The sequence below is a fragment of the Rhipicephalus microplus genome, unplaced genomic scaffold (genome assembly GCF_043290135.1).
Source record: "Rhipicephalus microplus isolate Deutch F79 unplaced genomic scaffold, USDA_Rmic scaffold_37, whole genome shotgun sequence".
NCBI lineage: Eukaryota > Metazoa > Arthropoda > Arachnida > Ixodida > Ixodidae > Rhipicephalus > Rhipicephalus microplus.
This window is the reverse complement of record NW_027464610.1, coordinates 1,046,927-1,118,614: the sequence shown is the minus strand read 5'-3', so window position 1 is coordinate 1,118,614 and position 71,688 is coordinate 1,046,927. Positions and strand designations below refer to the sequence as shown.

Sequence of the window (71,688 nt, the reverse complement as noted above, 5' to 3'; positions counted from 1 at the left end):
GAAAGCACACAAAACGGCATGAACAAGCCAAATACTGCGTGTTGTACCGTTACAAGTGCGAAACTGCTATGTTGTGATATTCTCGTTAAAGCGCATGCAAGCATCGTGAAACCTTAAAGAACGATGTCATTTAGCGAGATACAGCGTTCTGTACTGCAATAAGTTGGTGAAAAACTGTGAGGTTATGCAAATATCCTAATTGTGAACGAAACAGTGTAATAGAGCGTTTTTTAATACAAGTGCGAATGTTAGGTTAGGTTAAGATATGAACCGTCGTAAAACCGCATTAAACAATGTCACTTAGTGAGAAGCAGTGTTTTTCACCATTACAAGTCGGGAACTACGATATCTAATGTGAAAGCGCATGAAACCGTCGTATTCGTGTAGAAAACATTGTAAAATTGCGAGTAAAATGTTTTCTAACGATAGAAGTGCGAAGGTTAGGTTAGGTTAGGTTAGTTTAAGCTAGGTAGCGTCGTGAAACTACCAAAAACGACGTCATCTAACGAGATAGTGTTGTTTTATTGCGAGTATTAAACTGCGATAGGTGAAATGTTGTGAATGCACACAAAACGGCATGAACAAGCCAAATACTGCGTGTTCTACCGTTACAAGTGCGAAACTGCTATATTGTAATATTCTCGTTAAAGCGCATGCAAGCATCGCGAAACCTTAAAGAACAATGTCATTTAGCGAGATACAGCGTTCTGTACTGCAATAAGTTGGTGAAAAACTGTGAGGTTATGCAAATATCGTAATTGTGAACGAAACAGTGTAATAGAGCGTTTTTCAATACAAGTACGAATGTTAGGTTAGGTTAAGATATGAACCGTCGTAAAACCGCATTAAACAATGTCACTTAGTGAGATGCAGTGTTTTTCACCATTACAAGTTGGGAACTGCGATATCTAATGTGAAAGCGCTTGCAAACGTCGTTAGGTTAGGTTAGGTTAGGTTAGGTTAGGTTACGTTAGGTTAGGTTTGGTTAGGTTAGGTTAGGTTAGGTTAGGTTAGGTTATGTTAGGTTAGGTTGGGTTAGGTTAGGTTAGGTTACGTTAGGTTAAGGTATGAACCGTCGTAAAACCGCAATAAACAATGTCACTTAGTGAGATGCAGTGTTTTTCACCTTTACAGGTTGGGAACTGCGATATCTAATGTGAAAGCGCTTGCAAACGTCGTTAGGTTAGGTTAGGTTAGGTTAGGTTAGGTTAGGTTAGGTTAGGTTAGGTTAGGTTAGGTTAGGTTTGGTTATGTTAGGTTAAGTTAGGTTAGGTTAGGGTATGTTAGGTAAGGTTTGGTTAGGTTAGGTTAGGTTAGGTTGGTTTAGGTAAGGTTAGGTTAGGTTAAGATATGAACCGCGCTAAAACCGCGTTAAACAATGTCACTTAGTGAGATGCTGTGTTTTTCACCATTACAAGTCGGGAACTGCGATATCTAATGTGAAAGCGCATGAAACCGTCGTAAAGTTGTAGAAAACATTGTAAAATTGCGAGTAAAACGTTTTCTAACGATAGAAGTGCGAAGGTTCGGTTAGTTTGAGTTATGTTAGTTTAAGCTAGGTAGCGTCGTGAAACCACCAAAAACGACGTCATCTAACGAGATAGTGTTGTTTTAATGCGAGTACGAAACTGCGACAGGTAAAATGTTGTGAAAGCACTCAAAACGGCATGAACAAGCCAAATACTGCGTGTTGTACCGTTACAAGTGCGAAACTGCTATGTTGTGACATTCTCGGTAAAGCGCATGCAAGTATCGTGAAACCTTAAAGAACGATGTCATTTAGCGAGATACAGCGTTCTGTACTGCAATAAGTTGGTGAAAAACTGTGAGGTTATGCAAATAGCGTAATTGTGAACAAAACAGTGTAATAGAGCGTTTTTAGATACAAGTGCGAATGTTAGGTTAGGTTAAGATATGAACCGTCGTAAAACCGCATTAAACAATGTCAATTACTGAGATGCAGTGTTTTTCACCATTAAAAGTGGGGAACTGCGATATTTAATGTGAAAGCGCTTGCAACCGTCGTTAGGTTAGGTTAGGTTAGGTTAGGTTAGGTTAGGTTAGATTAGGTTAGGTTGGGTTGAGTTGGGTTAGGTTAGGTTAGGTTAGGTTAGGTTGGGTTAGGTTAGGTTAGGTTAGGTTAGGTTACGTTAGGTTAGGTTACGTTAGGTTAGGTTAGGTTAGGTTACGTTACGTTAGGTTAGGTTAGGTTAGGTAAGGATAATTTGGTTAGGTTAGGTAAGGTTAGGTTAGGTTAGGTTAGGTTGGGTTGGGTGTTGTTGGGTTGGGTTGGGTTGGGTTAGGTTGGGTTAGGTTAGGTTAGGTTACGTTAGGTTAGGTTAGGTTAGGTTACGTTAGGTTATGTTAGGTTAAATTAGGTTACGTTAGGTTAGGTTGGGTTAGGTTAGGTTAGGTTACGTTAGGTTAGGTTAGGTTAGGTTACGTTAGGTTATGTTAGGTTAGGTTAGGTTACGTTAGGTTAGGTTAGGTCAGGTAAGGTTAGGTTACGTTAGAATAGGTTAGGTTAGGTTACGTTAGGTTAGGTTAAGTTAGGTTAGGTTAGGTTTGGTTAGGTTAGGTTAGGTTAGCTTAGGTTAGGTTAGGTTGGGATGGGTTGGGTTAGGTTGGGTTAGGTTAGGTTAGGTTAGGTTAGGTTGGGTTAGGTTAGTTTAGGTTAGGTTAGGTTAGGTTAGGTTAAGTTGGGTTGGGTTAGGTTAGGTTAGGTTAGGTAAGGTTAGGTTAGGTTAGGTTAGGTTAAGGTATGAACCGTCGTAAAACCGCATTAAACAATGTCACTTAGTGAGATGCAGTGTTTTCACCATTACAAGTCGGGAACTGCGATATCTAATGTGAAAGCGCTTGCAAACGTCGTTAGGTTAGGTTAGGTTAGGTTAGGTTAGGTTAGGTTTGGCTAGGTTAGGTTAGGTTAGGTTAGAGTATGTTAGGTAAGGTTTGGTTAGGTTAGGTTAGGTTAGGTTGGGTTAGGTAAGGTTAGGTTAGGTTAAGATATGAACCGCGCTAAAACCGCATTAAACAATGTCACTTAGTGAGATGCAGTGTTTTCCACCATTACAAGTCGGGAACTGCGAAAACTAATGTGAAAGCGCATGAAACCGTCGTAATCTTGTAGAAAACATTGTAAAGTAGCGAATAAAACGTTTTCTAACGATAGAAGTGCGAAGGTTCGGTTAGTTTGAGCTAGGTAGCGTCGTGAAACCACCAAAAACGACGTCGTCTAACGAGATAGTGTTGTTTTATTGCGAGTACGAAACTGCGATAGGTAAAATGTTGTGAAAGCACACAAAACGGCATGAACAAGCCAAATACTGCGTGTTGTACCGTTACAAGTGCGAAAGTGCTATGTTGTGACATTCTCGGTAAAGCGCATGCAAGTATCGTGAAACCTTAAAGAACGATGCAATTTAGCGAGATACAGCGTTCTGTACTGTAATAAGTTGGTGAGAAACTGTGAGGTCAAGCAAATATCGTAATTGTGAACGAAACAGTGTAATTGAGCGTCTTCAGATACAAGTGCGAATGTTAGGTTAGGTTGACATATCAACCGTCGTAAAACAGCATTAAACAATGTCACTTAGTGAGATGTAGTGTTTTTCAACATTACAAGTCGGGAACTACGATATCTAATGTGAAACGCATGAAACCGTCGTAATCTTGTAGAAAACATTGTAAAGTGGCGAGTAAAACGTTTTCTAACGATAGAAGTGCGAAGGTTAGGTTAGGTTAGGTTAGTTTAAGCTAGGTAGCGTCGTGAAACTACCAAAAACGACGTCATCTAACGAGATAGTGTTGTTTTATAGCGAGTATTAAACTGCGATAGGTGAAATGTTGTGAAAGCACACAAAACGGCATGAACAAGCCAAATACTGCGTGTTCTACCGTTACAAGTGCGAAACTGCTATATTGTGATATTCTCGTTAAATCGCATGCAAGCATCGTGAAACCTTAAAGAACAATGTCATTTAGCGAGATACAGCGTTCTGTACTGCAATAAGTTGGTGAAAAACTGTGAGGTTATGCAAATATCGTAATTGTGAACAAAACAGTGTAATAGAGCGTTTTTAGATAAAAGTGCGAATGTTAGGTTAGGTTAAGATATGAACCGTCGTAAAACCGCATTAAACAATGTCAATTACTGAGATGCAGTGTTTTTCACCATTAAAAGTGGGGAACTGCGATATTTAATGTGAAAGCGCTTGCAACCGTCGTTAGGTTAGGTTAGGTTAGGTTAGGTTAGGTTAGGTTTGGTTAGGTTAGGTTAGGTTAGGTTAGGTTAGATTAGGTTAGGTTGGGTTGTGTTGGGTTAGGTTAGGTTAGGTTAGGTTAGGTTGGGTTAGGTTAGGTTCGGTTAGGTTAGGTTACGTTAGGTTAGGTTAGGTTAGGTTACGTTACGTTAGGTTAGGTTAGGTAAGGATAATTTGGTTAGGTTAGGTAAGGTTAGGTTAGGTTAGGTTAGGTTGGGTTGGGTGTTGTTGGGTTGGGTTGGGTTGGGTTAGGTTGGGTTAGGTTAGGTTAGGTTACGTTAGGTTAGGTTAGGTTAGGTTACGTTAGGTTATGTTAGGTTAGGTTAGGTTACGTTAGGTTAGGTTAGGTCAGGTAAGGTTAGGTTACGTTAGAATAGGTTAGGTTAGGTTACGTTAGGTTAGGTTAAGTTAGGTTAGGTTAGGTTTGGTTAGGTTAGGTTAGGTTAGCTTAGGTTAGGTTAGGTTGGGATGGGTTGGGTTAGGTTGGGTTAGGTTAGGTTAGGTTAGGTTAGGTTGGGTTAGGTTAGTTTAGGTTAGGTTAGGTTAGGTTAGGTTAAGTTGGGTTGGGTTAGGTTAGGTTAGGTTAGGTAAGGTTAGGTTAGGTTAGGTTAGGTTAGGTTAAGGTATGAACCGTCGTAAAACCGCATTAAACAATGTCACTTAGTGAGATGCAGTGTTTTCACCATTACAAGTCGGGAGCTGCGATATCTAATGTGAAAGCGCTTGCAAACGTCGTTAGGTTAGGTTAGGTTAGGTTAGGTTAGGTTTGGTTAGGTTAGGTTAGGTTAGGTTAGGGTATGTTAGGTAAGGTTTGGTTAGGTTAGGTTAGGTTAGGTTGGGTTAGGTAAGGTTAGGTTAGGTTAATATATGAACCGCGCTAAAACCGCATTAAACAATGTCACTTAGTGAGATGCTGTGTTTTCCACCATTACAAGTCGGGAACTGCGATATCTAATGTGAAAGCGCATGAAACCGTCGTTATCTTGTAGAAAACATTGTAAAGTAGCGAATAAAACGTTTTCTAACGATAGAAGTGCGAAGGTTCGGTTAGTTTGAGCTAGGTAGCGTCGTGAAACCACCAAAAACGATGTCATCTAACGAGATAGTGTTGTTTTATTGCGAGTACGAAACTGCGATAGGTGAAATAGTGGGAAAGCACACAAAATGGCATGAACTAGCCAGATACTGCGTCTTGTGCCGTTACAAGTGCGAAACTGCTTTATTGTGATATTCTCGTTAAAGCGCATGCAAGTATCCTGAAACCTTAAAGAACGATGTCATCTAGCGAGATACAGCGTTCCGTACTGTAATAAGTTGGTGAGAAACTGTGAGGTCAAGCAAATATCGTAATTGGGAACGAAACAGTGTAATTGAGCGTATTTAGATACAAGTGCGAATGTTAGGTTAGGTTGAGATATCAACCGTCGTAAAACCGCATTAAACAATGTCACTTAGTGAGATGTAGTGTTTTTCAACATTACAAGTCGGGAACTACGATATCTAATGTGAAAGCGCATGAAACCGTCGTAATCGTGTAGAAAACATTGTAAAATTGCGAGTAAAACGTTTTCTAACGATAGAAGTGCGAAGGTTAGGTTAGGTTAGGTTAGTTTAAGCTAGGTAGCGTCGTGAAACTACCAAAAACGACGTCATCTAACGAGATAGTGTTGTTTTATTGCGAGTATTAAACTGCGATAGGTGAAATGTTGTGAATGCACACAAAACGGCATGAACAAGCCAAATACTGCGTGTTCTACCGTTACAAGTGCGAAACTGCTATATTGTAATATTCTCGTTAAAGCGCATGCAAGCATCGTGAAACCTTAAAGAACAATGTCATTTAGCGAGATACAGCGTTCTGTACTGCAATAAGTTGGTGAAAAACTGTGAGTTTATGCAAATATCGTAATTGTGAACGAAACAGTGTAATAGAGCGTTTTTCAATACAAGTACGAATGTTAGGTTAGGTTAAGATATGAACCGTCGTAAAACCGCATTAAACAATGTCACTTAGTGAGATGCAGTGTTTTTCACCATTACAAGTTGGGAACTGCGATATCTAATGTGAAAGCGCTTGCAAACGTCGTTAGGTTAGGTTAGGTTAGGTTAGGTTAGGTTAGGTTAGGTTATGTTAGGTTAGGTTGGGTTAGGTTAGGTTAGGTTACGTTAGGTTAAGGTATGAACCGTCGTAAAACCGCAATAAACAATGTCACTTAGTGAGATGCAGTGTTTTTCACCTTTACAAGTTGGGAACTGCGATATCTAATGTGAAAGCGCTTGAAACCGTCGTAATGTTGTAGAAAGCAATGTAAAGTAGCGAGTAAAACGTTTTCTAACGATAGAATTTCGAAGGTTATGTTAGGTTGAGTTATGTTAGTTTAAGCTAGGTAGCGTCGTGAAACCACCAAAAACGACGTCATCTAACGAGATAGTGTTGTTTTATTGCGAGTACGAAACTGCGATAGGTAAAATGTTGTGAAAGCACACAAAACGGCATGAACAAGCCAAATACTGCGTGTTGTACCGTTACAAGTGCGAAACTGCTATGTTGTGACATTCTCGGTAAAGCGCATGCAAGTATCGTGAAACCTAAAGAACGATGTCATTTAGCGAGATACAGCGTTCTGTACTGTAATAAGTTGGTGAGAAACTGTGAGGTCAAGCAAATATCGTAATTGTGAACGAAACAGTGTAATTGAGCGTCTTTAGATACAAGTGCGAATGTTAGGTTAGGTTGACATATCAACCGTCGTAAAACCGCATTAAACAATGTCACTTAGTGAGATGTAGTGTTTTTCAACATTACAAGTCGGGAACTACGATATCTAATGTGAAAGCGCATGAAACCGTCGTAATCTTGTAGAAAACATTGTAAAGTGGCGAGTAAAACGTTTTCTAACGATAGAAGTGCGAAGGTTAGGTTAGGTTAGGTTAGTTTAAGCTAGGTAGCGTCGTGAAACTACCGAAAACGACGTCATCTAACGAGATAGTGTTGTTTTATAGCGAGTATTAAACTGCGATAGGTGAAATGTTGTGAAAGCACACAAAACGGCATGAACAAGCCAAATACTGCGTGTTCTACCGTTACAAGTGCGAAACTGCTATATTGTGATATTCTCGTTAAAGCGCATGCAAGCATCGTGAAACCTTAAAGAACAATGTCATTTAGCGAGATACAGCGTTCTGTACTGCAATAAGTTGGTGAAAAACTGTGAGGTTATGCAAATATCCTAATTGTGAACGAAACAGTGTAATAGAGCGTTATTTAATACAAGTGCGAATGTTAGGTTAGGTTAAGATATGAACCGTCGTAAAACCGCATTAAACAATGTCAATTACTGAGATGCAGTGTTTTTCACCATTAAAAGTGGGGAACTGCGATATTTAATGTGAAAGCGCTTGCAACCGTCGTTAGGTTAGGTTAGGTTAGGTTAGGTTAGGTTAGGTTTGGTTAGGTTAGGTTAGGTTAGGTTAGGTTAGATTAGGTTAGGTTGGGTTGTGTTGGGTTAGGTTAGGTTAGGTTAGGTTAGGTTGGGTTAGGTTAGGTTCGGTTAGGTTAGGTTACGTTAGGTTAGGTTAGGTTAGGTTACGTTACGTTAGGTTAGGTTAGGTAAGGATAATTTGGTTAGGTTAGGTAAGGTTAGGTTAGGTTAGGTTAGGTTGGGTTGGGTGTTGTTGGGTTGGGTTGGGTTGGGTTAGGTTGGGTTAGGTTAGGTTAGGTTACGTTAGGTTAGGTTAGGTTAGGTTACGTTAGGTTATGTTAGGTTAGGTTAGGTTACGTTAGGTTAGGTTAGGTCAGGTAAGGTTAGGTTAGGTTGGTTTAGGTAAGGTTAGGTTAGGTTAAGATATGAACCGCGCTAAAACCGCGTTAAACAATGTCACTTAGTGAGATGCTGTGTTTTTCACCATTACAAGTCGGGAACTGCGATATATAATGTGAAAGCGCATGAAACCGTCGTAATCTTGTAGAAAACATTGTAAAGTAGCGAATAAAACGTTTTCTAACGATAGAAGTGCGAAGGTTCGGTTAGTTTGAGTTATGTTAGTTTAAGCTAGGTAGCGTCGTGAAACCACCAAAAACGACGTCATCTAACGAGATAGTGTTGTTTTAATGCGAGTACGAAACTGCGACAGGTAAAAGTTTGTGAAAGCACTCAAAACGGCATGAATAAGCCAAATACTGCGTGTTGTACCGTTACAAGTGCGAAACTGCTATGTTGTGACATTCTCGGTAAAGAGCATGCAAGTATCGTGAAACCTTAAAGAACGATGTCATTTAGCGAGATACAGCGTTCTGTACTGTAATAAGTTGGTGAGAAACTGTGAGGTCAAGCAAATATCGTAATTGTGAACGAAACAGTGTAATTGAGCGTCTTTAAGTACAAGTGCGAATGTTAGGTTAGGTTGACATATCAACCGTCGTAAAACCGCATTAAACAATGTCACTTAGTGAGATGTAGTGTTTTTCAACATTACAAGTCGGGAACTACGATATCTAATGTGAAAGCGCATGAAACCGTCGTAATCTTGTAGAAAACATTGTAAAGTTGCCAGTAAAACGTTTTCTAACGATAGAAGTGCGAAGGTTAGGTTAGGTTAGGTTAGTTTAAGCTAGGTAGCGTCGTGAAACTACCAAAAACGACGTCATCTAACGAGATAGTGTTGTTTTATTGCGAGTACGAAACTGCGATAGGTGAAATATTGGGAAAGCACACAAAATGGCATGAACTAGCCAGATACTGCGTCTTGTGCCGTTACAAGTGCAAAACTGCTTTATTGTGATATTCTCGTTAAAGCGCATGCAAGTATCGTGAAACAAAGAACGATGTCATCTAGCGAGATACAGCGTTCTGTACTGTAATAAGTTGGTGAGAAACTATGAGGTCAAGCAAATATCGTAATTGTGAACGAAACAGTGTAATTGAGCGTATTTAGATACAAGTGCGAATGTTAGGTTAGGTTGAGATATCAACCGTCGTAAAACCGCATTAAACAATGTCACTTAGTGAGATGCAGTGTTTTTCACCATTACAAGTTGGGAACTGCGATATCTAATGTGAAAGCGCTTGCAAACGTCGTTAGGTTAGGTTAGGTTAGGTTAGGTTAGGTTACGTTAGGTTAGGTTTGGTTAGGTTAGGTTAGGTTAGGTTATGTTAGGTTAGGTTGGGTTAGGTTAGGTTAGGTTACGTTAGGTTAAGGTATGAACCGTCGTAAAACCGCAATAAACAATGTCACTTAGTGAGATGCAGTGTTTTTCACCTTTACAACTTGGGAACTGCGATATCTAATGTGAAAGCGCTTGAAACCGTCGTAATGTTGTAGAAAGCAATGTAAAGTAGCGAGTAAAACGTTTTCTAACGATAGAAGTGCGAAGGTTATGTTAGGTTGAGTTATGTTAGTTTAAGCTAGGTAGCGTCGTGAAACCACCAAAAACGACGTCATCTAACGAGATAGTGTTGTTTTATTGCGAGTACGAAACTGCGATAGGTAAAATGTTGTGAAAGCACACAAAACGGCATGAACAAGCCAAATACTGCGTGTTGTACCGTTACAAGTGCGAAACTGCTATGTTGTGACATTCTCGGTAAAGCGCATGCAAGTATCGTGAAACCTTAAAGAACGATGTCATTTAGCGAGATACAGCGTTCTGTACTGTAATAAGTTGGTGAGAAACTGTGAGGTCAAGCAAATATCGTAATTGTGAACGAAACAGTGTAATTGAGCGTCTTTAGATACAAGTGCGAATGTTAGGTTAGGTTGACATATCAACCGTCGTAAAACCGCATTAAACAATGTCACTTAGTGAGATGTAGTGTTTTTCAACATTACAAGTCGGGAACTACGATATCTAATGTGAAAGCGCATGAAACCGTCGTAATCTTGTAGAAAACATTGTAAAGTGGCGAGTAAAACGTTTTTTAACGATAGAAGTGCGAAGGTTAGGTTAGGTTAGGTTAGTTTGGGCTAGGTAGCGTCGTGAAACTACCAAAAACGACGTCATCTAACGAGATAGTGTTGTTTTATAGCGAGTATTAAACTGCGATAGGTGAAATGTTGTGAAAGCACACAAAACGGCATGAACAAGCCAAATACTGCGTGTTCTACCGTTACAAGTGCGAAACTGCTATATTGTGATATTCTCGTTAAATCGCATGCAAGCATCGTGAAACCTTAAAGAACAATGTCATTTAGCGAGATACAGCGTTCTGTACTGCAATAAGTTGGTGAAAAACTGTGAGGTTATGCAAATATCGTAATTGTGAACAAAACAGTGTAATAGAGCGTTTTTAGATAGAAGTGCGAATGTTAGGTTAGGTTAAGATATGAACCGTCGTAAAACCGCATTAAACAATGTCAATTACTGAGATGCAGTGTTTTTCACCATTAAAAGTGGGGAACTGCAATATTTAATGTGAAAGCGCTTGCAAACGTCGTTAGGTTAGGTTAGGTTAGGTTAGGTTAGGTTAGGTTAGGTTAGGTTTGGTTAGGTTAGGTTAGGTTAGGTTAGATTAGGTTAGGTTGGGTTGAGTTGGGTTAGGTTAGGTTAGGTTAGGTTAGGTTGGGTTAGGTTAGGTTAGGTTAGGTTACGTTAGGTTAGGTTACGTTAGGTTAGGTTAGGTTAGGTTACGTTACGTTAGGTTAGGTTAGGTTAGGTAAGGATAATTTGGTTAGGTTAGGTAAGGTTAGGTTAGGTTAGGTTAGGTTGGGTTGGGTGTTGTTGGGTTGGGTTGGGTTGGGTTAGGTTGGGTTAGGTTAGGTTAGGTTACGTTAGGTTAGGTTAGGTTAGGTTACGTTAGGTTATGTTAGGTTAGGTTAGGTTACGTTAGGTTAGGTTGGGTTAGGTTAGGTTAGGTTACGTTAGGTTAGGTTAGGTTAGGTTACGTTAGGTTATGTTAGGTTAGGTTAGGTTACGTTAGGTTAGGTTAGGTCAGGTAAGGTTAGGTTACGTTAGAATAGGTTAGGTTAGGTTACGTTAGGTTAGGTTAAGTTAGGTTAGGTTAGGTTAGGTTAGGTTAGGTTAGCTTAGGTTAGGTTAGGTTGGGATGGGTTGGGTTAGGTTGGGTTAGGTTAGGTTAGGTTAGGTTAGGTTGGGTTAGGTTAGTTTAGGTTAGGTTAGGTTAGGTTAGGTTAAGTTGGGTTGGGTTAGGTTGAGATGCAGTGTTTTCACCATTACAAGTCGGGAACTGCGATATCTAATGTGAAAGCGCTTGCAAACGTCGTTAGGTTAGGTTAGGTTAGGTTAGGTTAGGTTAGGTTAGGTTTGGTTAGGTTAGGTTAGGTTAGGCTATGGTATGTTAGGTAAGGTTTGGTTAGGTTAGGTTAGGTTAGGTTGGGTTAGGTAAGGTTAGGTTAGGTTAAGATATGAACCGCGCTAAAACCGCATTAAACAATGTCACTTAGTGAGATGCTGTGTTTTCCACCATTACAAGTCGGGAACTGCGAAAACTAATGTGAAAGCGCATGAAACCGTCGTAATCTTGTAGAAAACATTGTAAAGTAGCGAATAAAACGTTTTCTAACAATAGAAGTGCGAAGGTTCGGTTAGTTTGAGCTAGGTAGCGTCGTGAAACCACCAAAAACGATGTCATCTAACGAGATAGTGTTGTTTTAATGCCAGTACGAAACTGCGACAGGTAAAATGTTGTGAAAGCACACAAAATGGCATGAACTAGCCAGATACTGCGTCTTGTGCCGTTACAAGTGCGAAACTGCTTTATTGTGATATTCTCGTTAAAGCGCATGCAAGTATCGTGAAACCTTAAAGAACGATGTCATCTAGCGAGATACAGCGTTCTGTACTGTAATAAGTTGGTGAGAAACTGTGAGGTCAAGCAAATATCGTAATTGTGAACGAAACAGTGTAATTGAGCGTATTTAGATACAAGTGCGAATGTTAGGTTAGGTTGAGATATCAACCGTCGTAAAACCGCATTAAACAATGTCACTTAGTGAGATGTAATGTTTTTCAACATTACAAGTCGGGAACTACGATATCTAATGCGAAAGCGCATGAAACCGTCGTAATCTTGTAGAAAACATTGTAAAATTGCGAGTAAAACGTTTTCTAACGATAGAAGTGCGAAGGTTAGGTTAGGTTAGGTTAGTTTAGGCTAGGTAGCGTCGTGAAACTACCAAAAACGACGTCATCTAACGAGATAGTGTTGTTGCGAGTATTAAACTGCGATAGGTGAAATGTTGTGAATGCACACAAAACGGCATGAACAAGCCAAATACTGCGTGTTCTACCGTTACAAGTGCGAAACTGCTATATTGTGATATTCTCGTTAAAGCGCATGCAAGCATCGTGAAACTTTAAAGAACAATGTCATTTAGCGAGATACAGCGTTCTGTACTGCAATAAGTTGGTGAAAAACTGTGAGGTTATGCAAATATCGTAATTGTGAACGAAACAGTGTAATAGAGCGTTTTTCAATACAAGTACGAATGTTAGGTTAGGTTAAGATATGAACCGTCGTAAAACCGCATTAAACAATGTCACTGAGTGAGATGCAGTGTTTTTCACCATTACAAGTTGGGAACTGCGATATCTAATGTGAAAGCGCTTGCAAACGTCGTTAGGTTAGGTTAGGTTAGGTTAGGTTAGGATAGGTTACGTTAGGTTAGGTTTGGTTAGGTTAGGTTAGGTTAGGTTATGTTAGGTTAGGTTGGGTTAGGTTAGGTTAGGTTACGTTAGGTTAAGGTATGAACCGTCGTAAAACCGCAATAAACAATGTCACTTAGTGAGATGCAGTGTTTTTCACCTTTACAAGTTGGGAACTGCGATATCTAATGTGAAAGCGCTTGAAACCGTCGTAATGTTGTAGAAAGCAATGTAAAGTAGCGAGTAAAACGTTTTCTAACGATAGAAGTGCGAAGGTTATGTTAGGTTGAGTTATGTTAGTTTAAGCTAGGTAGCGTCGTGAAACCACCAAAAACGACGTCATCTAACGAGATAGTGTTGTTTTATTGCGAGTACGAAACTGCGATAGGTAAAATGTTGTGAAAGCACACAAAACGGCATGAACAAGCCAAATACTGCGTGTTGTACCGTTACAAGTGCGAAACTGCTATGTTGTGACATTCTCGGTAAAGCGCATGCAAGTATCGTGAAACCTTAAAGAACGATGCCATTTAGCGAGATACAGGGTTCTGTACTGTAATAAGTTGGTGAGAAACTGTGAGGTCAAGCAAATATCGTAATTGTGAACGAAACAGTGTAATTGAGCGTCTTTAGATACAAGTGCGAATGTTAGGTTAGGTTGACATATCAACCGTCGTAAAACCGCATTAAACAATGTCACTTAGTGAGATGCAGTGTTTTTCAACATTACAAGTCGGGAACTACGATATCTAATGTGAAAGCGCATGAAACCGTCGAAATCTTGTAGAAAACATTGTAAAGTGGCGAGTAAAACGTTTTCTAACGATAGAAGTGCGAAGGTTAGGTTAGGTTAGGTTAGTTTAAGCTAGGTAGCGTCGTGAAACTACCAAAAACGACGTCATCTAACGAGATAGTGTTGTTTTATAGCGAGTATTAAACTGCGATAGGTGAAATGTTGTGAAAGCACACAAAACGGCATGAACAAGCCAAATACTGCGTGTTCTACCGTTACAAGTGCGAAACTGCTATATTGTGATATTCTCGTTAAAGCGCATGCAAGCATCGTGAAACCTTAAAGAACAATGTCATTTAGCGAGATACAGCGTCCTGTACTGCAATAAGTTGGTGAAAAACTGTGAGGTTATGCAAATATCCTAATTGTGAACGAAGCAGTGTAATAGAGCGTTTTTTAATACAAGTGCGAATGTTAGGTTAGGTTAAGATATGAACCGTCGTAAAACCGCATTAATCAATGTCACTTAGTGAGATGCAGTGTTTTTCACCATTACAAGTCGGGAACTGCGATATCTAATGTGAAAGCGCTTGCAAACGTCGTTAGGTTAGGTTAGGTTAGGTTAGGTTAGGTTAGGTTTGGTTAGGTTAGGTTAGGTTAGGTTAGGTTAGGGTATGTTAGGTAAGGTTTGGTTAGGTTAGGTTAGGTTAGGTTGGTTTAGGTAAGGTTAGGTTAGGTTAACATATGAACCGCGCTAAAACCGCGTTAAACAATGTCACTTAGTGAGATGCTGTGTTTTTCACCATTACAAGTCGGGAACTGCGATATCTAATGTGAAAGCGCATGAAACCGTCGTAATCTTGTAGAAAACATTGTAAAGTAGCGATTAAAACGTTTTCTAACGATAGAAGTGCGAAGGTTCGGTTAGTTTGAGTTATGTTAGTTTAAGCTAGGTAGCGTCGTGAAACCACCAAAAACGACGTCATCTAACGAGATAGTGTTGTTTTAATGCGAGTACGAAACTGCGACAGGTAAAATGTTGTGAAAGCACTCAAAATGGCATGAACAAGCCAAATACTGCGTGTTGTACCGTTACAAGTGCGAAACTGCTATGTTGTGACATTCTCGGTAAAGCGCATGCAAGTATCGTGAAACCTTAAAGAACGATGTCATTTAGCGAGATACAGCGTTCTGTACTGTAAAAAGTTGGTGAGAAACTGTGAGGTCAAGCAAATATCGTAATTGTGAACGAAACAGTGTAATTGAGCGTCTTTAGATACAAGTGCGAATGTTAGGTTAGGTTGACATATCAACCGTCGTAAAACCGCATTAAACAATGTCACTTAGTGAGATGTAGTGTTTTTCAACATTACAAGTCGGGAACTACGATATCTAATGTGAAAGCGCATGAAACCGTCGTAATCTTGTAGAAAACATTGTAAAGTGGCGAGTAAAACGTTTTCTAACGATAGAAGTGCGAAGGTTAGGTTAGGTTAGGTTAGTTTAAGCTAGGTAGCGTCGTGAAACTACCAAAAACGACGTCATCTAACGAGATAGTGTTGTTTTATAGCGAGTATTAAACTGCGATAGGTGAAATGTTGTGAAAGCACACAAAACGGCATGAACAAGCCAAATACTGCGTGTTCTACCGTTACAAGTGCGAAACTGCTATATTGTGATATTCTCGTTAAATCGCATGCAAGCATCGTGAAACCTTAAAGAACAATGCCATTTAGCGAGATACAGCGTTCTGTACTGCAATAAGTTGGTGAAAAACTGTGAGGTTATGCAAATATCGTAATTGTGAACAAAACAGTGTAATAGAGCGTTTTTAGATAGAAGTGCGAATGTTAGGTTAGGTTAAGATATGAACCGTCGTAAAACCGCATTAAACAATGTCACTGAGTGAGATGCAGTGTTTTTCACCATTACAAGTTGGGAACTGCGATATCTAATGTGAAAGCGCTTGCAAACGTCGTTAGGTTAGGTTAGGTTAGGTTAGGTTAGGATAGGTTACGTTAGGTTAGGTAAGGTTAGGTTAGGTTAGGTTAGGTTGGGTTGGGTGTTGTTGGGTTGGGTTGGGTTAGGTTGGGTTAGGTTAGGTTAGGTTACGTTAGGTTAGGTTAGGTTAGGTTACGTTAGGTTATGTTAGGTTAGGTTAGGTTACGTTAGGTTAGGTTGGGTTAGGTTAGGTTAGGTTACGTTAGGTTAGGTTAGGTTAGGTTACGTTAGGTTATGTTAGGTTAGGTTAGGTTACGTTAGGTTAGGTTAGGTCAGGTAAGGTTAGGTTACGTTAGAATAGGTTAGGTTAGGTTACGTTAGGTTAGGTTAAGTTAGGTTAGGTTAGGTTAGGTTAGGTTAGGTTAGCTTAGGTTAGGTTGGGATGGGTTGGGTTAGGTTGGGTTAGGTTAGGTTAGGTTAGGTTAGGTTGGGTTAGGTTAGTTTAGGTTAGGTTAGGTTAGGTTAAGTTGGGTTGGGTTAGGTTGAGATGCAGTGTTTTCACCATTACAAGTCGGGAACTGCGATATCTAATGTGAAAGCGCTTGCAAACGTCGTTAGGTTAGGTTAGGTTAGGTTAGGTTAGGTTAGGTTAGGTTTGGTTAGGTTAGGTTAGGTTAGGTTAGGGTATGTTAGGTAAGGTTTGGTTAGGTTAGGTTAGGTTAGGTTGGGTTAGGTAAGGTTAGGTTAGGTTAAGATATGAACCGCGCTAAAACCGCATTAAACAATGTCACTTAGTGAGATGCTGTGTTTTCCACCATTACAAGTCGGGAACTGCGAAAACTAATGTGAAAGCGCATGAAACCGTCGTAATCTTGTAGAAAACATTGTAAAGTAGCGAATAAAACGTTTTCTAACGATAGAAGTGCGAAGGTTCGGTTAGTTTGAGCTAGGTAGCGTCGTGAAACCACCAAAAACGATGTCATCTAACGAGATAGTGTTGTTTTAATGCGAGTACGAAACTGCGACAGGTAAAATGTTGTGAAAGCACACAAAATGGCATGAACTAGCCAGATACTGCGCCTTGTGCCGTTACAAGTGCGAAACTGCTTTATTGTGATATTCTCGTTAAAGCGCATGCAAGTATCGTGAAACCTTAAAGAACGATGTCATCTAGCGAGATACAGCGTTCTGTACTGTAATAAGTTTGTGAGAAACTGTGAGGTCAAGCAAAGATCGTAATTGTGAACGAAACAGTGTAATTGAGCGTATTTAGATACAAGTGCGAATGTTAGGTTAGGTTGAGATATCAACCGTCGTAAAACCGCATTAAACAATGTCACTTAGTGAGATGTAGTGTTTTTCAACATTACAAGTCGGGAACTACGATATCTAATGCGAAAGCGCATGAAACCGTCGTAATCTTGTAGAAAACATTGTAAAATTGCGAGTAAAACGTTTTCTAACGATAGAAGTGCGAAGGTTAGGTTAGGTTAGGTTAGTTTAAGCTAGGTAGCGTCGTGAAACTACCAAAAACGACGTCATCTAACGAGATAGTGTTGTTTTATAGCGAGTATTAAACTGCGATAGGTGAAATGTTGTGAAAGCACACAAAACGGCATGAACAAGCCAAATACTGCGTGTTGTACCGTTACAAGTGCGAAACTGCTATATTGTGATATTCTCGTTAAAGCGCATGCAAGCATCGTGAAACCTTAAAGAACAATGTCATTTAGCGAGATACAGCGTCCTGTACTGCAATAAGTTGGTGAAAAACTGTGAGGTTATGCAAATATCCTAATTGTGAACGAAACAGTGTAATAGAGCGTTTTTTAATACAAGTGCGAATGTTAGGTTAGGTTAAGATATGAACCGTGGTAAAACCGCATTAATCAATGTCACTTAGTGAGATGCAGTGTTTTTCACCATTACAAGTCGGGAACTGCGATATCTAATGTGAAAGCGCTTGCAAACGTCGTTAGGTTAGGTTAGGTTAGGTTAGGTTAGGTTACGTTAGGTTAGGTTAGGTTAGGTTTGGTTAGGTTAGGTTAGGTTAGGTTAGGTTAGGGTATGTTAGGTAAGGTTTGGTTAGGTTAGGTTAGGTTAGGTTGGTTTAGGTAAGGTTAGGTTAGGTTAAGATATGAACCGCGCTAAAACCGCGTTAAACAATGTCACTTAGTGAGATGCTGTGTTTTTCACCATTACAAGTCGGGAACTGCGATATCTAATGTGAAAGCGCATGAAACCGTCGTAATCTTGTAGAAAACATTGTAAAGTTGCGAGTAAACGTTTTCTAACGATAGAAGTGCGAAGGTTAGGTTAGGTTAGGTTAGTTTAAGCTAGGTAGCGTCGTGAAACTACCAAAAACGATGTCATCTAACGAGATAGTGTTGTTTTATTGCGAGTATTAAACTGCGATAGGTAAAATGTTGTGAATGCACACAAAACGGCATGAACAAGCCAAATACTGCGTGTTCTACCATTACAAGTGCGAAACTGCTATATTGTGATATTCTCGGTAAAGCGCATGCAAGCATCGTGAAACCTTAAAGAACGATGTCATTTAGCGAGATACAGCGTTCTGTACTGCAATAAGTTGGTGAAAAACTGTGAGGTTATGCAAATATCGTAATTGTGAACGAAACAGTGTAATAGAGCGTTTTTCAATACAAGTACGAATGTTAGGTTAGGTTAAGATATGAACCGTCGTAAAACCGCATTAAACAATGTCACTTAGTGAGATGCAGTGTTTTTCACCATTACAAGTTGGGAACTGCGATATCTAATGTGAAAGCACTTGCAAACGTCGTTAGGTTAGGTTAGGTTAGGTTAGGTTAGGTTACGTTAGGTTAGGTTTGGTTAGGTTAGGTTAGGTTAGGTTATGTTAGGTTAGGTTGGGTTAGGTTAGGTTAGATTACGTTAGGTTAAGGTATGAACCGTCGTAAAACCGCAATAAACAATGTCACTTAGTGAGATGCAGTGTTTTTCACCTTTACAAGTTGGGAACTGCGATATCTAATGTGAAAGCGCTTGAAACCGTCGTAATGTTGTAGAAAGCAATGTAAAGTAGCGAGTAAAACGTTTTCTAACGATAGAAGTGCGAAGGTTATGTTAGGTTGAGTTATGTTAGTTTAAGCTAGGTAGCGTCGTGAAACCACCAAAAACGACGTCATCTAACGAGATAGTGTTGTTTTATTGCGAGTACGAAACTGCGATAGGTAAAATGTTGTGAAAGCACACAAAACGGCATGAACAAGCCAAATACTGCGTGTTGTACCGTTACAAGTGCGAAACTGCTATGTTGTGACATTCTTGGTAAAGCGCATGCAAGTATCGTGAAACCTTAAAGAACGATGTCATTTAGCGAGATACAGCGTTCTGTACTGTAATAAGTTGGTGAAAAACTGTGAGGTTATGCAAATATCCTAATTGTGAACGAAACAGTGTAATAGAGCGTTTTTTAATACAAGTGCGAATGTTAGGTTAGGTTAAGATATGAACCGTCGTAAAACCGCATTAATCAATGTCACTTAGTGAGATGCAGTGTTTTTCACCATTACAAGTCGGGAACTGCGATATCTAATGTGAAAGCGCTTGCAAACGTCGTTAGGTTAGGTTAGGTTAGGTTAGGTTAGGTTAGGTTAGGTTAGGTTTGGTTAGGTTAGGTTAGGTTAGGTTAGGTTAGGGTATGTTAGGTAAGGTTTGGTTAGGTTAGGTTAGGTTAGGTTGGTTTAGGTAAGTTAGAAGAGTGAAACTTTGGGCTAGTTGGTATTGCATGATGAAGAACGTACAGCGCGAACACAAGACGGGAATACTAAAGAAGGGACACAGACAAGCGCTGACTAGCAACTGAATTTTTATTAACACAGAAGCGGAAAATATATACGGAAAAACAACAGAAACAAGAAAACTGAAAAAATTTACAGCATGACAAAGATTCTTCCATGTTATTGTTACATGCGCTCTTCTAGAAAAGATAATTCTTTGGCCGATAACCCGATGGAAGCCATGCTGATGCATCGCGACCCTTCTTTTGCGATATGAGCGGCTTCAATGATTTCACGAGTACGCATGTCCTGATGTCTGCCGATGATTGTTGTTTCTTCAAACAGGGGTGTGCAACCACAGGAACTGCAATGAATGGCCAAAAAACCTTCTTTGGCGTTGCGCACATTATTTTTGTGCTCTCGGAGGCGGTCATTTAGACACCTTCCAGTTTGGCCTATATAGCAACACCCGCATGAAAGTGGAATGCGATAAATGACATTATGTGAACAATCTAGAAATTTCTTACGATGCTTGGTAGTGCACTGGCGTTTCCTTTTTTTGACAGGACAGGTGACACGTGAAAGATATGACAATTTGTGAGGTGCTGAAAAAACCACTCGAACGCCGCACTGTTGCCCTATTTTCCTGAGACGATGTGAAATATTATGCATGTATGGTATGACCGAAATCTTCTTGCCTCGACCGGTTTCCATGCTTGCCTGCTGAACATTTTCCTGGCAGCTTTTCTTCTTTTTTCTGTAAATTACTTCCGCTACCGATGTGAGCAGCTTATGTGGATAACCTGCTGCTTCGAGCCGACGAATCTGCGCCAAGAAACTTCTAGTGACAACGTGGTGACATGATTTATCTAATGCGTTGGAAAGACATGTTTGAACAATGCTTCGCTTGACTAACTTAGTGTGTGACGATGTGTACGGCAACAACGGTTTTTGTGCTCGTGGTTCGTACATCCAACATGAATGTTGATTGGCAAATGTTAGTCTGAGATCTAAAAAACGAATGCTGTTGTCTTCTGGCATTTCATGTGTGATACACAGAGGCGACAGGCACTCTTTAAATAATGATATGAGGTGACTTGTTGCAACTTGAAAGTTATCTGCATTGCGCTTGAGAATCACAAGATAATCATCTACAAAACGGAAGGTTTTCAGAACACTGCTACCATTGAGCCGTGCGTTAAGAGCTCTGTCTAACTTTGCTAGATAGAGGTCACTCAACAGTGGGGCAATGCATGAGCCTATAGACACACCATTCTTTTGAAGAAAAATTTCATTGTTCCATTCAACATAGGTAGATTTAAGGTAAAACGAGACAAGGTCAAGGAAAGCACCGCCACTAATACAAGTCGTGTTCTGGAATGCTACGGATCCAAATTCATCGATGCATTCTTCGATACATGAAATTAGTTCTTTGGATGGCAGAGAATAATACAAGTCTTTCACATCGATTGAAAAGGCGGTGAGCTGTTCGTTCGGGTTTTGGTTGATGAAGCTTATGACCTCTTGCGAATTACGGATGAGGAAAGGATCATCAATTTTGAGCAGCTTCAAATTTTGTTGAATGAAACTCGCTAGTGCTTTCTGCCACGTTCCTTTTTCTGAAATTATTACGCGAAAAGGTGAGTCTTCTTTGTGGGTTTTGCATGAAAAAAACATATCTAGGGCTAAATTCTGACATTTACCTATCGTTAGTGCCAGCTTTTTTAGATCTAGTTGCGAGCAAAGTAAGATGGCTTTTTCCTTAACTTTTGCTAGGGATACATCAGGGCACCGTTTAAACACAGAGAGAACAGCGTCATGCGCTTTTTGAAGGTACACATCATTTGGTAGTACAGCAAAACCTCCCTCTTTATCTGCTGGTACGACACACAGTTCATTCCGGAGCAAGAACGTGGAGACTTTCTTTAGAGGCAAGTTGTGGCTTGTGGGCTTACCATGCATCAGAACGTCAACGCCCTCGGAAACGCACCTGTCGCACTCATTCGTCGGTGCGAGGCTTGAGACCTGTCGAACCACAGATAGCAGCTCCGCGGGAGTCTTTCTCTGTTCCACTGCAAACTTTGGGCCCAGCCCCAGGGTGCGGCGCACTTGTTCTGAAAGCTGGACGTCATCAGCGACGTGGACGACGCCTTCCTGACGCGGTCTAGTTGGCTGCACAATCCGTAGTTGCCTCAGAGCACATTGCCACATATGTTCGACAGTGGAGTCTATAAGATTGTTATATTCTCGCCACCTTTTTCTCCTGCCAGCTGGTAGCCTTTCGTTGTGGTGAAGTTGTAGATTCAGGGTGTCCCGGTGGAGTCGTGCTTGCCTTTGCCATTCGGACCTTAGGATTTTGCACATCCTAACGCCATGGTGGTCCGAAGGGCTGAAGCCACCAAACAAGCTTTTTACTTCCGGAGGGAGCTGTTTTTTTCGAATGCAGAATGATAAGATGCGGGCGCGGCACAGGGCGACGGAGATGAGGGTAATGAGCAAAGAGGAATGCACAGCAGTAGGAGTCAAGAAGCCCGAGGAACTAGAAATATAACTTAGAAGAGTGAAACTTTGGGCTAGTTGGTATTGCATGATGAAGAACGTACAGCGCGAACACAAGACGGGAATACTAAAGAAGGGACACAGACAAGCGCTGACTAGCAACTGAATTTTTATTAACACAGAAGCGGAAAATATATACGGAAAAACAACAGAAACAAGAAAACTGAAAAAATTTTTACAGCATGACAAAGATTCTTCCATGTTATTGTTACATGCGCTCTTCTAGAAAAGATAATTCTTTGGCCGATAACCCGATGGAAGCCATGCTGATGCATCGCGACCCTTCTTTTGCGATATGAGCGGCTTCAATGATTTCACGAGTACGCATGTCCTGATGTCTGCCGATGATTGTTGTTTCTTCAAACAGGGGTGTGCAACCACAGGAACTGCAATGAATGGCCAAAAAACCTTCTTTGGCGTTGCGCACATTATTTTTGTGCTCTCGGAGGCGGTCATTTAGACACCTTCCAGTTTGGCCTATATAGCAACACCCGCATGAAAGTGGAATGCGATAAATGACATTATGTGAACAATCTAGAAATTTCTTACGATGCTTGGTAGTGCACTGGCGTTTCCTTTTTTTGACAGGACAGGTGACACGTGAAAGATATGACAATTTGTGAGGTGCTGAAAAAACCACTCGAACGCCGCACTGTTGCCCTATTTTCCTGAGACGATGTGAAATATTATGCATGTATGGTATGACCGAAATCTTCTTGCCTCGACCGGTTTCCATGCTTGCCTGCTGAACATTTTCCTGGCAGCTTTTCTTCTTTTTTCTGTAAATTACTTCCGCTACCGATGTGAGCAGCTTATGTGGATAACCTGCTGCTTCGAGCCGACGAATCTGCGCCAAGAAACTTCTAGTGACAACGTGGTGACATGATTTATCTAATGCGTTGGAAAGACATGTTTGAACAATGCTTCGCTTGACTAACTTAGTGTGTGACGATGTGTACGGCAACAACGGTTTTTGTGCTCGTGGTTCGTACATCCAACATGAATGTTGATTGGCAAATGTTAGTCTGAGATCTAAAAAACGAATGCTGTTGTCTTCTGGCATTTCATGTGTGATACACAGAGGCGACAGGCACTCTTTAAATAATGATATGAGGTGACTTGTTGCAACTTGAAAGTTATCTGCATTGCGCTTGAGAATCACAAGATAATCATCTACAAAACGGAAGGTTTTCAGAACACTGCTACCATTGAGCCGTGCGTTAAGAGCTCTGTCTAACTTTGCTAGATAGAGGTCACTCAACAGTGGGGCAATGCATGAGCCTATAGACACACCATTCTTTTGAAGAAAAATTTCATTGTTCCATTCAACATAGGTAGATTTAAGGTAAAACGAGACAAGGTCAAGGAAAGCACCGCCACTAATACAAGTCGTGTTCTGGAATGCTACGGATCCAAATTCATCGATGCATTCTTCGATACATGAAATTAGTTCTTTGGATGGCAGAGAATAATACAAGTCTTTCACATCGATTGAAAAGGCGGTGAGCTGTTCGTTCGGGTTTTGGTTGATGAAGCTTATGACCTCTTGCGAATTACGGATGAGGAAAGGATCATCAATTTTGAGCAGCTTCAAATTTTGTTGAATGAAACTCGCTAGTGCTTTCTGCCACGTTCCTTTTTCTGAAATTATTACGCGAAAAGGTGAGTCTTCTTTGTGGGTTTTGCATGAAAAAAACATATCTAGGGCTAAATTCTGACATTTACCTATCGTTAGTGCCAGCTTTTTTAGATCTAGTTGCGAGCAAAGTAAGATGGCTTTTTCCTTAACTTTTGCTAGGGATACATCAGGGCACCGTTTAAACACAGAGAGAACAGCGTCATGCGCTTTTTGAAGGTACACATCATTTGGTAGTACAGCAAAACCTCCCTCTTTATCTGCTGGTACGACACACAGTTCATTCCGGAGCAAGAACGTGGAGACTTTCTTTAGAGGCAAGTTGTGGCTTGTGGGCTTACCATGCATCAGAACGTCAACGCCCTCGGAAACGCACCTGTCGCACTCATTCGTCGGTGCGAGGCTTGAGACCTGTCGAACCACAGATAGCAGCTCCGCGGGAGTCTTTCTCTGTTCCACTGCAAACTTTGGGCCCAGCCCCAGGGTGCGGCGCACTTGTTCTGAAAGCTGGACGTCATCAGCGACGTGGACGACGCCTTCCTGACGCGGTCTAGTTGGCTGCACAATCCGTAGTTGCCTCAGAGCACATTGCCACATATGTTCGACAGTGGAGTCTATAAGATTGTTATATTCTCGCCACCTTTTTCTCCTGCCAGCTGGTAGCCTTTCGTTGTGGTGAAGTTGTAGATTCAGGGTGTCCCGGTGGAGTCGTGCTTGCCTTTGCCATTCGGACCTTAGGATTTTGCACATCCTAACGCCATGGTGGTCCGAAGGGCTGAAGCCACCAAACAAGCTTTTTACTTCCGGAGGGAGCTGTTTTTTTCGAATGCAGAATGATAAGATGCGGGCGCGGCACAGGGCGACGGAGATGAGGGTAATGAGCAAAGAGGAATGCACAGCAGTAGGAGTCAAGAAGCCCGAGGAACTAGAAATATAACTTAGAAGAGTGAAACTTTGGGCTAGTTGGTATTGCATGATGAAGAACGTACAGCGCGAACACAAGACGGGAATACTAAAGAAGGGACACAGACAAGCGCTGACTAGCAACTGAATTTTTATTAACACAGAAGCGGAAAATATATACGGAAAAACAACAGAAACAAGAAAACTGAAAAAATTTACAGCATGACAAAGTTTACAGCATGACATGTAACAATAACATGGAAGAATCTTTGTCATGCTGTAAATTTTTTCAGTTTTCTTGTTTCTGTTGTTTTTCCGTATATATTTTCCGCTTCTGTGTTAATAAAAATTCAGTTGCTAGTCAGCGCTTGTCTGTGTCCCTTCTTTAGTATTCCCGTCTTGTGTTCGCGCTGTACGTTCTTCATCATGCAATACCAACTAGCCCAAAGTTTCACTCTTCTAAGTTATATTTCTATATTTCTATATTTCTATTTCACAGGGCGACGGAGATGAGGGTAATGAGCAAAGAGGAATGCACAGCAGTAGGAGTCAAGAAGCCCGAGGAACTAGAAATATAACTTAGAAGAGTGAAACTTTGGGCTAGTTGGTATTGCATGATGAAGAACGTACAGCGCGAACACAAGACGGGAATACTAAAGAAGGGACACAGACAAGCGCTGACTAGCAACTGAATTTTTATTAACACAGAAGCGGAAAATATATACGGAAAAACAACAGAAACAAGAAAACTGAAAAAATTTACAGCATGACAAAGTTTACAGCATGACATGTAACAATAACATGGAAGAATCTTTGTCATGCTGTAAATTTTTTCAGTTTTCTTGTTTCTGTTGTTTTTCCGTATATATTTTCCGCTTCTGTGTTAATAAAAATTCAGTTGCTAGTCAGCGCTTGTCTGTGTCCCTTCTTTAGTATTCCCGTCTTGTGTTCGCGCTGTACGTTCTTCATCATGCAATACCAACTAGCCCAAAGTTTCACTCTTCTAAGTTATATTTCTAGTTCCTCGGGCTTCTTGACTCCTACTGCTGTGCATTCCTCTTTGCTCATTACCCTCATCTCCGTCGCCCTGTGCCGCGCCCGCATCTTATCATTCTGCATTCGAAAAAAACAGCTCCCTCCGGAAGTAAAAAGCTTGTTTGGTGGCTTCAGCCCTTCGGACCACCATGGCGTTAGGATGTGCAAAATCCTAAGGTCCGAATGGCAAAGGCAAGCACGACTCCACCGGGACACCCTGAATCTACAACTTCACCACAACGAAAGGCTACCAGCTGGCAGGAGAAAAAGGTGGCGAGAATATAACAATCTTATAGACTCCACTGTCGAACATATGTGGCAATGTGCTCTGAGGCAACTACGGATTGTGCAGCCAACTAGACCGCGTCAGGAAGGCGTCGTCCACGTCGCTGATGACGTCCAGCTTTCAGAACAAGTGCGCCGCACCCTGGGGCTGGGCCCAAAGTTTGCAGTGGAACAGAGAAAGACTCCCGCGGAGCTGCTATCTGTGGTTCGACAGGTCTCAAGCCTCGCACCGACGAATGAGTGCGACAGGTGCGTTTCCGAGGGCGTTGACGTTCTGATGCATGGTAAGCCCACAAGCCACAACTTGCCTCTAAAGAAAGTCTCCACGTTCTTGCTCCGGAATGAACTGTGTGTCGTACCAGCAGATAAAGAGGGAGGTTTTGCTGTACTACCAAATGATGTGTACCTTCAAAAAGCGCATGACGCTGTTCTCTCTGTGTTTAAACGGTGCCCTGATGTATCCCTAGCAAAAGTTAAGGAAAAAGCCATCTTACTTTGCTCGCAACTAGATCTAAAAAAGCTGGCACTAACGATAGGTAAATGTCAGAATTTAGCCCTAGATATGTTTTTTTCATGCAAAACCCACAAAGAAGACTCACCTTTTCGCGTAATAATTTCAGAAAAAGGAACGTGGCAGAAAGCACTAGCGAGTTTCATTCAACAAAATTTGAAGCTGCTCAAAATTGATGATCCTTTCCTCATCCGTAATTCGCAAGAGGTCATAAGCTTCATCAACCAAAACCCGAACGAACAGCTCACCGCCTTTTCAATCGATGTGAAAGACTTGTATTATTCTCTGCCATCCAAAGAACTAATTTCATGTATCGAAGAATGCATCGATGAATTTGGATCCGTAGCATTCCAGAACACGACTTGTATTAGTGGCGGTGCTTTCCTTGACCTTGTCTCGTTTTACCTTAAATCTACCTATGTTGAATGGAACAATGAAATTTTTCTTCAAAAGAATGGTGTGTCTATAGGCTCATGCATTGCCCCACTGTTGAGTGACCTCTATCTAGCAAAGTTAGACAGAGCTCTTAACGCACGGCTCAATGGTAGCAGTGTTCTGAAAACCTTCCGTTTTGTAGATGATTATCTTGTGATTCTCAAGCGCCAAGCGCAATGCAGATAACTTTCAAGTTGCAACAAGTCACCTCATATCATTATTTAAAGAGTGCCTGTCGCCTCTGTGTATCACACATGAAATGCCAGAAGACAACAGCATTCGTTTTTTAGATCTCAGACTAACATTTGCCAATCAACATTCATGTTGGATGTACGAACCACGAGCACAAAAACCGTTGTTGCCGTACACATCGTCACACACTAAGTTAGTCAAGCGAAGCATTGTTCAAACATGTCTTTCCAACGCATTAGATAAATCATGTCACCACGTTGTCACTAGAAGTTTCTTGGCGCAGATTCGTCGGCTCGAAGCAGCAGGTTATCCACATAAGCTGCTCACATCGGTAGCGGAAGTAATTTACAGAAAAAAGAAGAAAAGCTGCCAGGAAAATGTTCAGCAGGCAAGCATGGAAACCGGTCGAGGCAAGAAGATTTCGGTCATACCATACATGCATAATATTTCACATCGTCTCAGGAAAATAGGGCAACAGTGCGGCGTTCGAGTGGTTTTTTCAGCACCTCACAAATTGTCATATCTTTCACGTGTCACCTGTCCTGTCAAAAAAAGGAAACGCCAGTGCACTACCAAGCATCGTAAGAAATTTCTAGATTGTTCACATAATGTCATTTATCGCATTCCACTTTCATGCGGGTGTTGCTATATAGGCCAAACTGGAAGGTGTCTAAATGACCGCCTCCGAGAGCACAAAAATAATGTGCGCAACGCCAAAGAAGGTTTTTTGGCCATTCATTGCAGTTCCTGTGGTTGCACACCCCTGTTTGAAGAAACAACAATCATCGGCAGACATCAGGACATGCGTACTCGTGAAATCATTGAAGCCGCTCATATCGCAAAAGAAGGGTCGCGATGCATCAGCATGGCTTCCATCGGGTTATCGGCCAAAGAATTATCTTTTCTAGAAGAGCGCATGTAACAATAACATGGAAGAATCTTTGTCATGCTGTAAATTTTTTCAGTTTTCTTGTTTCTGTTGTTTTTCCGTATATATTTTCCGCTTCTGTGTTAATAAAAATTCAGTTGCTAGTCAGCGCTTGTCTGTGTCCCTTCTTTAGTATTCCCGTCTTGTGTTCGCGCTGTACGTTCTTCATCATGCAATACCAACTAGCCCAAAGTTTCACTCTTCTAAGTTATATTTCTAGTTCCTCGGGCTTCTTGACTCCTACTGCTGTGCATTCCTCTTTGCTCATTACCCTCATCTCCGTCGCCCTGTGCCGCGCCCGCATCTTATCATTCTGCATTCGAAAAAAACAGCTCCCTCCGGAAGTAAAAAGCTTGTTTGGTGGCTTCAGCCCTTCGGACCACCATGGCGTTAAGATGTGCAAAATCCTAAGGTCCGAATGGCAAAGGCAAGCACGACTCCACCGGGACACCCTGAATCTACAACTTCACCACAACGAAAGGCTACCAGCTGGCAGGAGAAAAAGGTGGCGAGAATATAACAATCTTATAGACTCCACTGTCGAACATATGTGGCAATGTGCTCTGAGGCAACTACGGATTGTGCAGCCAACTAGACCGCGTCAGGAAGGCGTCGTCCACGTCGCTGATGACGTCCAGCTTTCAGAACAAGTGCGCCGCACCCTGGGGCTGGGCCCAAAGTTTGCAGTGGAACAGAGAAAGACTCCCGCGGAGCTGCTATCTGTGGTTCGACAGGTCTCAAGCCTCGCACCGACGAATGAGTGCGACAGGTGCGTTTCCGAGGGCGTTGACGTTCTGATGCATGGTAAGCCCACAAGCCACAACTTGCCTCTAAAGAAAGTCTCCACGTTCTTGCTCCGGAATGAACTGTGTGTCGTACCAGCAGATAAAGAGGGAGGTTTTGCTGTACTACCAAATGATGTGTACCTTCAAAAAGCGCATGACGCTGTTCTCTCTGTGTTTAAACGGTGCCCTGATGTATCCCTAGCAAAAGTTAAGGAAAAAGCCATCTTACTTTGCTCGCAACTAGATCTAAAAAAGCTGGCACTAACGATAGGTAAATGTCAGAATTTAGCCCTAGATATGTTTTTTTCATGCAAAACCCACAAAGAAGACTCACCTTTTCGCGTAATAATTTCAGAAAAAGGAACGTGGCAGAAAGCACTAGCGAGTTTCATTCAACAAAATTTGAAGCTGCTCAAAATTGATGATCCTTTCCTCATCCGTAATTCGCAAGAGGTCATAAGCTTCATCAACCAAAACCCGAACGAACAGCTCACCGCCTTTTCAATCGATGTGAAAGACTTGTATTATTCTCTGCCATCCAAAGAACTAATTTCATGTATCGAAGAATGCATCGATGAATTTGGATCCGTAGCATTCCAGAACACGACTTGTATTAGTGGCGGTGCTTTCCTTGACCTTGTCTCGTTTTACCTTAAATCTACCTATGTTGAATGGAACAATGAAATTTTTCTTCAAAAGAATGGTGTGTCTATAGGCTCATGCATTGCCCCACTGTTGAGTGACCTCTATCTAGCAAAGTTAGACAGAGCTCTTAACGCACGGCTCAATGGTAGCAGTGTTCTGAAAACCTTCCGTTTTGTAGATGATTATCTTGTGATTCTCAAGCGCAATGCAGATAACTTTCAAGTTGCAACAAGTCACCTCATATCATTATTTAAAGAGTGCCTGTCGCCTCTGTGTATCACACATGAAATGCCAGAAGACAACAGCATTCGTTTTTTAGATCTCAGACTAACATTTGCCAATCAACATTCATGTTGGATGTACGAACCACGAGCACAAAAACCGTTGTTGCCGTACACATCGTCACACACTAAGTTAGTCAAGCGAAGCATTGTTCAAACATGTCTTTCCAACGCATTAGATAAATCATGTCACCACGTTGTCACTAGAAGTTTCTTGGCGCAGATTCGTCGGCTCGAAGCAGCAGGTTATCCACATAAGCTGCTCACATCGGTAGCGGAAGTAATTTACAGAAAAAAGAAGAAAAGCTGCCAGGAAAATGTTCAGCAGGCAAGCATGGAAACCGGTCGAGGCAAGAAGATTTCGGTCATACCATACATGCATAATATTTCACATCGTCTCAGGAAAATAGGGCAACAGTGCGGCGTTCGAGTGGTTTTTTCAGCACCTCACAAATTGTCATATCTTTCACGTGTCACCTGTCCTGTCAAAAAAAGGAAACGCCAGTGCACTACCAAGCATCGTAAGAAATTTCTAGATTGTTCACATAATGTCATTTATCGCATTCCACTTTCATGCGGGTGTTGCTATATAGGCCAAACTGGAAGGTGTCTAAATGACCGCCTCCGAGAGCACAAAAATAATGTGCGCAACGCCAAAGAAGGTTTTTTGGCCATTCATTGCAGTTCCTGTGGTTGCACACCCCTGTTTGAAGAAACAACAATCATCGGCAGACATCAGGACATGCGTACTCGTGAAATCATTGAAGCCGCTCATATCGCAAAAGAAGGGTCGCGATGCATCAGCATGGCTTCCATCGGGTTATCGGCCAAAGAATTATCTTTTCTAGAAGAGCGCATGTAACAATAACATGGAAGAATCTTTGTCATGCTGTAAATTTTTTCAGTTTTCTTGTTTCTGTTGTTTTTCCGTATATATTTTCCGCTTCTGTGTTAATAAAAATTCAGTTGCTAGTCAGCGCTTGTCTGTGTCCCTTCTTTAGTATTCCCGTCTTGTGTTCGCGCTGTACGTTCTTCATCGGTTTAGGTAAGGTTAGGTTAGGTTAAGATATGAACCGCGCTAAAACCGCGTTAAACAATGTCACTTAGTGAGATGCTGTGTTTTTCACCATTACAAGTCTGGAACTGCAATATCTAATGTGAAAGCGCATGAAACCGTCGTAATCTTGTAGAAAACATTGTAAAGTAGCGATTAAAACGTTTTCTAACGATAGAAGTGCGAAGGTTCGGTTAGTTTGAGTTATGTTAGTTTAAGCTAGGTAGCGTCGTGAAACCACCAAAAACGACGTCATCTAACGAGATAGTGTTGTTTTAATGCGAGTACGAAACTGCGACAGGTAAAATGTTGTGAAAGCACTCAAAACGGCATGAACAAGCCAAATACTGCGTGTTGTACCGTTACAAGTGCGAAACTGCTATGTTGTGACATTCTCGGTAAAGCGCATGCAAGTATCGTGAAACCTTAATGAACGATGTCATTTAGCGAGATACAGCGTTCTGTACTGTAATAAGTTGGTGAGAAACTGTGAGGTCAAGCAAATATCGTAATTGTGAACAAAACAGTGTAATAGAGCGTTTTTAGATAGAAGTGCGAATGTTAGGTTAGGTTAAGATATGAACCGTCGTAAAACCGCATTAAACAATGTCAATTACTGAGATGCAGTGTTTTTCACCATTAAAAGTGGGGAACTGCAATATTTAATGTGAAAGCGCTTGCAACCGTCGTTAGGTTAGGTTAGGTTAGGTTAGGTTAGGTTTGGTTAGGTTAGGTTAGGTTAGGTTAGGTTAGATTAGGTTAGGTTGGGTTGAGTTGGGTTAGGTTAGGTTAGGTTAGGTTAGGTTGGGTTAGGTTAGGTTAGGTTAGGTTAGGTTACGTTAGGTTAGGTTACGTTAGGTTAGGTTAGGTTAGGTTACGTTCCGTTAGGTTAGGTTAGGTTAGGTAAGGATAATTTGGTTAGGTTGGTAAGGTTAGGTTAGTTAGGTTAGGTTGGGTTGGGTTGGGTTAGGTTAGGTAGGTTACGTTAGGTTAGGTTAGGTTAGTTACGTTAGGTTATGTTAGGTTAGGTTAGGTTACGTTAGGTTAGGTTGGGTTAGGTTAGGTAGGTTACGTTAGGTTGGTTAGGTTAGGTTACGTTAGGTTATGTTAGGTTAGGTTAGGTTACGTTAGGTTAGGTTAGGTCAGGTAAGGTTAGGTTACGTTAGAATAGGTTAGGTTAGGTTACGTTAGGTTAGGTTAAGTTAGGTTAGGTTAGTTTGGTTAGGTTAGGTTAGGTTAGCTTAGGTTAGGTTAGGTTGGGATGGGTTGGGTTAGGTTGGGTTAGGTTAGGTTAGGTTAGGTTAGGTGGGTTAGGTTAGTTTAGGTTTAGGTTAGGTTAGGTTAGGTTAAGTTGGGTTGGGTTAGGTTGAGATGCAGTGTTTTCACCATTACAAGTCGGGAACTGCTATATTTAATGTGAAAGCGCTTGCAAACGTCGTTAGGTTAGGTTAGGTTAGGTTAGGTTAGGTTAGGTTAGGTTTGGTTAGGTTAGGTTAGGTTAGGTTAGGGTATGTTAGGTAAGGTTTGGTTAGGTTAGGTTAGGTTAGGTTGGGTTAGGTAAGGTTAGGTTAGGTTAAGATATGAACCGCGCTAAAACCGCATTAAACAATGTCACTTAGTGAGATGCTGTGTTTTCCACCATTACAAGTCGGGAACTGCGAAAACTAATGTGAAAGCGCATGAAACCGTCGTAATCTTGTAGAAAACATTGTAAAGTAGCGAATAAAACGTTTTCTAACGATAGAAGTGCGAAGGTTCGGTTAGTTTGAGCTAGGTAGCGTCGTGAAACCACCAAAAACGATGTCATCTAACGAGATAGTGTTGTTTTAATGCGAGTACGAAACTGCGACAGGTAAAATGTTGTGAAAGCACACAAAATGGCATGAACTAGCCAGATACTGCGTCTTGTGCCGTTACAAGTGCGAAACTGCTTTATTGTGATATTCTCGTTAAAGCGCATGCAAGTATCGTGAAACCTTAAAGAACGATGTCATCTAGCGAGATACAGCGTTCTGTACTGTAATAAGTTTGTGAGAAACTGTGAGGTCAAGCAAATATCGTAATTGTGAACGAAACAGTGTAATTGAGCGTATTTAGATACAAGTGCGAATGTTAGGTTAGGTTGAGATATCAACCGTCGTAAAACCGCATTAAACAATGTCACTTAGTGAGATGTAGTGTTTTTCAACATTACAAGTCGGGAACTACGATATCTAATGCGAAAGCGCATGAAACCGTCGTAATCTTGTAGAAAACATTGTAAAATTGCGAGTAAAACGTTTTCTAACGATAGAAGTGCGAAGGTTAGGTTAGGTTAGGTTAGTTTAAGCTAGGTAGCGTCGTGAAACTACCAAAAACGACGTCATCTAACGAGATAGTGTTGTTTTATAGCGAGTATTAAACTGCGATAGGTGAAATGTTGTGAAAGCACACAAAACGGCATGAACAAGCCAAATACTGCGTGTTCTACCGTTACAAGTGCGAAACTGCTATATTGTGATATTCTCGTTAAAGCGCATGCAAGCATCGTGAAACCTTAAAGAACAATGTCATTTAGCGAGATACAGCGTCCTGTACTGCAATAAGTTGGTGAAAAACTGTGAGGTTATGCAAATATCCTAATTGTGAACGAAACAGTGTAATAGAGCGTTTTTTAATACAAGTGCGAATGTTAGGTTAGGTTAAGATATGAACCGTCGTAAAACCGCATTAATCAATGTCACTTAGTGAGATGCAGTGTTTTTCACCATTACAAGTCGGGAACTGCGATATCTAATGTGAAAGCGCTTGCAAACGTCGTTAGGTTAGGTTAGGTTAGGTTAGGTTAGGTTAGGTTAGGTTACGTTAGGTTAGGTTAGGTTAGGTTTGGTTAGGTTAGGTTAGGTTAGGTTAGGTTAGGTTAGGGTATGTTAGGTAAGGTTTGGTTAGGTTAGGTTAGGTTAGGTTGGTTTAGGTAAGGTTAGGTTAGGTTAAGATATGAACCGCGCTAAAACCGCGTTAAACAATGTCACTTAGTGAGATGCTGTGTTTTTCACCATTACAAGTCGGGAACTGCGATATCTAATGTGAAAGCGCATGAAACCGTCGTAATCTTGTAGAAAACATTGTAAAGTTGCGAGTAAACGTTTTCTAACGATAGAAGTGCGAAGGTTAGGTTAGGTTAGGTTAGTTTAAGCTAGGTAGCGTCGTGAAACTACCAAAAACGATGTCATCTAACGAGATAGTGTTGTTTTATTGCGAGTATTAAACTGCGATAGGTAAAATGTTGTGAATGCACACAAAACGGCATGAACAAGCCAAATACTGCGTGTTCTACCGTTACAAGTGCGAAACTGCTATATTGTGATATTCTCGTTAAAGCGCATGCAAGCATCGTGAAACCTTAAAGAACGATGTCATTTAGCGAGATACAGCGTTCTGTACTGCAATAAGTTGGTGAAAAACTGTGAGGTTATGCAAATATCGTAATTGTGAACGAAACAGTGTAATAGAGCGTTTTTCAATACAAGTACGAATGTTAGGTTAGGTTAAGATATGAACCGTCGTAAAACCGCATTAAACAATGTCACTTAGTGAGATGCAGTGTTTTTCACCATTACAAGTTGGGAACTGCGATATCTAATGTGAAAGCACTTGCAAACGTCGTTAGGTTAGGTTAGGTTAGGTTAGGTTACGTTAGGTTAGGTTTGGTTAGGTTAGGTTAGGTTAGGTTATGTTAGGTTAGGTTGGGTTAGGTTAGGTTAGATTACGTTAGGTTAAGGTATGAACCGTCGTAAAACCGCAATAAACAATGTCACTTAGTGAGATGCAGTGTTTTTCACCTTTACAAGTTGGGAACTGCGATATCTAATGTGAAAGCGCTTGAAACCGTCGTAATGTTGTAGAAAGCAATGTAAAGTAGCGAGTAAAACGTTTTCTAACGATAGAAGTGCGAAGGTTAGGTTTGGTTAGGTTAGTTTAAGCTAGGTAGCGTCGTGAAACTACCAAAAACGACGTCATCTAACGAGATAGTGTTGTTTTATAGCGAGTATTAAACTGCGATAGGTGAAATGTTGTGAAAGCACACAAAACGGCATGAACAAGCCAAATACTGCGTGTTCTACCGTTACAAGTGCGAAACTGCTATATTGTGATATTCTCGTTAAATCGCATGCAAGCATCGTGAAACCTTAAAGAACAATGTCATTTAGCGAGATACAGCGTTCTGTACTGCAATAAGTTGGTGAAAAACTGTGAGGTTATGCAAATATCGTAATTGTGAACAAAACAGTGTAATAGAGCGTTTTTAGATACAAGTGCGAATGTTAGGTTAGGTTAAGATATGAACCGTCGTAAAACCGCATTAAACAATTTCAATTACTGAGATGCAGTGTTTTTCACCATTAAAAGTGGGGAACTGCGATATTTAATGTGAAAGCGCTTGCAACCGTCGTTAGGTTAGGTTAGGTTAGGTTAGGTTAGGTTTGGTTAGGTTAGGTTAGGTTAGGTTAGGTTAGATTAGGTTAGGTTGGGTTGAGTTGGGTTAGGTTAGGTTAGGTTAGGTTAGGTTGGGTTAGGTTAGGTTAGGTTAGGTTAGGTTACGTTAGGTTAGGTTACGTTAGGTTAGGTTAGGTTAGGTTACGTTAGGTTAGGTTAGGTTAGGTAAGGATAATTTGGTTAGGTTAGGTAAGGTTAGGTTAGGTTAGGTTAGGTTAGGTTGGGTTGGGTGTTGTTGGGTTGGGTTGGGTTAGGTTGGGTTAGGTTAGGTTAGGTTACGTTAGGTTAGGTTAGGTTAGGTTACGTTAGGTTATGTTAGGTTAGGTTAGGTTACGTTAGGTTAGGTTAGGTCAGGTAAGGTTAGGTTACGTTAGAATAGGTTAGGTTAGGTTACGTTAGGTTAGGTTAAGTAAGGTTAGGTTAGGTTTGGTTAGGTTAGGTTAGGTTAGCTTAGGTTAGGTTAGGTTGGGTTGGGTTGGGTTAGGTTGGGTTAGGTTAGGTTAGGTTAGGTTGGGTTAGGTTAGTTTAGGTTATGTTAGGTTAGGTTAAGTTGGGTTGGGTTAGGTTAGGTTAGGTTAGGTAAGGTTAGGTTAGGTTAGGTTAGGTTAAGGTATGAACCGTCGTAAAACCGCAATAAACAATGTCACTTAGTGAGATGCAGTGTTTTTCACCTTTACAAGTTGGGAACTGCGATATCTAATGTGAAAGCGCTTGAAACCGTCGCAATGTTGTAGAAAGCAATGTAAAGTAGCGAGTAAAACGTTTTCTAACGATAGAAGTGCGAAGGTTATGTTAGGTTGAGTTATGTTAGTTTAAGCTAGGTAGCGTCGTGAAACCACCAAAAACGACGTCATCTAACGAGATAGTGTTGTTTTATTGCGAGTACGAAACTGCGATAGGTAAAATGTTGTGAAAGCACACAAAACGGCATGAACAAGCCAAATACTGCGTGTTGTACCGTTACAAGTGCGAAACTGCTATGTTGTGACATTCTCGGTAAAGCGCATGCAAGTATCGTGAAACCTTAAAGAACGATGTCATTTAGCGAGATACAGCGTTCTGTACTGTAATAAGTTGGTGAGAAACTGTGAGGTCAAGCAAATATCGTAATTGTGAACGAAACAGTGTAATTGAGCGTCTTTAGATACAAGTGCGAATGTTAGGTTAGGTTAAGATATGAACCGTCGTAAAACCGCATTAATCAATGTCACTTAGTGAGATGCAGTGTTTTTCACCATTACAAGTCGGGAACTGCGATATCTAATGTGAAAGCGCTTGCAAACGTCGTTAGGTTAGGTTAGGTTAGGTTAGGTTAGGTTAGGTTACATTAGGTTAGGTTAGGTTGGTTTAGGTAAGGTTAGGTTAGGTTAAGATATGAACCGCGCTAAAACCGCGTTAAACAATGTCACTTAGTGAGATGCTGTGTTTTTCACCATTACAAGTCGGGAACTGCGATATCTAATGTGAAAGCGCATGAAACCGTCGTAATCTTGTAGAAAACATTGTAAAGTAGCGAATAAAACGTTTTCTAACGATAGAAGTGCGAAGGTTCGGTTAGTTTGAGTTATGTTAGTTTAAGCTAGGTAGCGTCGTGAAACCACCAAAAACGACGTCATCTAACGAGATAGTGTTGTTTTAATGCGAGTACGAAACTGCGACAGGTAAAATGTTGTGAAAGCACTCAAAACGGCATGAACAAGCCAAATACTGCATGTTGTACCGTTACAAGTGCGAAACTGCTATGTTGTGACATTCTCGGTAAAGCGCATGCAAGTATCGTGACACCTTAAAGAACGATGTCATTTAGCGAGATACAGCGTTCTGTACTGTAATAAGTTGGTGAGAAACTGTGAGGTCAAGCAAATATCGTAATTGTGAACGAAACAGTGTAATTGAGCGTCTTTAGATACAAGTGCGAATGTTAGGTTAGGTTGACATATCAATCGTCGTAAAACCGCATTAAACAATGTCACTTAGTGAGATGTAGTGTTTTTCAACATTGCAAGTCGGGAACTACAATATCTAATGTGAAAGCGCATGAAACCGTCGTAATCTTGTAGAAAACATTGTAAAGTTGCGAGTAAAACGTTTTCTAACGATAGAAGTGCGAAGGTTAGGTTAGGTTAGGTTAGTTTAAGCTAGGTAGCGTCATGAAACTACCAAAAACGACGTCATCTAACGAGATAGTGTTGTTTTATTGCGAGTATTAAACTGCGATAGGTAAAATGTTGTGAATGCACACAAAACGGCATGAACAAGCCAAATACTGCGTGTTCTACCGTTACAAGTGCGAAACTGCTAAATTGTGATATTCTCGTTGAAGCGCATGCAAGCATCGTGAAACCTTAAAGAACGATGTCATTTAGCGAGATACAGCGTTCTGTACTGCAATAAGTTGGTGAAAAACTGTGAGGTTATGCAAATATCGTAATTGTGAACGAAACAGTGTAATAGAGCGTTTTTCAATACAAGTACGAATGTTAGGTTAGGTTAAGATATGAACCGTCGTAAAACCGCATTAAACAATGTCACTTAGTGAGATGCAGTGTTTTTCACCATTACAAGTTGGGAACTGCGATATCTAATGTAAAAGCACTTGCAAACGTCGTTAGGTTAGGTTAGGTTAGGTTACGTTAGGTTAGGTTTGGTTAGGTTAGGTTAGGTTAGGTTATGTTAGGTTAGGTTGGGTTAGGTTAGGTTAGGTTACGTTAGGTTAAGGTATGAACCGTCGTAAAACCGCAATAAACAATGTCACTTAGTGAGATGCAGTGTTTTTCACCTTTACAAGTTGGGAACTGCAATATCTAATGCGAAAGCGCTTGAAACCGTCGTAATGTTGTAGAAAGCAATGTAAAGTAGCGAGTAAAACGTTTTCTAACGATAGAAGTGCGAAGGTTATGTTAGGTTGAGTTATGTTAGTTTAAGCTAGGTAGCGTCGTGAAACCACCAAAAACGACGTCATCTAACGAGATAGTGTTGTTTTATTGCGAGTACGAAACTGCGATAGGTAAAATGTTGTGAAAGCGCACAAAACGGCATGAACAAGCCAAATACTGCGTGTTGTACCGTTACAAGTGCGAAAGTGCTATGTTGTGACATTCTCGGTAAAGCGCATGCAAGTATCGTGAAACCTTAAAGAACGATGTCATTTAGCGAGATACAGCGTTCTGTACTGTAATAAGTTGGTGAGAAACTGTGAGGTCAAGCAAATATCGTAATTGTGAATGAAACAGTGTAATTGAGCGTCTTTAGATACAAGTGCGAATGATAGGTTAGGTTGACATATCAACCGTCGTAAAACCGCATTAAACAATGTCACTTAGTGAGATGTAGTGTTTTTCAACATTACAAGTCGGGAACTACGATATCTAATGTGAAAGCGCATGAAACCGTCGTAATCTTGTAGAAAACATTGTAAAGTGGCGAGTAAAACGTTTTCTAACGATAGAAGTGCGAAGGTTAGGTTTGGTTAGGTTAGTTTAGGCTAGGTAGCGTCGTGAAACTACCAAAAACGACGTCATCTAACGAGATAGTGTTGTTTTGTAGCGAGTATTAAACTGCGATAGGTGAAATGTTGTGAAAGCACACAAAACGGCATGAACAAGCCAAATACTGCGTGTTCTACCGTTACAAGTGCGAAACTGCTATATTGTGATATTCTCGTTAAATCGCATGCAAGCATCGTGAAACCTTAAAGAACAATGTCATTTAGCGAGATACAGCGTTCTGTACTGCAATAAGTTGGTGAAAAACTGGGAGGTTATGCAAATATCGTAATTGTGAACAAAACAGTGTAATAGAGCGTTTTTAGATACAAGTGCGAATGTTAGGTTAGGTTAAGATATGAACCGTCGTAAAACCGCATTAAACAATGTCAATTACTGAGATGCAGTGTTTTTCACCATTAAAAGTGGGGAACTGCGATATTTAATGTGAAAGCGCTTGCAACCGTCGTTAGGTTAGGTTAGGTTAGGTTAGGTTAGGTTTGGTTAGGTTAGGTTAGGTTAGGTTAGGTTAGATTAGGTTAGGTTGGGTTGAGTTGGGTTAGGTTAGGTTAGGTTAGGTTAGGTTGGGTTAGGTTAGGTTAGGTTAGGTTAGGTTACGTTAGGTTAGGTTACGTTAGGTTAGGTTAGGTTAGGTTACGTTAGGTTAGGTTAGGTTAGGTAAGGATAATTTGGTTAGGTTAGGTAAGGTTAGGTTAGGTTAGGTTAGGTTAGGTTGGGTTGGGTGTTGTTGGGTTGGGTTGGGTTGGGTTAGGTTGGGTTAGGTTAGGTTAGGTTACGTTAGGTTAGGTTAGGTTAGGTTACGTTAGGTTATGTTAGGTTAGGTTAGGTTACGTTAGGTTAGGTTAGGTCAGGTAAGGTTAGGTTACGTTAGAATAGGTTAGGTTAGGTTACGTTAGGTTAGGTTAAGTAAGGTTAGGTTAGGTTTGGTTAGGTTAGGTTAGGTTAGCTTAGGTTAGGTTAGGTTGGGTTGGGTTGGGTTAGGTTGGGTTAGGTTAGGTTAGGTTAGGTTGGGTTAGGTTAGTTTAGGTTAGGTTAGGTTAGGTTAAGTTGGGTTGGGTTAGGTTAGGTTAGGTTAGGTAAGGTTAGGTTAGGTTAGGTTAGGTTAAGGTATGAACCGTCGTAAAACCGCATTAAACAATGTCACTTAGTGAGATGCAGTGTTTTTCACCTTTACAAGTTGGGAACTGTGATATCTAATGTGAAAGCGCTTGAAACCGTCGTAATGTTGTAGAAAGCAATGTAAAGTAGCGAGTAAAATGTTTTCTAACGATAGAAATGCGAAGGTCATGTTAGGTTGAGTTATGTTAGTTTAAGCTAGGTAGCGTCGTGAAACTACCAAAAACAACGTCATCTAACGAGATAGTGTTGTTTTATTGCGAGTACGAAACTGCGATAGGTGAAATGTTGTGAAAGCACACAAAACGGCATGAACAAGCCAAATACTGCGTGTTGTACCGTTACAAGTGCGAAACTGCTATGTTGTGATATTCTCGTTAAAGCGCATGCAAGCATCGTGAAACCTTAAAGAACGATGTCATTTAGCGAGATACAGCGTTCTGTACTGCAATAAGTTGGTGAAAAACTGTGAGGTTATGCAAATATCCTAATTGTGAACGAAACAGTGTAATAGAGCGTTTTTTAATACAAGTGCGAATGTTAGGTTAGGTTAAGATATGAACCGTCGTAAAACCGCATTAAACAATGTCACTTAGTGAGATGCAGTGTTTTTCACCATTACAAGTTGGGAACTGCGATATCTAATGTGAAAGCACTTGCAAACGTCGTTAGGTTAGGTTAGGTTAGGTTACGTTAGGTTATGTTTGGTTAGGTTAGGTTATGTTAGGTTATGTTAGGTTAGGTTGGGTTAGGTTAGGTTAGGTTACGTTAGGTTAAGGTATGAACCGTCGTAAAACCGCAATAAACAATGTCACTTAGTGAGATGCAGTGTTTTTCACCTTTACAAGTTGGGAACTGCGATATCTAATGTGAAAGCGCTTGAAACCGTCGTATTGTTGTAGAAAGCAATGTAAAGTAGCGAGTAAAACGTTTTCTAACGATAGAAGTGCGAAGGTTATGTTAGGTTGAGTTATGTTAGTTTAAGCTAGGTAGCGTCGTGAAACCACCAAAAACGACGTCGTCTAACGAGATAGTGTTGTTTTATTGCGAGTACGAAACTGCGATAGGTAAAATGTTGTGAAAGCACACAAAACGGCATGAACAAGCCAAATACTGCGTGTTGTACCGTTACAAGTGCGAAAGTGCTATGTTGTGACATTCTCGGTAAAGCGCATGCAAGTATCGTGAAACCTTAAAGAACGATGTCATTTAGCGAGATACAGCGTTCTGTACTGTAATAAGTTGGTGAGAAACTGTGAGGTCAAGCAAATATCGTAATTGTGAACGAAACAGTGTAATTGAGCGTCTTTAGATACAAGTGCGAATGTTAGGTTAGGTTGACATATCAACCGTCGTAAAACCGCATTAAACAATGTCACTTAGTGAGATGTAGTGTTTTTCAACATTACAAGTCGGGAACTACGATATCTAATGTGAAAGCGCATGAAACCGTCGTAATCTTGTAGAAAACATTGTAAAGTGGCGAGTAAAACGTTTTCTAACGATAGAAGTGCGAAGGTTAGGTTAGGTTAGGTTAGTTTAAGCTAGGTAGCGTCGTGAAACTACCAAAAACGACGTCATCTAACGAGATAGTGTTGTTTTATAGCGAGTATTAAACTGCGACAGGTGAAATGTTGTGAAAGCACACAAAACGGCATGAACAAGCCAAATACTGCGTGTTCTACCGTTACAAGTGCGAAACAGCTATATTGTGATATTCTCGTTAAATCGCATGCAAGCATCGTGAAACCTTAAAGAACAATGTCATTTAGCGAGATACAGCGTTCTGTACTGCAATAAGTTGGTGAAAAACTGTGAGGTTATGCAAATATCGTAATTGTGAACAAAACAGTGTAATAGAGCGTTTTTAGATACAAGTGCGAATGTTAGGTTAGGTTAAGATATGAACCGTCGTAAAACCGCATTAAACAATGTCAATTACTGAGATGCAGTGTTTTTCACCATTAAAAGTGGGGAACTGCGATATTTAATGGGAAAGCGCTTGCAACCGTCGTTAGGTTAGGTTAGGTTAGGTTAGGGTAGGTTTGGTTAGGTTAGGTTAGGTTAGGTTAGATTAGGTTAGGTTGGGTTGAGTTGGGTTAGGTTAGGTTAGGTTAGGTTAGGTTGGGTTAGGTTAGGTTAGGTTAGGTTAGGTTACGTTAGGTTAGGTTACGTTAGGTTAGGTTAGGTTAGGTTACGTTAGGTTAGGTTAGGTTAGGTAAGGATAATTTGGTTAGGTTAGGTAAGGTTAGGTTAGGTTAGGTTAGGTTAGGTTGGGTTGGGTGTTGTTGGGTTGGGTTGGGTTGGGTTAGGTTGGGTTAGGTTAGGTTAGGTTACGTTAGGTTAGGTTAGGTTAGGTTACGTTAGGTTATGTTAGGTTAGGTTAGGTTACGTTAGGTTAGGTTAGGTCAGGTAAGGTTAGGTTAAGTTAGAATAGGTTAGGTTAGGTTACGTTAGGTTAGGTTAAGTAAGGTTAGGTTAGGTTTGGTTAGGTTAGGTTAGGTTAGCTTAGGTTAGGTTAGGTTGGGTTGGGTTGGGTTAGGTTGGGTTAGGTTAGGTTAGGTTAGGTTGGGTTAGGTTAGTTTAGGTTAGGTTAGGTTAGGTTAAGTTGGGTTGGGGTAGGTTAGGTTAGGTTAGGTAAGGTTAGGTTAGGTTAGGTTAGGTTAAGGTATGAACCGTCGTAAAACCGCATTAAACAATGTCACTTAGTGAGATGCAGTGTTTTTCACCTTTACAAGTTGGGAACTGTGATATCTAATGTGAAAGCGCTTGAAACCGTCGTAATGTTGTAGAAAGCAATGTAAAGTAGCGAGTAAAATGTTTTCTAACGATAGAAATGCGAAGGTCATGTTAGGTTGAGTTATGTTAGTTTAAGCTAGGTAGCGTCGTGAAACTACCAAAAACAACGTCATCTAACGAGATAGTGTTGTTTTATTGCGAGTACGAAACTGCGATAGGTGAAATGTTGTGAAAGCACACAAAACGGCATGAACAAGCCAAATACTGCGTGTTGTACCGTTACAAGTGCGAAACTGCTATGTTGTGATATTCTCGTTAAAGCGCATGCAAGCATCGTGAAACCTTAAAGAACGATGTCATTTAGCGAGATACAGCGTTCTGTACTGCAATAAGTTGGTGAAAAACTGTGAGGTTATGCAAATATCCTAATTGTGAACGAAACAGTGTAATAGAGCGTTTTTTAATACAAGTGCGAATGTTAGGTTAGGTTAAGATATGAACCGTCGTAAAACCGCATTAAACAATGTCACTTAGTGAGATGCAGTGTTTTTCACCATTACAAGTTGGGAACTGCGATATCTAATGTGAAAGCACTTGCAAACGTCGTTAGGTTAGGTTAGGTTAGGTTACGTTAGGTTATGTTTGGTTAGGTTATGTTAGGTTATGTTAGGTTAGGTTGGGTTAGGTTAGGTTAGGTTACGTTAGGTTAAGGTATGAACCGTCGTAAAACCGCAATAAACAATGTCACTTAGTGAGATGCAGTGTTTTTCACCTTTACAAGTTGGGAACTGCGATATCTAATGTGAAAGCGCTTGAAACCGTCGTATTGTTGTAGAAAGCAATGTAAAGTAGCGAGTAAAACGTTTTCTAACGATAGAAGTGCGAAGGTTATGTTAGGTTGAGTTATGTTAGTTTAAGCTAGGTAGCGTCGTGAAACCACCAAAAACGACGTCGTCTAACGAGATAGTGTTGTTTTATTGCGAGTACGAAACTGCGATAGGTAAAATGTTGTGAAAGCACACAAAACGGCATGAACAAGCCAAATACTGCGTGTTGTACCGTTACAAGTGCGAAAGCGCTATGTTGTGACATTCTCGGTAAAGCGCATGCAAGTATCGTGAAACCTTAAAGAACGATGTCATTTAGCGAGATACAGCGTTCTGTACTGTAATAAGTTGGTGAGAAACTGTGAGGTCAAGCAAATATCGTAATTGTGAACGAAACAGTGTAATTGAGCGTCTTTAGATACAAGTGCGAATGTTAGGTTAGGTTGACATATCAACCGTCGTAAAACCGCATTAAACAATGTCACTTAGTGAGATGTAGTGTTTTTCAACATTACAAGTCGGGAACTACGATATCTAATGTGAAAGCGCATGAAACCGTCGTAATCTTGTAGAAAACATTGTAAAGTGGCGAGTAAAACGTTTTCTAACGATAGAAGTGCGAAGGTTAGGTTAGGTTAGGTTAGTTTAAGCTAGGTAGCGTCGTGAAACTACCAAAAACGACGTCATCTAACGAGATAGTGTTGTTTTATAGCGAGTATTAAACTGCGATAGGTGAAATGTTGTGAAAGCACACAAAACGGCATGAACAAGCCAAATACTGCGTGTTCTACCGTTACAAGTGCGAAACAGCTATATTGTGATATTCTCGTTAAATCGCATGCAAGCATCGTGAAACCTTAAAGAACAATGTCATTTAGCGAGATACAGCGTTCTGTACTGCAATAAGTTGGTGAAAAACTGTGAGGTTATGCAAATATCGTAATTGTGAACAAAACAGTGTAATAGAGCGTTTTTAGATACAAGTGCGAATGTTAGGTTAGGTTAAGATATGAACCGTCGTAAAACCGCATTAAACAATGTCAATTACTGAGATGCAGTGTTTTTCACCATTAAAAGTGGGGAACTGCGATATTTAATGGGAAAGCGCTTGCAACCGTCGTTAGGTTAGGTTAGGTTAGGTTAGGTTAGGTTTGGTTAGGTTAGGTTAGGTTAGGTTAGATTAGGTTAGGTTGGGTTGAGTTGGGTTAGGTTAGGTTAGGTTAGGTTAGGTTGGGTTAGGTTAGGTTAGGTTAGGTTAGGTTACGTTAGGTTAGGTTACGTTAGGTTAGGTTAGGTTAGGTTACGTTAGGTTAGGTTAGGTTAGGTAAGGATAATTTGGTTAGGTTAGGTAAGGTTAGGTTAGGTTAGGTTAGGTTGGGTTGGGTGTTGTTGGGTTGGGTTGGGTTGGGTTAGGTTGGGTTAGGTTAGGTTAGTTTTGGTTAGGTTAGGTTAGGTTAGCTTAGGTTAGGTTAGGTTGGGTTGGGTTAGTTTAGGTTAGGTTAGGTTAGGTAATACAAGGCTAACATCATCTTAATACATAAGAAAGGAGATGACAAGGACTTGAAGAATTACAGGCCGATCAGCTTGCTCTCTGTAGTATACAAGCTATTTACAAAGGTAATTGCTAACAGAGTAAAGAAAACATTAGAATGCAATCAACCAAAGAAACAAGCAGGATTTCGAACAGGCTACTCAACAATTGACCACATTCATACTATCAATCAGGTAATAGAGAAATGCTCAGAGTATAACCAACCACTATACATAGCCTTCATAGATTACGAGAAGGCGTTTGATTCAGTAGAAATATCAGCCGTCATGCAAACACTGCGGAATCAGGGCGTAGATGAAGTGTATATAAACATTCTGGAAGAAATCTACAGGGGATCAACTGCTACCATAGTGCTTCATAAAGAAAGCAACAGAATACCAATCAAGAAGGGTGTAAGGCAGGGGGACACAATTTCCCCAATGCTATTTACCGCGTGCTTACACGAGGTTTTCAGAAGCCTAGAATGGGAGCAGTTAGGGATAAGAGTCAATGGAGAATACCTTAGTAAACTGCGCTTCGCCGATGACATTGCATTGCTGAGTAACTCGGGGGACGAATTGCAACTCATGATTACGGAGTTAGACAAGGAGAGCAGAAAGGTGGGTCTTAAAACTAATCTGCAGAAAACGGAAGTAATGTACAACAACCTCGGCAAGGAGCAGCGCTTCGAGATAGGTAATAGTGCACTTGAAGTTGTAAAAGACTATGTCTACTTAGGGCAGGTAATAACCGCAGAGCCGAACCACGAGATTGAAGTAACTAGAAGAATAAGAATGGGGTGGAGCACATTCGGCAAGCACTCTCAAATTATGACAGGTAGATTGCCACTATCCCTCAAGAGGAAGGTATATAACAGCTGTATCTTGCCGGTACTTAGCTACGGAGCAGAAACCTGGAGACTTACAAAGAGGGTTCAGCTTAAATTGAGGACGACGCAGCGAGCAATGGAAAGAAAAATGGTAGGTGTAACCTTAAGAGACAAGAAGAGAGCAGAGTGGATTAGGGAACAAACGGGGGTTAAGGATATCATAGCTGAAATCAAGATGAAGAAATGGACATGGGCAGGGCACGTAGCGCGTAGACAGGATAACCGCTGGTCATTAAGGGTAACTGACTGGATTCCCAGAGAAGGGAAGCGGGTTAGGGGGAGACAGAAGGTTAGGTGGGCAGATGAGATTAAGAAGTTTGCGGGTATAAATTGGCAGCAGCAAGCACAGGACCGGGTTAACTGGCGGAACATGGGAGAGGCCTTTGTCCTGCAGTGGACGTAGTCAGGCTGATGATGATGATGATGATGAGGTTAGGTTAAGTTGGGTTGGGTTAGGTTAGGTTAGGTTAGGTAAGGTTAGGTTAGGTTAGGTTAGGTTAAGGTATGAACCGTCGTAAAACCGCATTAAACAATGTCAATTAGTGAGATGCAGTGTTTTTCACCTTTACAAGTTGGGAACTGTGATATCTAATGTGAAAGCGCTTGAAACCGTCGTAATGTTGTAGAAAGCAATGTAAAGTAGCGAGTAAAACGTTTTCTAACGATAGAAGTGCGAAGGTCATGTTAGGTTGAGTTATGTTAGTTTAAGCTAGGTAGCGTCGTGAAACTACCAAAAACAACGTCATCTAACGAGATAGTGTTGTTTTATTGCGAGTACGAAACTGCGATAGGTGAAATGTTGTGAAAGCACACAAAACGGCATGAACAAGCCAAATACTGCGTGTTGTACCGTTACAAGTGCGAAACTGCTATGTTGTGATATTCTCGTTAAAGCGCATGCAAGCATCGTGAAACCTTAAAGAACGATGTCATTTAGCGTGATACAGCGTTCTGTACTGCAATAAGTTGGTGAAAAACTGTGAGGTTATGCAAATATCCTAATTGTGAACGAAACAGTGTAATAGAGCGTTTTTTAATACAAGTGCGAATGTTAGGTTAGGTTAAGATATGAACCGTCGTAAAACCGCATTAAACAATGTCACTTAGTGAGATGCAGTGTTTTTCACCATTACAAGTTGGGAACTGCGATATCTAATGTGAAAGCACTTGCAAACGTCGTTAGGTTAGGTTAGGTTAGGTTAGGTTACGTTAGGTTAGGTTTGGTTAGGTTAGGTTATGTTAGGTTATGTTAGGTTAGGTTGGGTTAGGTTAAGTTAGGTTACGTTAGGTTAAGGTATGAACCGTCGTAAAACCGCAATAAACAATGTCACTTAGTGAGATGCAGTGTTTTTCACCTTTACAAGTTGGGAACTGCGATATCTAATGTGAAAGCGCTTGAAACCGTCGTATTGTTGTAGAAAGCAATGTAAAGTAGCGAGTAAAACGTTTTCTAACGATAGAAGTGCGAAGGTTATGTTAGGTTGAGTTATGTTAGTTTAAGCTAGGTAGCGTCGTGAAACCACCAAAAACGACGTCGTCTAACGAGATAGTGTTGTTTTATTGCGAGTACGAAACTGCGATAGGTAAAATGTTGTGAAAGCACACAAAACGGCATGAACAAGCCAAATACTGCGTGTTGTACCGTTACAAGTGCGAAAGTGCTATGTCGTGACATTCTCGGTAAAGCGCATGCAAGTATCGTGAAACCTTAAAGAACGATGTCATTTAGCGAGATACAGCGTTCTGTACTGTAATAAGTTGGTGAGAAACTGTGAGGTCAAGCAAATATCGTAATTGTGAACGAAACAGTGTAATTGAGCGTCTTTAGATAGAAGTGCGAATGTTAGGTTAGGTTGACATATCAATCGTCGTAAAACCGCATTAAACAATGTCACTTAGTGAGATGTAGTGTTTTTCAACATTACAAGTCGGGAACTACGATATCTAATGTGAAAGCGCATGAAACCGTCGTAATCTTGTAGAAAACATTGTAAAGTTGCGAGTAAAGCGTTTTCTAACGATAGAAGTGCGAAGGTTAGGTTAGGTTAGTTTAAGCTAGGTAGCGTCGTGAAACTACCAAAAACGACGTCATCTAACGAGATAGTGTTGTTTTATTGCGAGTATTAAACTGCGATAGGTAAAATGTTGTGAATGCACACAAAACGGCATGAACAAGCCAAATACTGCGTGTTCTACCGTTACAAGTGCGAAACTGCTAAATTGTGATATTCTCGTTGAAGCGCATGCAAGCATCGTGAAACCTTAAAGAACGATGTCATTTAGCGAGATACAGCGTTCTGTACTGCAATAAGTTGGTGAAAAACTGTGAGGTTATGCAAATATCGTAATTGTGAACGAAACAGTGTAATAGAGCGTTTTTCAATACAAGTACGAATGTTAGGTTAGGTTAAGATATGAACCGTCGTAAAACCGCATTAAACAATGTCACTTAGTGAGATGCAGTGTTTTTCACCATTACAAGTTGGGAACTGCGATATCTAATGTGAAAGCACTTGCAAACGTCGTTAGGTTAGGTTAGGTTAGGTTAGGTTACGTTAGGTTAGGTTTGGTTAGGTTAGGTTAGGTTAGGTTAGGTTAGGTTAGGTTAGGTTATGTTAGGTTAGGTTGGGTTAGGTTAGGTTAGGTTACGTTAGGTTAAGGTATGAACCGTCGTAAAACCGCAATAAACAATGTCACTTAGTGAGATGCAGTGTTTTTCACCTTTACAAGTTGGGAACTGCGATATCTAATGCGAAAGCGCTTGAAACCATCGTAATGTTGTAGAAAGCAATGTAAAGTAGCGAGTAAAACGTTTTCTAACGATAGAAGTGCGAAGGTTATGTTAGGTTGAGTTATGTTAGTTTAAGCTAGGTAGCGTCGTGAAACCACCAAAAACGACGTCATCTAACGAGAGTGTTGTTTTATTGCGAGTACGAAACTGCGATAGGTAAAATGTTGTGAAAGCACACAAAACGGCATGAACAAGCCAAATACTGCGTGTTGTACCGTTACAAGTGCGAAAGTGCTATGTCGTGACATTCTCGGTAAAGCGCATGCAAGTATCGTGAAACCTTAAAGAACGATGTCATTTAGCGAGATACAGCGTTCTGTACTGTAATAAGTTGGTGAGAAACTGTGAGGTCAAGCAAATATCGTAATTGTGAACGAAACAGTGTAATTGAGCGTCTTTAGATACAAGTGCGAATGTTAGGTTAGGTTGACATATCAACCGTCGTAAAACCGCATTAAACAATGTCACTTAGTGAGATGTAGTGTTTTTCAACATTACAAGTCGGGAACTACGATATCTAATGTGAAAGCGCATGAAACCGTCGTAATCTTGTAGAAAACATTGTAAAGTGGCGAGTAAAACGTTTTCTAACGATAGAAGTGCGAAGGTTAGGTTAGGTTAGGTTAGTTTAAGCTAGGTAGCGTCGTGAAACTACCAAAAACGACGTCATCTAACGAGATAGTGTTGTTTTATAGCGAGTATTAAACTGCGATAGGTGAAATGTTGTGAAAGCACACAAAACGGCATGAACAAGCCAAATACTGCGTGTTCTACCGTTACAAGTGCGAAACTGCTATATTGTGATATTCTCGGTAAATCGCATGCAAGCATCGTGAAACCTCAAAGAACAATGTCATTTAGCGAGATACAGCGTTCTGTACTGCAATAAGTTGGTGAAAAACTGTGAGGTTATGCAAATATCGTAATTGTGAACAAAACAGTGTAATAGAGCGTTTTTAGATACAAGTGCGAATGTTAGGTTAGGTTAAGATATGAACCGTCGTAAAACCGCAATAAACAATGTCAATTACTGAGATGCAGTGTTTTTCACCATTAAAAGTGGGGAACTGCGATATTTAATGTGAAAGCGCTTGCAACCGTCGTTAGGTTAGGTTAGGTTAGGTTAGGTTTGGTTAGGTTAGGTTAGGTTAGGTTAGGTTAGATTAGGTTAGGTTGGGATGAGTTGGGTTAGGTTAGGTTAGGTTAGGTTAGGTTGGGTTAGGTTAGGTTAGGTTAGGTTAGGTTACGTTAGATTAGGTTAGGTTAGGTTAGGTTAGGTTACGTTAGGTTAGGTTAGGTTAGGTAAGGATAATTTGGTTAGGTTAGGTAAGGTTAGGTTAGGTTAGGTTAGGTTGGGTTGGGTGTTGTTGGGTTGGGTTGGGTTGGGTTAGGTTGGGTTAGGTTAGGTTAGGTTACGTTAGGTTAGGTTAGGTTAGGTTACGTTAGGTTACGTTAGGTTATGTTAGGTTAGGTTAGGTTACGTTAGGTTAGGTTAGGTCAGGTAAGGTTAGGTTATTCATATTCAAAGAAAAGCGGCGCACAAAAAAGACGGAGACAAAGAAGAGAACCACACACAGCGCTGCACTCACAACTGAAAGTTTAATCCGAGCAACAAGAATTTAAAAAGTAATAGCCGCGCATGACAATTGAGGTACAACGAGATTAAGTGATACGCTCATCAATAAAAGTGAACTCTTTTTTGTGCAATGTAACCGAGGTCTGGCTTACGCAAGCATCACGTGACTTGTTAATATGATAGGCTTCAGACACCTCACGGGTGAATTGATCGTGGTGCTTAAAAATAATAACAGTGTTAGACAGAAGAGGTGTGCATCCACACGTGGCACAATGCGAAGCTAAATGGGAAGGCGTGCCGTTATGCAAAGAGAGATAGTGCTCCCGCAACCTTTTATTGATACAGCGGCCCGTCTGTCCCACATAATGAAGGCCACAAGATAAAAGAATGCGGTACACCACCCCCACAGCACAAGGCACATACTTATATCTATGGTTTACGGCACATTTCTTTACATCTGGCTTGTCCATCTTGTCTAGCTGATTGGAAACCAAAGCACATATCTTTCCCAATTTATTGGGTGCCCTAAAAACCACATCAACTCCGTAGCGGGAACCAACATTTTTTAACCCATGTGCCAGTTTATGCATATAAGGAATTACTGCGAACTTCATTTTTTCCCGATTGATTTTCCTAGCTGCACGTCCTTTTAAACCACCAATTAACTTATCGCAAACAGCCACAATTATGTTAGGGGGGAACCCTGCTTCCTCTAGTCTTGCAACTTGTTTAGCAAAACCAGAGCCCAACATATGCGTGCACGATTTTTCTAGAGCGGATTTAAGGCAGGGGAAAGCGATGCCCCTCTTTACCACCTTTGAGTGGGCTGATCCAAAATTAAGAATTGGTTTCACTGATCGGGGCTCAAAACACCAGCAAATATGGGAACTCTGAAACCGAAGTTTAAGATCAAGAAATTGTAGACAGTCAGATTCTGGAACCTCCGATGTGAAGGACAGACCCATTCCTTCTGTCCTGAACACCTTCAACACATCGGAAACATTATCCGGGAACGTGGCATCCTTTACAACAACTAAAAAATCGTCCACATATCGGAAAATACGCATCACAGTTCCGCTTAGGATTGTGTCTACAATGCGATCTATTTTGGCTAAAAAAATTTCACAAAGGACAGGTGCAACGCACGAACCTATACAGACTCCTGATCGCTGGATTAGGGTCTGCCCTCGCCAACCCGGATAATGTTTCCGATGTGTTGAAGGTGTTCAGGACAGAAGGAATGGGTCTGTCCTTCACATCGGAGGTTCCAGAATCTGACTGTCTACAATTTCTTGGTCTTAAACTTCGGTTTCAGAGTTCCCATATTTGCTGGTGTTTTGAGCCCCGATCAGTGAAACCAATTCTTAATTTTGGATCAGCCCACTCAAAGGTGGTAAAGAGGGGAATCGCTTTCACCTGCCTTAAATCCGCTCTAGAAAAATCGTGCACGCATATGTTGGGCTCTGGTTTTGCTAAACAAGTTGCAAGACTAGAGGAAGCAGGGTTCCCCCCTAACATAATTGTGGCTGTTTGCGATAAGTTAATTGGTGGTTTAAAAGGACGTGCAGCTAGGAAAATCAATCGGGAAAAAATGAAGTTCGCAGTAATTCCTTATATGCATAAACTGGCACATGGGTTAAAAAATGTTGGTTCCCGCTACGGAGTTGATGTGGTTTTTAGGGCACCCAATAAATTGGGAAAGATATGTGCTTTGGTTTCCAATCAGCTAGACAAGATGGACAAGCCAGATGTAAAGAAATGTGCCGTAAACCATAGATATAAGTATGTGCCTTGTGCTGTGGGGGTGGTGTACCGCATTCTTTTATCTTGTGGCCTTCATTATGTGGGACAGACGGGCCGCTGTATCAATAAAAGGTTGCGGGAGCACTATCTCTCTTTGCATAACGGCACGCCTTCCCATTTAGCTTCGCATTGTGCCACGTGTGGGTGCACACCTCTTCTGTCTAACACTGTTATTATTTTTAAGCACCACGATCAATTCACCCGTGAGGTGTCTGAAGCCTATCATATTAACAAGTCACGTGATGCTTGCGTAAGCCAGACCTCGGTTACATTGCACAAAAAAGAGTTCACTTTTATTGATGAGCGTATCACTTAATCTCGTTGTACCTCACTTGTCATGCGCGGCTATTACTTTTTAAATTCTTGTTGCTCGGATTAAACTTTCAGTTGTGAGTGCAGCGCTGTGTGTGGTTCTCTTCTTTGTCTCCGTCTTTTTTGTGCGCCGCTTTTCTTTGAATATGAATACGCACCAACTCGCCCAACTTTCTATTCTGTTAAAAAAAAAGGTTAGGTTACGTTAGAATAGGTTAGGTTAGGTTACGTTAGGTTAGGTTAAGTAAGGTTAGGTTAGGTTTGGTTAGGTTAGGTTAGGTTAGGTTAGCTTAGGTTAGGTTAGGTTGGGTTGGGTTGGGTTAGGTTGGGTTAGGTTAGGTTAGGTTAGGTTGGGTTAGGTTAGTTTAGGTTAGGTTAGGTTAGGTTAAGTTGGGTTGGGTTAGGTTAGGTTAGGTTAGGTAAGGTTGGGTTAGGTTAGGTTAAGGTATGAACCGTCGTAAAACCGCATTAAACAATGTCAATTAGTGAGATGCAGTGTTTTTCACCTTTACAAGTTGGGAACTGTGATATCTAATGTGAAAGCGCTTGAAACCGTCGTAATGTTGTAGAAAGCAATGTAAAGTAGCGAGTAAAACGTTTTCTAACGATAGAAGTGCGAAGGTCATGTTAGGTTGAGTTATGTTAGTTTAAGCTAGGTAGCGTCGTGAAACTACCAAAAACAACGTCATCTAACGAGATAGTGTTGTTTTATTGCGAGTACGAAACTGCGATAGGTGAAATGTTGTGAAAGCACACAAAACGGCATGAACAAGCCAAATACTGCGTGTTGTACTGTTACAAGTGCGAAACTGCTATGTTGTGATATTCTCGTTAAAGCGCATGCAAGCATCGTGAAACCTTAAAGAACGATGTCATTTAGCGAGATACAGCGTTCTGTACTGCAATAAGTTGGTGAAAAACTGTGAGGTTATGCAAATATCCTAATTGTGAACGAAACAGTGTAATAGAGCGTTTTTTAATACAAGTGCGAATGTTAGGTTAGGTTAAGATATGAACCGTCGTAAAACCGCATTAAACAATGTCACTTAGTGAGATGCAGTGTTTTTCACCATTACAAGTTGGGAACTGCGATATCTAATGTGAAAGCACTTGCAAACGTCGTTAGGTTAGGTTAGGTTAGGTTAGGTTAGGTTACGTTAGGTTAGGTTTGGTTAGGTTAGGTTATGTTAGGTTATGTTAGGTTAGGTTGGGTTAGGTTAGGTTAGGTTACGTTAGGTTAAGGTATGAACCGTCGTAAAACCGCAATAAACAATGTCACTTAGTGAAATGCAGTGTTTTTCACCTTTACAAGTTGGGAACTGCGATATCTAATGTGAAAGCGCTTGAAACCGTCGTATTGTTGTAGAAAGCAATGTAAAGTAGCGAGTAAAACGTTTTCTAACGATAGAAGTGCGAAGGTTATGTTAGGTTGAGTTATGTTAGTTTAAGCTAGGTAGCGTCGTGAAACCACCAAAAACGACGTCGTCTAACGAGATAGTGTTGTTTTATTGCGAGTACGAAACTGCGATAGGTAAAATGTCGTGAAAGCACACAAAACGGCATGAACAAGCCAAATACTGCGTGTTGTACCGTTACAAGTGCGAAAGTGCTATGTTGTGACATTCTCGGTAAAGCGCATGCAAGTATCGTGAAACCTTAAAGAACGATGTCATTTAGCGAGATACAGCGTTCTGTACTGTAATAAGTTGGTGAGAAACTGTGAGGTCAAGCAAATATCGTAATTGTGAACGAAACAGTGTAATTGAGCGTCTTTAGATACAAGTGCGAATGTTAGGTTAGGTTGACATATCAACCGTCGTAAAACCGCATTAAACAATGTCACTTAGTGAGATGTAGTGTTTTTCAACATTACAAGTCGGGAACTACGATATCTAATGTGAAAGCGCATGAAACCGTCGTAATCTTGTAGAAAACATTGTAAAGTGGCGAGTAAAACGTTTTCTAACGATAGAAGTGCGAAGGTTAGGTTAGGTTAGGTTAGGTTAGTTTAAGCTAGGTAGCGTCGTGAAACTACCAAAAACGACGTCATCTAACGAGATAGTGTTGTTTTATAGCGAGTATTAAACTGCGATAGGTGAAATGTTGTGAAAGCACACAAAACGGCATGAACAAGCCAAATACTGCGTGTTCTACCGTTAGAAGTGCGAAACTGCTATATTGTGATATTCTCGTTAAATCGCATGCAAGCATCGTGAAACCTTAAAGAACAATGTCATTGAGCGAGATACAGCGTTCTGTACTGCAATAAGTTGGTGAAAAACTGTGAGGTTATGCAAATATCGTAATTGTGAACAAAACAGTGTAATAGAGCGTTTTTAGATACAAGTGCGAATGTTAGGTTAGGTTAAGATATGAACCGTCGTAAAACCGCATTAAACAATGTCAATTACTGAGATGCAGTGTTTTTCACCATTAAAAGTGGGGAACTGCGATATTTAATGTGAAAGCGCTTGCAACCGTCGTTAGGTTAGGTTAGGTTAGGTTAGGTTAGGTTAGGTTTGGTTAGGTTAGGTTAGGTTAGGTTAGGTTAGATTAGGTTAGGTTGGGATGAGTTGGGTTAGGTTAGGTTAGGTTAGGTTAGGTTGGGTTAGGTTAGGTTAGGTTAGGTTAGGTTACGTTAGATTAGGTTAGGTTAGGTTAGGTTAGGTTACGTTAGGTTAGGTTAGGTTAGGTAAGGATAATTTGGTTAGGTTAGGTAAGGTTAGGTTAGGTTAGGTTAGGTTGGGTTGGGTGTTGTTGGGTTGGGTTGGGTTGGGTTAGGTTGGGTTAGGTTAGGTTAGGTTACGTTAGGTTAGGTTAGGTTAGGTTACGTTAGGTTACGTTAGGTTATGTTAGGTTAGGTTAGGTTACGTTAGGTTAGGTTAGGTCAGGTAAGGTTAGGTTATTCATATTCAAAGAAAAGCGGCGCACAAAAAAGACGGAGACAAAGAAGAGAACCACACACAGCGCTGCACTCACAACTGAAAGTTTAATCCGAGCAACAAGAATTTAAAAAGTAATAGCCGCGCATGACAATTGAGGTACAACGAGATTAAGTGATACGCTCATCAATAAAAGTGAACTCTTTTTTGTGCAATGTAACCGAGGTCTGGCTTACGCAAGCATCACGTGACTTGTTAATATGATAGGCTTCAGACACCTCACGGGTGAATTGATCGTGGTGCTTAAAAATAATAACAGTGTTAGACAGAAGAGGTGTGCATCCACACGTGGCACAATGCGAAGCTAAATGGGAAGGCGTGCCGTTATGCAAAGAGAGATAGTGCTCCCGCAACCTTTTATTGATACAGCGGCCCGTCTGTCCCACATAATGAAGGCCACAAGATAAAAGAATGCGGTACACCACCCCCACAGCACAAGGCACATACTTATATCTATGGTTTACGGCACATTTCTTTACATCTGGCTTGTCCATCTTGTCTAGCTGATTGGAAACCAAAGCACATATCTTTCCCAATTTATTGGGTGCCCTAAAAACCACATCAACTCCGTAGCGGGAACCAACATTTTTTAACCCATGTGCCAGTTTATGCATATAAGGAATTACTGCGAACTTCATTTTTTCCCGATTGATTTTCCTAGCTGCACGTCCTTTTAAACCACCAATTAACTTATCGCAAACAGCCACAATTATGTTAGGGGGGAACCCTGCTTCCTCTAGTCTTGCAACTTGTTTAGCAAAACCAGAGCCCAACATATGCGTGCACGATTTTTCTAGAGCGGATTTAAGGCAGGGGAAAGCGATGCCCCTCTTTACCACCTTTGAGTGGGCTGATCCAAAATTAAGAATTGGTTTCACTGATCGGGGCTCAAAACACCAGCAAATATGGGAACTCTGAAACCGAAGTTTAAGATCAAGAAATTGTAGACAGTCAGATTCTGGAACCTCCGATGTGAAGGACAGACCCATTCCTTCTGTCCTGAACACCTTCAACACATCGGAAACATTATCCGGGAACGTGGCATCCTTTACAACAACTAAAAAATCGTCCACATATCGGAAAATACGCATCACAGTTCCGCTTAGGATTGTGTCTACAATGCGATCTATTTTGGCTAAAAAAATTTCACAAAGGACAGGTGCAACGCACGAACCTATACAGACTCCTGATCGCTGGATTAGGGTCTGCCCTCGCCAACCCGGATAATGTTTCCGATGTGTTGAAGGTGTTCAGGACAGAAGGAATGGGTCTGTCCTTCACATCGGAGGTTCCAGAATCTGACTGTCTACAATTTCTTGGTCTTAAACTTCGGTTTCAGAGTTCCCATATTTGCTGGTGTTTTGAGCCCCGATCAGTGAAACCAATTCTTAATTTTGGATCAGCCCACTCAAAGGTGGTAAAGAGGGGAATCGCTTTCACCTGCCTTAAATCCGCTCTAGAAAAATCGTGCACGCATATGTTGGGCTCTGGTTTTGCTAAACAAGTTGCAAGACTAGAGGAAGCAGGGTTCCCCCCTAACATAATTGTGGCTGTTTGCGATAAGTTAATTGGTGGTTTAAAAGGACGTGCAGCTAGGAAAATCAATCGGGAAAAAATGAAGTTCGCAGTAATTCCTTATATGCATAAACTGGCACATGGGTTAAAAAATGTTGGTTCCCGCTACGGAGTTGATGTGGTTTTTAGGGCACCCAATAAATTGGGAAAGATATGTGCTTTGGTTTCCAATCAGCTAGACAAGATGGACAAGCCAGATGTAAAGAAATGTGCCGTAAACCATAGATATAAGTATGTGCCTTGTGCTGTGGGGGTGGTGTACCGCATTCTTTTATCTTGTGGCCTTCATTATGTGGGACAGACGGGCCGCTGTATCAATAAAAGGTTGCGGGAGCACTATCTCTCTTTGCATAACGGCACGCCTTCCCATTTAGCTTCGCATTGTGCCACGTGTGGGTGCACACCTCTTCTGTCTAACACTGTTATTATTTTTAAGCACCACGATCAATTCACCCGTGAGGTGTCTGAAGCCTATCATATTAACAAGTCACGTGATGCTTGCGTAAGCCAGACCTCGGTTACATTGCACAAAAAAGAGTTCACTTTTATTGATGAGCGTATCACTTAATCTCGTTGTACCTCACTTGTCATGCGCGGCTATTACTTTTTAAATTCTTGTTGCTCGGATTAAACTTTCAGTTGTGAGTGCAGCGCTGTGTGTGGTTCTCTTCTTTGTCTCCGTCTTTTTTGTGCGCCGCTTTTCTTTGAATATGAATACGCACCAACTCGCCCAACTTTCTATTCTGTTAAAAAAAAGGTTAGGTTACGTTAGAATAGGTTAGGTTAGGTTACGTTAGGTTAGGTTAAGTAAGGTTAGGTTAGGTTTGGTTAGGTTAGGTTAGGTTAGGTTAGCTTAGGTTAGGTTAGGTTGGGTTGGGTTGGGTTAGGTTGGGTTAGGTTAGGTTAGGTTAGGTTGGGTTAGGTTAGTTTAGGTTAGGTTAGGTTAGGTTAAGTTGGGTTGGGTTAGGTTAGGTTAGGTTAGGTAAGGTTGGGTTAGGTTAGGTTAAGGTATGAACCGTCGTAAAACCGCATTAAACAATGTCAATTAGTGAGATGCAGTGTTTTTCACCTTTACAAGTTGGGAACTGTGATATCTAATGTGAAAGCGCTTGAAACCGTCGTAATGTTGTAGAAAGCAATGTAAAGTAGCGAGTAAAACGTTTTCTAACGATAGAAGTGCGAAGGTCATGTTAGGTTGAGTTATGTTAGTTTAAGCTAGGTAGCGTCGTGAAACTACCAAAAACAACGTCATCTAACGAGATAGTGTTGTTTTATTGCGAGTACGAAACTGCGATAGGTGAAATGTTGTGAAAGCACACAAAACGGCATGAACAAGCCAAATACTGCGTGTTGTACTGTTACAAGTGCGAAACTGCTATGTTGTGATATTCTCGTTAAAGCGCATGCAAGCATCGTGAAACCTTAAAGAACGATGTCATTTAGCGAGATACAGCGTTCTGTACTGCAATAAGTTGGTGAAAAACTGTGAGGTTATGCAAATATCCTAATTGTGAACGAAACAGTGTAATAGAGCGTTTTTTTAATACAAGTGCGAATGTTAGGTTAGGTTAAGATATGAACCGTCGTAAAACCGCATTAAACAATGTCACTTAGTGAGATGCAGTGTTTTTCACCATTACAAGTTGGGAACTGCGATATCTAATGTGAAAGCACTTGCAAACGTCGTTAGGTTAGGTTAGGTTAGGTTAGGTTAGGTTACGTTAGGTTAGGTTTGGTTAGGTTAGGTTATGTTAGGTTATGTTAGGTTAGGTTGGGTTAGGTTAGGTTAGGTTACGTTAGGTTAAGGTATGAACCGTCGTAAAACCGCAATAAACAATGTCACTTAGTGAAATGCAGTGTTTTTCACCTTTACAAGTTGGGAACTGCGATATCTAATGTGAAAGCGCTTGAAACCGTCGTATTGTTGTAGAAAGCAATGTAAAGTAGCGAGTAAAACGTTTTCTAACGATAGAAGTGCGAAGGTTATGTTAGGTTGAGTTATGTTAGTTTAAGCTAGGTAGCGTCGTGAAACCACCAAAAACGACGTCGTCTAACGAGATAGTGTTGTTTTATTGCGAGTACGAAACTGCGATAGGTAAAATGTCGTGAAAGCACACAAAACGGCATGAACAAGCCAAATACTGCGTGTTGTACCGTTACAAGTGCGAAAGTGCTATGTTGTGACATTCTCGGTAAAGCGCATGCAAGTATCGTGAAACCTTAAAGAACGATGTCATTTAGCGAGATACAGCGTTCTGTACTGTAATAAGTTGGTGAGAAACTGTGAGGTCAAGCAAATATCGTAATTGTGAACGAAACAGTGTAATTGAGCGTCTTTAGATACAAGTGCGAATGTTAGGTTAGGTTGACATATCAACCGTCGTAAAACCGCATTAAACAATGTCACTTAGTGAGATGTAGTGTTTTTCAACATTACAAGTCGGGAACTACGATATCTAATGTGAAAGCGCATGAAACCGTCGTAATCTTGTAGAAAACATTGTAAAGTGGCGAGTAAAACGTTTTCTAACGATAGAAGTGCGAAGGTTAGGTTAGGTTAGGTTAGGTTAGTTTAAGCTAGGTAGCGTCGTGAAACTACCAAAAACGACGTCATCTAACGAGATAGTGTTGTTTTATAGCGAGTATTAAACTGCGATAGGTGAAATGTTGTGAAAGCACACAAAACGGCATGAACAAGCCAAATACTGCGTGTTCTACCGTTAGAAGTGCGAAACTGCTATATTGTGATATTCTCGTTAAATCGCATGCAAGCATCGTGAAACCTTAAAGAACAATGTCATTGAGCGAGATACAGCGTTCTGTACTGCAATAAGTTGGTGAAAAACTGTGAGGTTATGCAAATATCGTAATTGTGAACAAAACAGTGTAATAGAGCGTTTTTAGATACAAGTGCGAATGTTAGGTTAGGTTAAGATATGAACCGTCGTAAAACCGCATTAAACAATGTCAATTACTGAGATGCAGTGTTTTTCACCATTAAAAGTGGGGAACTGCGATATTTAATGTGAAAGCGCTTGCAACCGTCGTTAGGTTAGGTTAGGTTAGGTTAGGTTAGGTTAGGTTTGGTTAGGTTAGGTTAGGTTAGGTTAGGTTAGATTAGGTTAGGTTGGGTTGAGTTGGGTTAGGTTAGGTTAGGTTAGGTTAGGTTGGGTTAGGTTAGGTTAGGTTACGTTAGGTTAGGTTACGTTAGGTTAGGTTACGTTAGGTTAGGTTAGGTTACGTTAGGTTAGGTTAGGTTAGGTAAGGATAATTTGGTTAGGTTAGGTAAGGTTAGGTTAGGTTAGGTTAGGTTGGGTTGGGTGTTGTTGGGTTGGGTTGGGTTGGGTTAGGTTGGGTTAGGTTAGGTTAGGTTACGTTAGGTTAGGTTAGGTTAGGTTACGTTAGGTTATGTTAGGTTAGGTTAGGTTACGTTAGGTTAGGTTAGGTCAGGTAAGGTTAGGTTACGTTAGAATAGGTTAGGTTAGGTTACGTTAGGTTAGGTTAAGTTAGGTTAGGTTAGGTTTGGTTAGGTTAGCTTAGGTTAGGTTAGGTTGGGATGGGTTGGGTTAGGTTGGGTTAGGTTAGGTTAGGTTAGGTTAGGTTGGGTTAGGTTAGTTTAGGTTAGGTTAGGTTAGGTTAAGTTGGGTTGGGTTAGGTTAGGTTAGGTTAGGTAAGGTTAGGTTAGGTTAGGTTAGGTTAAGGTATGAACCGTCGTAAAACCGCATTAAACAATGTCACTTAGTGAGATGCAGTGTTTTCACCATTACAAGTCGGGAACTGCGATATCTAATGTGAAAGCGCTTGCAAACGTCGTTAGGTTAGGTTAGGTTAGGTTAGGTTAGGTTAGGTTAGGTTTGGTTAGGTTAGGTTAGGTTAGGGTATGTTAGGTAAGGTTTGGTTAGGTTAGGTTAGGTTAGGTTGGGTTAGGTAAGGTTAGGTTAGGTTAAGATATGAACCGCGCTAAAACCGCATTAAACAATGTCACTTAGTGAGATGCTGTGTTTTCCACCATTACAAGTCGGGAACTGCGAAAACTAATGTGAAAGCGCATGAAACCGTCGTAATCTTGTAGAAAACATTGTAAAGTAGCGAATAAAACGTTTTATAACGATAGAAGTGCGAAGGTTTGGTTAGTTTGAGCTAGGTAGCGTCGTGAAACCACCAAAAACGATGTCATCTAACGAGATAGTGTTGTTTTATTGCGAGTACGAAACTGCGATAGGTGAAATATTGGGAAAGCACACAAAATGGCATGAACTAGCGAGATACTGCGTCTTGTGCCGTTACAAGTGCGAAACTGCTTTATTGTGATATTCTCGTTAAAGCGCATGCAAGTATCGTGAAACCTTAAAGAACGATGTCATCTAGCGAGATACAGCGTTCTGTACTGTAATAAGTTGGTGAGAAACTGTGCGGTCGAGCAAATATCGTAATTGTGAACGAAACAGTGTAATTGAGCGTATTTAGATACAAGTGCGAATGTTAGGTTAGGTTGAGATATCAACCGTCGTAAAACCACATCAAACAATGTCACTTAGTGAGATGTAGTGTTTTTCAACATTACAAGTCGGGAACTACGATATCTAATGCGAAAGCGCATGAAACCGTCGTAATCTTGTAGAAAACATTGTAAAATTGCGAGTAAAACGTTTTCTAACGATAGAAGTGCGAAGGTTAGGTTAGGTTAGGTTAGTTTAGGCTAGGTAGCGTCGTGAAACTACCAAAAACGACGTCATCTAACGAGATAGTGTTTCATTGCGAGTATTAAACTGCGATAGGTGAAATGTTGTGAATGCACAAAAAACGGCATGAACAAGCCAAATACTGCGTGTTCTACCGTTACAAGTGCGAAACTGCTATATTGTGATATTCTCGTTAAAGCGCATGCAAGCATCGTGAAACCTTAAAGAACAATGTCATTTAGCGAGATACAGCGTTCTGTACTGCAATAAGTTGGTGAAAAACTGTGAGGTTATGCAAATATCGTAATTGTGAACGAAACAGTGTAATAGAGCGTTTTTCAATACAAGTACGAATGTTAGGTTAGGTTAAGATATGAACCGTCGTAAACCCGCATTAAACAATGTCACTTAGTGAGATGCAGTGTTTTTCACCATTACAAGTTGGGAACTGCGATATCTAATGTGAAAGCGCTTGCAAACGTCGTTAGGTTAGGTTAGGTTAGGTTAGGTTAGGTTAGGTTACGTTAGGTTAGGTTTGGTTAGGTTAGGTTAGGTTAGGTTATGTTAGGTTAGGTTGGGTTAGGTTAGGTTAGGTTACGTTAGGTTAAGGTATGAACCGTCGTAAAACCGCAATAAACAATGTCACTTAGTGAGATGCAGTGTTTTTCACCTTTACAAGTTGGGAACTGCGATATCTAATGTGAAAGCGCTTGAAACCGTCGTAATGTTGTAGAAAGCAATGTAAAGAAGCGAGTAAAACGTTTTCTAACGATAGAAGTGCGAAGGTTATGTTAGGTCGAGTTATGTTAGTTTAAGCTAGGTAGCGTCGTGAAACCACCAAAAACGACGTCATCTAACGAGATAGTGTTGTTTTATTGCGAGTACGAAACTGCGATAGGTAAAATGTTGTGAAAGCACACAAAACGGCATGAACAAGCCAAATACTGCGTGTTGTATCGTTACAAGTGCGAAACTGCTATGTTGTGACATTCTCGGTAAAGCGCATGCAATTATCGTGAAACCTTAAAGAACGATGTCATTTAGCGAGATACAGCGTTCTGTACTGTAATAAGTTGGTGAGAAACTGTGAGGTCAAGCAAATATCGTAATTGTGAACGAAACAGTGTAATTGAGCGTCTTTAGATACAAGTGCGAATGTTAGGTTAGGTTGACATATCAACCGTCGTAAAACCGCATTAAACAATGTCACTTAGTGAGATGTAGTGTTTTTCAACATTACAAGTCGGGAACTACGATATCTAATGTGAAAGCGCATGAAACCGTCGTAATCTTGTAGAAAACATTGTAAAGTGGCGAGTAAAACGTTTTCTAACGATAGAAGTGCGAAGGTTAGGTTAGGTTAGGTTAGTTTAAGCTAGGTAGCGTCGTGAAACTACCAAAAACGACGTCATCTAACGAGATAGTGTTGTTTTATAGCGAGTATTAAACTGCGATAGGTGAAATGTTGTGAATGCACACAAAACGGCATGAACAAGCCAAATACTGCGTGTTCTACCGTTACAAGTGCGAAACTGCTATATTGTGATATTCTCGTTAAAGCGCATGCAAGCATCGTGAAACCTTAAAGAACGATGTCATTTAGCGAGATACAGCGTTCTGTACTACAATAAGTTGGTGAAAAACTGTGAGGTTATGCAAATATCCTAATTGTGAACGAAACAGTGTAATAGAGCGTTTTTTAATACAAGTGCGAATGTTAGGTTAGGTTAAGATATGAACCGTCGTAAAACCGCATTAATCAATGTCACTTAGTGAGATGCAGTGTTTTTCACCATTACAAGTCGGGAACTGCGATATCTAATGTGAAAGCGCTTGCAAACGTCGTTAGGTTAGGTTAGGTTAGGTTAGGTTACGTTAGGTTAGGTTAGGTTAGGTTTGGTTAGGTTAGGTTAGGTTAGGTTAGGGTATGTTAGGTAAGGTTTGGTTAGGTTAGGTTAGGTTAGGTTGGTTTAGGTAAGGTTAGGTTAGGTTAAGATATGAACCGCGCTAAAACCGCGTTAAACAATGTCACTTATTGAGATGCTGTGTTTTTCACCATTACAAGTCGGGAACTGCGATATCTAATGTGAAAGCGCATGAAACCGTCGTAATCTTGTAGAAAACATTGTAAAGTAGCGAATAAAACGTTTTCTAACGATAGAAGTGCGAAGGTTCGGTTAGTTTGAGTTATGTTAGTTTAAGCTAGGTAGCGTCGTGAAACCACCAAAAACGACGTCATCTAACGAGATAGTGTTGTTTTAATGCGAGTACAAAACTGCGACAGGTAAAATGTTGTGAAACACTCAAAACGGCATGAACAAGCCAAATACTGCGTGTTGTACCGTTACAAGTGCGAAACTGCTATGTTTTGACATTCTCGGTAAAGCGCATGCAAGTATCGTGAAACCTTAAAGAACGATGTCATTTAGCGAGATACAGCGTTCTGTACTGTAATAAGTTGGTGAGGAACTGTGAGGTCAAGCAAATATCGTAATTGTGAACGAAACAGTGTAATTGAGCGTCTTTAGATACAAGTGCGAGTGTTAGGTTAGGTTGACATATCAACCGTCGTAAAACCGCATTAAACAATGTCACTTAGTGAGATGTAGTGTTTTTCAACATTACAAGTCGGGAACTACGATATCTAATGTGAAAGCGCATGAAACAGTCGTAATCATGTAGAAAACATTGTAAAGTAGCGAATAAAACGTTTTCTAACGATAGAAGTGCGAAGGTTTGGTTAGTTTGAGCTAGGTAGCGTCGTGAAACCACCAAAAACGATGTCATCTAACGAGATAGTGTTGTTTTATTGCGAGTACGAAACTGCGATAGGTGAAATATTGGGAAAGCACACAAAATGGCATGAACTAGCGAGATACTGCGTCTTGTGCCGTTACAAGTGCGAAACTGCTTTATTGTGATATTCTCGTTAAAGCGCATGCAAGTATCGTGAAACCTTAAAGAACGATGTCATCTAGCGAGATACAGCGTTCTGTACTGTAATAAGTTGGTGAGAAACTGTGAGGTCAAGCAAATATCGTAATTGTGAACGAAACAGTGTAATTGAGCGTATTTAGATACAAGTGCGAATGTTAGGTTAGGTTGAGATATCAACCGTCGTAAAACCGCATTAAACAATGTCACTTAGTGAGATGTAGTGTTTTTCAACATTACAAGACGGGAACTACGATATCTAATGCGAAAGCGCACGAAACCGTCGTAATCTTGTAGAAAACATTGTAAAATTGCGAGTAAAACGTTTTCTAACGATAGAAGTGCGAAGGTTAGGTTAGGTTAGGTTAGTTTAGGCTAGGTAGCGTCGTGAAACTACCAAAAACGACGTCATCTAACGAGATAGTGTTGTTTTATTGCGAGTATTAAACTGCGATAGGTGAAATGTTGTGAATGCACACAAAACGGCATGAACAAGCCAAATACTGCGTGTTCTACCGTTACAAGTGCGAAACTGCTATATTGTGATATTCTCGTTAAAGCGCATGCAAGCATCGTGAAACCTTAAAGAACAATGTCATTTAGCGAGATACAGCGTTCTGTACTGCAATAAGTTGGTGAAAAACTGTGAGGTTATGCAAATATCGTAATTGTGAACGAAACAGTGTAATAGAGCGTTTTTCAATACAAGTACGAATGTTAGGTTAGGTTAAGGTATGAACCGTCGTAAAACCGCATTAAACAATGTCAATTAGTGAGATGCAGTGTTTTTCACCTTTACAAGTTGGGAACTGTGATATCTAATGTGAAAGCGCTTGAACCCGTCGTAATGTTGTAGAAAGCAATGTAAAGTAGCGAGTAAAACGTTTTCTAACGATAGAAGTGCGAAGGTCATGTTAGGTTGAGTTATGTTAGTTTAAGCTAGGTAGCGTCGTGAAACTACCAAAAACAACGTCATCTAACGAGATAGTGTTGTTTTATTGCGAGTACGAAACTGCGATAGGTGAAATGTTGTGAAAGCACACAAAACGGCATGAACAAGCCAAATACTGCGTGTTGTACTGTTACAAGTGCGAAACTGCTATGTTGTGATATTCTCGTTAAAGCGCATGCAAGCATCGTGAAACCTTAAAGAACGATGTCATTTAGCGAGATACAGCGTTCTGTACTGCAATAAGTTGGTGAAAAACTGTGAGGTTATGCAAATATCCTAATTGTGAACGAAACAGTGTAATAGAGCGTTTTTTAATACAAGTGCGAATGTTAGGTTAGGTTAAGATATGAACCGTCGTAAAACCGCATTAAACAATGTCACTTAGTGAGATGCAGTGTTTTTCACCATTACAAGTTGGGAACTGCGATATCTAATGTGAAAGCACTTGCAAACGTCGTTAGGTTAGGTTAGGTTAGGTTAGGTTACGTTAGGTTAGGTTTGGTTAGGTTAGGTTATGTTAGGTTATGTTAGGTTAGGTTGGGTTAGGTTAGGTTAGGTTACGTTAGGTTAAGGTATGAACCGTCGTAAAACCGCAATAAACAATGTCACTTAGTGAGATGCAGTGTTTTTCACCTTTACAAGTTGGGAACTGCGATATCTAATGTGAAAGCGCTTGAAACCGTCGTATTGTTGCAGAAAGCAATGTAAAGTAGCGAGTAAAACGTTTTCTAACGATAGAAGTGCGAAGGTTATGTTAGGTTGAGTTATGTTAGTTTAAGCTAGGTAGCGTCGTGAAACCACCAAAAACGACGTCGTCTAACGAGATAGTGTTGTTTTATTGCGAGTACGAAACTGCGATAGGTAAAATGTCGTGAAAGCACACAAAACGGCATGAACAAGCCAAATACTGCGTGTTGTACCGTTACAAGTGCGAAAGTGCTATATTGTGATATTCTCGTTAAATCGCATGCAAGCATCGTGAAACCTTAAAGAACAATGTCATTGAGCGAGATACAGCGTTCTGTACTGCAATAAGTTGGTGAAAAACTGTGAGGTTATGCAAATATCGTAATTGTGAACAAAACAGTGTAATAGAGCGTTTTTAGATACAAGTGCGAATGTTAGGTTAGGTTAAGATATGAACCGTCGTAAAACCGCATTAAACAATGTCAATTACTGAGATGCAGTGTTTTTCACCATTAAAAGTGGGGAACTGCGATATTTAATGTGAAAGCGCTTGCAACCGTCGTTAGGTTAGGTTAGGTTAGGTTAGGTTAGGTTAGGTTTGGTTAGGTTAGGTTAGGTTAGGTTAGGTTAGATTAGGTTAGGTTGGGTTGAGTTGGGTTAGGTTAGGTTAGGTTAGGTTAGGTTGGGTTAGGTTAGGTTAGGTTAGGTTACGTTAGGTTAGGTTACGTTAGGTTAGGTTACGTTAGGTTAGGTTAGGTTAGGTTACGTTAGGTTAGGTTAGGTTAGGTAAGGATAATTTGGTTAGGTTAGGTAAGGTTAGGTTAGGTTAGGTTGGGTTGGGTGTTGTTGGGTTGGGTTGGGTTGGGTTAGGTTGGGTTAGGTTAGGTTAGGTTACGTTAGGTTAGGTTAGGTTAGGTTACGTTAGGTTACGTTAGGTTATGTTAGGTTAGGTTAGGTTACGTTAGGTTAGGTTAGGTCAGGTAAGGTTAGGTTATTCATATTCAAAGAAAAGCGGCGCACAAAAAAGACGGAGACAAAGAAGAGAACCACACACAGCGCTGCACTCACAACTGAAAGTTTAATCCGAGCAACAAGAATTTAAAAAGTAATAGCCGCGCATGACAATTGAGGTACAACGAGATTAAGTGATACGCTCATCAATAAAAGTGAACTCTTTTTTGTGCAATGTAACCGAGGTCTGGCTTACGCAAGCATCACGTGACTTGTTAATATGATAGGCTTCAGACACCTCACGGGTGAATTGATCGTGGTGCTTAAAAATAATAACAGTGTTAGACAGAAGAGGTGTGCATCCACACGTGGCACAATGCGAAGCTAAATGGGAAGGCGTGCCGTTATGCAAAGAGAGATAGTGCTCCCGCAACCTTTTATTGATACAGCGGCCCGTCTGTCCCACATAATGAAGGCCACAAGATAAAAGAATGCGGTACACCACCCCCACAGCACAAGGCACATACTTATATCTATGGTTTACGGCACATTTCTTTACATCTGGCTTGTCCATCTTGTCTAGCTGATTGGAAACCAAAGCACATATCTTTCCCAATTTATTGGGTGCCCTAAAAACCACATCAACTCCGTAGCGGGAACCAACATTTTTTAACCCATGTGCCAGTTTATGCATATAAGGAATTACTGCGAACTTCATTTTTTCCCGATTGATTTTCCTAGCTGCACGTCCTTTTAAACCACCAATTAACTTATCGCAAACAGCCACAATTATGTTAGGGGGGAACCCTGCTTCCTCTAGTCTTGCAACTTGTTTAGCAAAACCAGAGCCCAACATATGCGTGCACGATTTTTCTAGAGCGGATTTAAGGCAGGGGAAAGCGATGCCCCTCTTTACCACCTTTGAGTGGGCTGATCCAAAATTAAGAATTGGTTTCACTGATCGGGGCTCAAAACACCAGCAAATATGGGAACTCTGAAACCGAAGTTTAAGATCAAGAAATTGTAGACAGTCAGATTCTGGAACCTCCGATGTGAAGGACAGACCCATTCCTTCTGTCCTGAACACCTTCAACACATCGGAAACATTATCCGGGAACGTGGCATCCTTTACAACAACTAAAAAATCGTCCACATATCGGAAAATACGCATCACAGTTCCGCTTAGGATTGTGTCTACAATGCGATCTATTTTGGCTAAAAAAATTTCACAAAGGACAGGTGCAACGCACGAACCTATACAGACTCCTGATCGCTGGATTAGGGTCTGCCCTCGCCAACCCGGATAATGTTTCCGATGTGTTGAAGGTGTTCAGGACAGAAGGAATGGGTCTGTCCTTCACATCGGAGGTTCCAGAATCTGACTGTCTACAATTTCTTGGTCTTAAACTTCGGTTTCAGAGTTCCCATATTTGCTGGTGTTTTGAGCCCCGATCAGTGAAACCAATTCTTAATTTTGGATCAGCCCACTCAAAGGTGGTAAAGAGGGGAATCGCTTTCACCTGCCTTAAATCCGCTCTAGAAAAATCGTGCACGCATATGTTGGGCTCTGGTTTTGCTAAACAAGTTGCAAGACTAGAGGAAGCAGGGTTCCCCCCTAACATAATTGTGGCTGTTTGCGATAAGTTAATTGGTGGTTTAAAAGGACGTGCAGCTAGGAAAATCAATCGGGAAAAAATGAAGTTCGCAGTAATTCCTTATATGCATAAACTGGCACATGGGTTAAAAAATGTTGGTTCCCGCTACGGAGTTGATGTGGTTTTTAGGGCACCCAATAAATTGGGAAAGATATGTGCTTTGGTTTCCAATCAGCTAGACAAGATGGACAAGCCAGATGTAAAGAAATGTGCCGTAAACCATAGATATAAGTATGTGCCTTGTGCTGTGGGGGTGGTGTACCGCATTCTTTTATCTTGTGGCCTTCATTATGTGGGACAGACGGGCCGCTGTATCAATAAAAGGTTGCGGGAGCACTATCTCTCTTTGCATAACGGCACGCCTTCCCATTTAGCTTCGCATTGTGCCACGTGTGGGTGCACACCTCTTCTGTCTAACACTGTTATTATTTTTAAGCACCACGATCAATTCACCCGTGAGGTGTCTGAAGCCTATCATATTAACAAGTCACGTGATGCTTGCGTAAGCCAGACCTCGGTTACATTGCACAAAAAAGAGTTCACTTTTATTGATGAGCGTATCACTTAATCTCGTTGTACCTCACTTGTCATGCGCGGCTATTACTTTTTAAATTCTTGTTGCTCGGATTAAACTTTCAGTTGTGAGTGCAGCGCTGTGTGTGGTTCTCTTCTTTGTCTCCGTCTTTTTTGTGCGCCGCTTTTCTTTGAATATGAATACGCACCAACTCGCCCAACTTTCTATTCTGTTAAAAAAAAAGGTTAGGTTACGTTAGAATAGGTTAGGTTAGGTTACGTTAGGTTAGGTTAAGTAAGGTTAGGTTAGGTTTGGTTAGGTTAGGTTAGGTTAGGTTAGCTTAGGTTAGGTTAGGTTGGGTTGGGTTGGGTTAGGTTGGGTTAGGTTAGGTTAGGTTAGGTTGGGTTAGGTTAGTTTAGGTTAGGTTAGGTTAGGTTAAGTTGGGTTGGGTTAGGTTAGGTTAGGTTAGGTAAGGTTGGGTTAGGTTAGGTTAAGGTATGAACCGTCGTAAAACCGCATTAAACAATGTCAATTAGTGAGATGCAGTGTTTTTCACCTTTACAAGTTGGGAACTGTGATATCTAATGTGAAAGCGCTTGAAACCGTCGTAATGTTGTAGAAAGCAATGTAAAGTAGCGAGTAAAACGTTTTCTAACGATAGAAGTGCGAAGGTCATGTTAGGTTGAGTTATGTTAGTTTAAGCTAGGTAGCGTCGTGAAACTACCAAAAACAACGTCATCTAACGAGATAGTGTTGTTTTATTGCGAGTACGAAACTGCGATAGGTGAAATGTTGTGAAAGCACACAAAACGGCATGAACAAGCCAAATACTGCGTGTTGTACTGTTACAAGTGCGAAACTGCTATGTTGTGATATTCTCGTTAAAGCGCATGCAAGCATCGTGAAACCTTAAAGAACGATGTCATTTAGCGAGATACAGCGTTCTGTACTGCAATAAGTTGGTGAAAAACTGTGAGGTTATGCAAATATCCTAATTGTGAACGAAACAGTGTAATAGAGCGTTTTTTAATACAAGTGCGAATGTTAGGTTAGGTTAAGATATGAACCGTCGTAAAACCGCATTAAACAATGTCACTTAGTGAGATGCAGTGTTTTTCACCATTACAAGTTGGGAACTGCGATATCTAATGTGAAAGCACTTGCAAACGTCGTTAGGTTAGGTTAGGTTAGGTTAGGTTAGGTTACGTTAGGTTAGGTTTGGTTAGGTTAGGTTATGTTAGGTTATGTTAGGTTAGGTTGGGTTAGGTTAGGTTAGGTTACGTTAGGTTAAGGTATGAACCGTCGTAAAACCGCAATAAACAATGTCACTTAGTGAGATGCAGTGTTTTTCACCTTTACAAGTTGGGAACTGCGATATCTAATGTGAAAGCGCTTGAAACCGTCGTATTGTTGTAGAAAGCAATGTAAAGTAGCGAGTAAAACGTTTTCTAACGATAGAAGTGCGAAGGTTATGTTAGGTTGAGTTATGTTAGTTTAAGCTAGGTAGCGTCGTGAAACCACCAAAAACGACGTCGTCTAACGAGATAGTGTTGTTTTATTGCGGGTACGAAACTGCGATAGGTAAAATGTCGTGAAAGCACACAAAACGGCATGAACAAGCCAAATACTGCGTGTTGTACCGTTACAAGTGCGAAAGTGCTATGTTGTGACATTCTCGGTAAAGCGCATGCAAGTATCGTGAAACCTTAAAGAACGATGTCATTTAGCGAGATACAGCGTTCTGTACTGTAATAAGTTGGTGAGAAACTGTGAGGTCAAGCAAATATCGTAATTGTGAACGAAACAGTGTAATTGAGCGTCTTTAGATACAAGTGCGAATGTTAGGTTAGGTTGACATATCAACCGTCGTAAAACCGCATTAAACAATGTCACTTAGTGAGATGTAGTGTTTTTCAACATTACAAGTCGGGAACTACGATATCTAATGTGAAAGCGCATGAAACCGTCGTAATCTTGTAGAAAACATTGTAAAGTGGCGAGTAAAACGTTTTCTAACGATAGAAGTGCGAAGGTTAGGTTAGGTTAGGTTAGGTTAGTTTAAGCTAGGTAGCGTCGTGAAACTACCAAAAACGACGTCATCTAACGAGATAGTGTTGTTTTATAGCGAGTATTAAACTGCGATAGGTGAAATGTTGTGAAAGCACACAAAACGGCATGAACAAGCCAAATACTGCGTGTTCTACCGTTACAAGTGCGAAACTGCTATATTGTGATATTCTCGTTAAATCGCATGCAAGCATCGTGAAACCTTAAAGAACAATGTCATTGAGCGAGATACAGCGTTCTGTACTGCAATAAGTTGGTGAAAAACTGTGAGGTTATGCAAATATCGTAATTGTGAACAAAACAGTGTAATAGAGCGTTTTTAGATACAAGTGCGAATGTTAGGTTAGGTTAAGATATGAACCGTCGTAAAACCGCATTAAACAATGTCAATTACTGAGATGCAGTGTTTTTCACCATTAAAAGTGGGGAACTGCGATATTTAATGTGAAAGCGCTTGCAACCGTCGTTAGGTTAGGTTAGGTTAGGTTAGGTTAGGTTAGGTTTGGTTAGGTTAGGTTAGGTTAGGTTAGGTTAGATTAGGTTAGGTTGGGTTGAGTTGGGTTAGGTTAGGTTAGGTTAGGTTAGGTTGGGTTAGGTTAGGTTAGGTTACGT

General features: G+C 40.7%; 2 protein-coding genes across 2 annotated transcripts; both read left to right on the top strand.

Moving 5' to 3' along the window:
• Positions 1-25,278: 25,278 nt before the first annotated feature.
• On the top strand, positions 25,279-26,852 carry LOC142786889 (uncharacterized). Its single transcript, XM_075884585.1, has one exon. It carries the CDS (start codon positions 25,371-25,373, stop codon positions 26,850-26,852), a length of 1,482 nt encoding a protein of 493 aa, XP_075740700.1. The 5' UTR covers positions 25,279-25,370.
• A 6-nt stretch (positions 26,853-26,858) lies between these two features.
• LOC142786891 (uncharacterized) lies at positions 26,859-27,817 on the top strand. Its single transcript, XM_075884587.1, has one exon. The coding sequence runs from the start codon at positions 26,926-26,928 to the stop codon at positions 27,778-27,780; it is 855 nt and encodes a 284-aa protein (XP_075740702.1). The 5' UTR covers positions 26,859-26,925; the 3' UTR covers positions 27,781-27,817.
• Positions 27,818-71,688: the final 43,871 nt, after the last annotated feature.

Bases quoted from the DNA above. Each gene is read 5' to 3' on its own strand.
- LOC142786889 (XM_075884585.1), top strand. From the start codon at position 25,371: ATGCAATACCAACTAGCCCAAAGTTTCACTCTTCTAAGTTATATTTCT.
- LOC142786891 (XM_075884587.1), top strand. From the start codon at position 26,926: ATGCCAGAAGACAACAGCATTCGTTTTTTAGATCTCAGACTAACATTT.